This window comes from Adelges cooleyi, unplaced genomic scaffold (assembly GCF_023614345.1).
Source record: "Adelges cooleyi isolate 19-005CV unplaced genomic scaffold, UGA_ACOO_1.1 ACOO_flye_CR_arks_rails_tigmint_CR_PRNA_247, whole genome shotgun sequence".
NCBI classification, from domain to species: domain Eukaryota; kingdom Metazoa; phylum Arthropoda; class Insecta; order Hemiptera; family Adelgidae; genus Adelges; species Adelges cooleyi.
Genome location: NW_026095912.1, coordinates 5,465,648 through 5,518,389, shown reverse-complemented (window position 1 = coordinate 5,518,389; position 52,742 = coordinate 5,465,648). Strand labels below are relative to the sequence as shown.

The 52,742-nt window shown below is 32.6% G+C and overlaps 3 protein-coding genes across 4 annotated transcripts; 1 reads left to right on the top strand and 2 right to left on the bottom strand.

Moving 5' to 3' along the window:
- Positions 1-1,486: 1,486 nt before the first annotated feature.
- Positions 1,487-6,081, bottom strand: LOC126836607 (legumain-like). The gene is made up of 12 exons (XM_050570165.1): positions 5,961-6,081; positions 5,377-5,528; positions 5,222-5,319; positions 4,749-4,830; positions 4,242-4,327; positions 3,534-3,675; positions 3,256-3,325; positions 3,062-3,189; positions 2,452-2,628; positions 2,250-2,363; positions 1,961-2,146; positions 1,487-1,780 (listed from the first exon to the last, which is right to left on the bottom strand). Exons 1-12 carry the CDS (start codon positions 5,971-5,973, stop codon positions 1,649-1,651), a joined length of 1,380 nt encoding a protein of 459 aa, XP_050426122.1. The 5' UTR covers positions 5,974-6,081; the 3' UTR covers positions 1,487-1,648.
- Positions 6,082-8,486: 2,405 nt separating this feature from the next.
- Positions 8,487-34,292, bottom strand: LOC126836391 (collagen alpha-1(IV) chain-like). Its single transcript, XM_050569732.1, has 62 exons — positions 34,121-34,292; positions 33,844-33,974; positions 27,591-27,705; positions 25,015-25,094; positions 23,850-23,894; positions 23,654-23,788; positions 23,495-23,581; positions 22,894-22,956; positions 22,758-22,827; positions 22,479-22,663; positions 22,370-22,406; positions 22,214-22,285; positions 22,099-22,151; positions 21,840-21,966; positions 21,718-21,758; positions 21,608-21,656; positions 21,483-21,542; positions 21,268-21,390; positions 20,456-20,509; positions 20,281-20,388; positions 20,155-20,217; positions 20,014-20,076; positions 19,870-19,932; positions 19,757-19,792; positions 19,534-19,666; positions 19,359-19,410; positions 18,863-18,984; positions 18,262-18,392; positions 18,145-18,189; positions 17,998-18,066; positions 17,853-17,932; positions 17,637-17,746; positions 16,908-17,004; positions 16,692-16,797; positions 16,558-16,620; positions 16,356-16,427; positions 16,238-16,282; positions 16,089-16,145; positions 15,860-15,918; positions 15,706-15,796; positions 15,499-15,603; positions 15,040-15,092; positions 14,930-14,966; positions 14,806-14,868; positions 14,625-14,723; positions 14,450-14,512; positions 14,300-14,365; positions 14,142-14,212; positions 13,467-13,566; positions 13,302-13,368; positions 12,997-13,048; positions 12,806-12,872; positions 12,596-12,707; positions 12,422-12,519; positions 12,267-12,346; positions 11,459-11,549; positions 11,267-11,365; positions 10,606-10,677; positions 10,329-10,514; positions 10,058-10,235; positions 9,875-9,989; positions 8,487-8,956 (listed from the first exon to the last, which is right to left on the bottom strand). The coding sequence occupies exons 2-62, from the start codon at positions 33,931-33,933 to the stop codon at positions 8,699-8,701; spliced, it is 5,283 nt and encodes a 1,760-aa protein (XP_050425689.1). The 5' UTR covers positions 33,934-33,974; positions 34,121-34,292; the 3' UTR covers positions 8,487-8,698.
- Positions 34,293-35,143: 851 nt separating this feature from the next.
- Positions 35,144-51,968, top strand: LOC126836389 (collagen alpha-2(IV) chain). 2 transcript variants are annotated; one of them, XM_050569730.1, is made up of 69 exons: positions 35,144-35,299; positions 35,556-35,598; positions 38,577-38,741; positions 38,816-38,888; positions 38,956-39,017; positions 39,118-39,145; positions 39,271-39,350; positions 39,551-39,623; positions 39,708-39,785; positions 40,057-40,127; positions 40,197-40,233; positions 40,531-40,679; positions 40,771-40,834; positions 40,909-40,961; positions 41,062-41,107; positions 41,186-41,248; positions 41,336-41,391; positions 41,476-41,539; positions 41,938-42,009; positions 42,082-42,153; positions 42,257-42,283; positions 42,433-42,500; positions 42,620-42,710; positions 42,789-42,884; positions 43,020-43,126; positions 43,306-43,395; positions 43,476-43,597; positions 43,826-43,910; positions 43,997-44,033; positions 44,109-44,187; positions 44,278-44,330; positions 44,443-44,535; positions 44,619-44,653; positions 44,742-44,778; positions 44,862-44,924; positions 45,002-45,064; positions 45,168-45,245; positions 45,366-45,410; positions 45,634-45,669; positions 45,732-45,785; positions 45,869-45,931; positions 46,001-46,063; positions 46,126-46,188; positions 46,270-46,305; positions 46,443-46,532; positions 46,606-46,703; positions 46,775-46,874; positions 46,974-47,041; positions 47,259-47,357; positions 47,478-47,551; positions 47,672-47,769; positions 47,854-47,898; positions 48,008-48,109; positions 48,220-48,318; positions 48,406-48,474; positions 48,560-48,613; positions 48,696-48,751; positions 48,822-48,864; positions 49,021-49,092; positions 49,287-49,358; positions 49,764-49,817; positions 49,896-49,967; positions 50,057-50,146; positions 50,251-50,331; positions 50,401-50,489; positions 50,570-50,771; positions 50,878-51,049; positions 51,134-51,248; positions 51,479-51,968. In XM_050569730.1, exons 1-69 carry the CDS (start codon positions 35,271-35,273, stop codon positions 51,734-51,736), a joined length of 5,334 nt encoding a protein of 1,777 aa, XP_050425687.1. In that variant the 5' UTR covers positions 35,144-35,270; the 3' UTR covers positions 51,737-51,968. The 2 variants fall into 2 exon arrangements, with proteins under 2 accessions (XP_050425687.1, XP_050425688.1); XM_050569731.1 differs by lacking the exons at positions 44,443-44,535; positions 44,619-44,653; positions 44,742-44,778; ... (2 more) ...; positions 45,168-45,245; positions 45,366-45,410.
- The last annotated feature ends 774 nt before the right edge of the window (positions 51,969-52,742 follow it).

Below are 52,742 nucleotides of genomic sequence, written 5' to 3'. Positions count from 1 at the left end.
GGTATTTAACAAAACGATCCGACTGAAATAGTACTTTTTATTATTAAGATTTATTATAGTTGATTTCTTAATGTATTCGTGTTAATTATTAGATATGATATAGATACCTATTAACTACTATTATAATACTACTAATTACTGTTTGTTAACATAATGAAACCACAGAAGTCCATGTTAAATAGTAATAAAACTACATTTTAGTGTTTGTTTAAAAAAAAAACGCATTCTGTGAAGGGCTAAGAAAGAGTAATCACTTGTTTTTGTGTATTTAATAACAGACAGTCGATTGATCTTTCTATAGACCTCACAGAGATTATCGTTTACTATCGGCAGAAGATCAATAATTAAATGGTAATTGGGTAAGTTCACCTTTCTTCATTTTACGAATTACACAAAGGTAATATCAATCAAAATATATACTTTGGATGACTTATAATTCTAAGCACATAAAATATTTAAACGCAGTATTAAGACATGTTTGTTTTACATCATATTGCAATCACATAAGTAATCAATTTAAAACATCAATATTTTTAGTGTAGATATTGTATAATTTTTTACTTTATCATTATTTTTTTTAATTTAAATTGTAAACTATAATTTGTTTGTACAGGTAAACCCAAATTAATCACAAAAACCCAATATAAAGGTTATTATTCAACAGTCATGACAGGATTGTAAAATATTCTGTTTGCATCCCAGTTGTTATGAATTTGACGGAGGTAAACACGGTGGATATCATGCAGCCTATACGTGATTTTATTTCAATTGAAGACAAGTAAAGACGTTGGTTGAGACCATACAAAATATGGTCTAAGAGATAAGATTTTATTGCTAACAACTGTCTTTCTGTTACTGGAAAAGCATCAATCCCCTGGGGCAAATCATTGTTTAATGATCTTAATTCCTAACAGATTTTTATAACTATTTAGCTAACTAATCAGAACATGCACTAATATCGATATAGATATTCTCTTAATGTATCATCAATACACTTAAATTATTACAATAATGCTAGTTATTATTTTGAAAAATAATTGTGTTTTTTCTAAAATGGAGATGAATTTAAACCAAAAAAATATGGATAACTCTTTCTTTAAATTACGTTATTAATAACTAGTTACTTAGTTAATATTATTTATTTTCAATAAAAAATAACTTAATATTTTCCTATACCGTTAACGTTATTTACTCATTTGTGTTTATGCATACCGTTAAAGTCAACTATCGGTTTCGTTTCAAACTATATAATTTGCATAAAATATTATTATTGAAGCAAACTGTAATTGCCAATCGCGTGAGTGACGATATCTGATAAGCAAAAATACATACTTGTTTTTTCATAAACAAACTAATCGATAATTTCCAAGTATTGAGCCACCAAGAGTCTCGCCTCTACGTTTTAGTTGTATACCATACCTAATTATAATTTGGATAAAAAGGAAATCAATTTTTAAAACACTTTTTTCTATGAGAAAATGGTTTATTTCCGACTAGCGTAATTACATTGAATGTATTGGGTTATATTATGTTTTAATTATAAATGAAGTATAAGACAAATTTTTTTTTTAATTTAAATTAATTTATTATAGGTCGGAACATTGATGGTAAACTTTACAATGTTGTGTATACACTACACCTTCAAAACTTATTCTAAATGTTTTGGGATCTTTACTTTCGAACAGATATCATCTATGGTTTGGGCGATCTTGCTGTCTATTTCGTTGTCGATAACACAGAAATTGGCAAACACTGGCAATTGGCTTAGCGCATAAGTGTCCTGTAGAAAAACATTGCGCTTTTATATATTTACACAATCGAATGACTTTGTAAAAGCATGTGCTTATAAAAGTGTAAATGTTTGTTTCGAGGAATCATAAGGTGTTGTCACCACAAGATTAGAAGCTGCTAAAAATATTTAGGTCTAGTGTTTATTTGAGTAGACAATGTATGCGTTTACCTGGTCTATGAAAAAACATTTGCTGGATATGCGGTTCACGATACTTCTGTAGCACGGATAATCATTTGCAGTCAATTGTAATACAGCCGGGTTCTGGATGTCCCCTGCTTTATCTGCTAGTTCCGGCCACTCTTTTACCACTTTCTTGTAGATCTGCCTGAATACCTTGTCCACGGTTAAACGCATCTGCAACATAACAATAAACAATTATGAGTATTACATGCCATTTATCATCATAGTCATCATAAAATATGTGAATAAAGTGTCTAACAAATAAACTACTCATTACTTTTCTGTTATAGAGAATCTGTTTCTGCAATTGCAACCTTTCGCTGACGTCCAGTTTTTTCTTAAGACCAACATCGATAGAGATGGATGCGCCCTCTTTGCTGGATTCGACATTCTGAGGACATATCATTACATACATTTGCGCAGTCGTTTACTTGCTGCTACATAATTTGTTGAGTGGTTACTAAGGCGCTTAATCATACCTGCTTAGGAGAATAATTTATGTAATGCGAAATCTTATCGCTGGGGTTTCCCATGAACGCAGAGAATGGACTTAAGCTCACTCCGAAGTCTCCGTACATCATGACGTTGCTCCAAGTCACTGCTGTTCTTATGTCTTCATAGTCTTTGTATATAGCCCTTCGTTTGTCCGACAAAGACTGTGTAGATATATATATATATATAATTTAAATATTATTGTTATATATAAATATATATATTTATTGGTTAATAATAATAATCTTAGGATTTGTGGGAAGAAGAGGGCAAAAACGTTAGGTTAAGACAGGTGTCTAGTGTCTAATATGTTAGGTCTACTAGCTGAAAACCCCTACTTGAGTATTTAGTCTCGATGCGGAGCTATGAGTATTTGGTTTTATAATTTTTTTTTTTTATTATTTACCTATAGTATCTAAGACTTCAGTATTTAAATATACAGTTGCATTAAAACCGTCCAAGCTACACTTTAGAACGCAAGTTTTTATCAGACATGTTTAACAAGTAGGCGGTGTTTGCAAGCATTTTAAAGATATGAATGTTAAACCCATAACTACATTATTTTTGGATACTAGGAGTCATACTAAGGTAACGTACTTTGTTGATATTTTCCATCCAAGTGGTGCTGAACAAATTACCCAGGCAAGTCCTGTATTCGCCAGACTCTTCGCCGCAGTAACAAGCGTAAGATCCTTCTCTGGGATTCGAAGCCGTCATAGCAAGAACTTAACAATTTTTACAAAATTATTGTGAGTTTAATTTAAATGATTTATATTTAAGAGTATACTTACTCTTTTTGTCTGAGGGTAGTTGACCGTCGAACATGGATCCCGAATTGCTGGAGTCCAAGTAAATCAACATCTATTCGATAATAATATTGATATGGCATTAGAGACTTAAAATTAGTTTTTATTTATTTTTTAACGCCAACTTTTCAATTCCCGGTTATCAAAAAAAAGTATTACATACTCAAAGTAACATATTTTTTTTATTGATAGTATATAATGGAATTTCCGATAACAACCTAATGGCTAATTTTTTTTAAATAATAATTGTTAATTGTGATTACTTTTTTGAATTTGTAATTGTTTGACATTTCTTCCAACGCGCTATTCAGTTGATCTCCGTACAAAAATTCGCCCGAAGGAAATACTACCAAGCCGTTAACTCCTAAGCTCTCAAGGTTGACAAAAACGTTGTCGAACATTGTACTATGTCAAGAAAATAAAAAAAAATGTTTTTTACAATATATCATTAAACTAGGCTTCTGCGTTTACCTTTGGGAGGTACACAAATCCTAAATTATTATTTTATTAGTTATTATGTGCAAAACGAATGTAACATGAAAAATGGCCTATAAACTTAAGAAAGGAATTTTAATTCCTCATATATTTGGAACTCGTTAAAAAAATGTTTTATTCTATAATAATGGTAGTGCTCTACCAAGTTTCAGTTAGTAAAAGGATTATTTGTTAAAAATGTAATATTAAACATGAAGTTGTTTAAATAAAATTAAAATCATGAGTAAAATATTGGAAATACATTCATAATATTTCAACAACATTTTGTAATAAATATTTTTGAAACAATTACTCTCCTACTAAGAACCGATGCATAAATGTAAACAAAATATTTTACCTAACTAATATTTTTTTGTGGTAACATATTAAACTTAATAGTTTAGGCAAGAGTTGTGAGAAGTTATCAGTTGAGAATTGAGAAATTGTAAATAGGATATAATATTAATTGTTAATTATTTTTTCAGTAATGTACTTACCTCTCGATAACTTTACCAGATCCAATTCCCTTCATACCATCTGAATCACCCGTCAAAATTTTAATGAAATTTTCTACAGTCACGTCCTATAGTGAAAAACATAATTATTTATTAATTGCTGTGTAAGCACAATCATACATACGTCGTATAACCAAAAATATTTTAAAACTCCTTTCCCAAATTATAGTTAAGTTTAAGAGTCCGTTTCTTGATTATTTTTTTTATAATGTAAATTCAGAGTAGAAAAAATACATATTTCCAGAATTAAAAAAATCATAAAAATAATTTTTTTTCTTAAAAATTCTGTATTATATAGTAAAAAGAAAATTATGTGTCTAATTTTAACCTACACAATCTATATCTTCTAAATCATTTGGTATTTTAAAAATTCAAAAAAATTGTAATATTGCCTTACTTTATTTATTTAAAATTAACCTAAAATATAATATGTCTGTTGATTGTTATTGTATTTTTTAGAAGAAACTCACAAGATGTGTTTACACTTACTTCGCCACTGTAGTCAATAATAATGTCGCCGTACACGTCTTGGCCGTCCGGTTGATTGATCATCGTTCCTGGAGCTGGATTTCTTTGTTTTAAATTGAAAAAACAAATATATTAAAATTGCATGAGTAATACACATTTTTATTTGTAAAATATACAGTATAAATTAAATGTACAAAACTAAGTAACAATAACAAAAATAAAGATGTTATTTTTAAATGGTCTGTGCTCTTACGTCAATGGATAACTGTAACTTAATTTCTCTCTCTCTCAACCATACTTTTCTTAGAGACATAAGTACTAAGAGTATCGTTTGTATTTAATGAGAATGTTTATTAATATTAATTTGAAATAAATCATTTTTATCAAAAACAATTATATATTGTGAGAAAAACTACTTTAATAATTAAGTGTCTGGTCAATAGTTATTTTATAAAAAGTAATTTTTTTTTATCGCAATGAGCTTTACTTCATACTTGGTACTATTGACCACGTCGTTGTACATCATCACAATGATGTTCTCTCCTGGTATCCCGTTATTTATGGCTATCTGGTACGAATGAGCAATGTCCGCCTAGGAAAACACAAATACAATTATACATATTTGCTGTTCAAGCTATTCTTACCATACCTGATGTCTGTAGCTAGACCAACCCTTAGTTCCAGCCACTAAAAGCACCCATTGTTGCCCGTAAACGTAGGTATTGTCATCCGGTATGTCATTCGAAGTTGCACGCGAACCGACGGCAGCCAACAGCGACAGCAACGCGATACTTAACATTTCTATGTATACAATCAGCAATTAAATCATTAAAATATTAAATATCTATCAACAATAAGTACTAAAAAATTAGATATTTGTTTTTTTGTAAATAGGTTTCATGAAATAATACAAGATTTCCAAATAAAACACCTCATACAATTTTTTCTCTGTCTAATACCACTTAACCTAATCGCTTGGCAGATTTCTTCAAACATAATTATCAATGAATAATGTACTAAAAATAAAAATAAATTTAACCTAAAATATTTTTTAAAAGAATATTAATTGAAAACAAAATTTACTATTCTTTATCTAAATTAGCAAAACAACTGATTCGACTTGAATGGTACAACTGAGGATTCTAAGTCATACTTAAGTGAATTTAAAAATGCAACAATCTTGTTTAATACGTCTGTTATAACTGTGTTGAATAAGTAAAGTAAAACACTTACCCATATTTGCCATTTTTATGTTTGTAATAGTTGTTAAACAATGATTGATGAACTCAATATTAACATTAAAGAACGTCTCAAATTTCTTCCATATAAATACAAAGAAAGGGCCTACAATATAATATTATATCACCGCTTATCTATACAATACATAACATATATGTATTTATATTGAACAAATTAATAAGGAAACGGTGGATTATAAAACTTGTAAAACACTAAAACTTAAGTGTACTATTAAAATTATATTCTTATGCAGTATAAACCCTTTTGTTTCTTTAAAATTTCGAGTTCTTTTTATTATTTTTTTTTTTTTTAAGAGGAAACCGAATGTTTAGCGGCTGCCAAAAAAAATCAGATAAGTGAAAACGGGGTACCGTAATTGATGTTATTAAGTTGTATAAACATGTAAATAGACGTCAGTAGATTTATGAGAGATTTACAGGTATATAGATGCTAATTACTAAAAAACCAGTAGTACTTATAACAAACAACGGCCAATCCGCCAATCATAAAATAACTGTTTTTGTCTATTTCAAAAAGTCGACCTAAATTTAGTGTAATAAAGTGTATTTACATTTTCGGCCTTCAAAGAAGTCGGTAGACGATACTTGACACTTATATAGAATTGGGTTGTGTCAAATGTAAATTGTATGCCGTCATTTCTAATTAGTCTTGATCTACTTAATATGAGTAAAATTAGCGTACAGTTAAAATTTGTGATTCACATAATACCTACATATTAAAGCTATGTCACAAAAAACTTCAGTCCAAAATTATAGAAAAAACTACACAGTTTATATCCTATACAAGTATATTGGCAATATTATAGATTTAAAATTTTTAATTTCATAATTTAAAAAAGAAAGCCAGTACAGTTTTCCAGATTCCAATATTATGGAGCTGTTGGTCTAATATATTGAAAAAATTAACTTTTAAAAAACATTTTAATCCAAATTAGGTAATGTAAATTTTGGCAATTGCAAAAGTACAAGACAGGTTAGGAACATCTTCAGTAGACGATTTAGCTTCTGCTTAAGGACATTTTGCACTTTCCGTTCTACTGAATATCATTTTTTTAGATTTTATCTTAAAAAACTATTACATATCTACATGTAATGTAGATGGTTGCAGCATTTTTTTTATTCCTTTTTTAAATTTAATAATAATTTAAATTATATATTATTTTAATTGTTAGTAACTTTAACTATCAATAAATCAGTTTTTTTTTTATTGAAACATAAGCTAAAGCTTCTACTAAATATGTTCCTAACCTGTCTTGCGTTTTTGCCATTTCCAATATTTACATTTTTTTTTTTAGGTTGATAGGGGTTTTACAACATATTAGACCAAAAACTCCAAATTATTGGAATCTGGAAAACTATTCTGGCTTTCTTTTTTAAAATCAAAACAAATTACAAATTTCAAATCCATAATTTGTATAGGATAAGGATAGGATTTTTTTTCTAAAATTTTGGGCTGTATTTATAGATGTACAGAATTAATATTAAAATATGTTTAAACATTACCATGATTGTACTACACAATAAGACAAAAGTAATTACCTATCATTTACATTTTAACTGCGTTATGGCAATGATGTCATACCTTAAATTTAATCTAGTTTGGTTGTTTTTGTGCTTACTAATAGGCGTAATCTTATCGTATTGACACCTATCGTATCGTACTTGCCAAATGTAAATGTTTACTTAAAACGTAATATAATATACAAGTACTTAGATCAACACGACGTCAAAGTGCCAATTTGCAAACTTAATAAAAACCGCTATTAACGCAATTTGTCGAAAAAATTGAAAGTTTGCAATCCAATCTAATAATTGTACTGTTAATAAACATTTCAGTTTTAAGCGTAGCAGAGAATTTATTGTTTTTATTTTTCTACACTTTTGCCAAATAAGTGCTATTTGATAGTTACAACATTATACTTTCGATATAAATCTTATTTACGGCCTATGTGATTTTTTTTTAGTTCTCTAGTTTTAAAACTAAAAAAAAATCTACTTAAAATTTAATTTTCAAAATACAGAAAAACTAACATCGTTTGCTCCAAAAAATTAATTAATTTTAATTTTCCCCCAAATTAATGTTCTTATATTATGCGCTTCAGATGACGATAATGCCAAAATTTATCTAACAGACACGTTTAGCGATTATTTGACAAAAAACTCAGCAAACCAATACAATTATTTTTTGTGTGTCTTTCTTGCACAGAAGCTATGTTAATGTTTCATGTGTCGTACTTATTTTATTATAAAAAACCTACTGTATAAGCAAACAGTTTTTCTAAAATGGAAAAATAGGTTATGTTTCATCAGTTACCTTCGCTTAAAAATCTATAAATATTAATTTCACAAATTAGTTTTTGCACATTTTAAAAACGATTTTAAGTAATTAGTCAAATAACAACAACAAAAAGTACACTTAGGTGTCACACGATTTAGCGAATATGGACAATAACAAACGACGTCGATGATATTATATTTATATTATATTTAAACACTAATGACTTGTAGCCTAACGTTATTAACGCAAATAATAAAATAATAATAATATTAATCATAATAATAAAATATATAATGATATATATATATATTATACAGAACACAATCGTTTTTTAAAATATATTATTTAAATATAAAAATGGTAAGAATAAAAATTAATAATATGTTAATAATAATCAAATGCCGGCCGAGCAGTATTGGGCTCGGTTGGATCGCTCACGGTCGAGACCTTAGGCATACGGCACACCTGCTGATGCGCATCTTCAACGAGCCTTCCTTCAGTGTCTGCGGCCTGGGCTTTCTGAACATGTCGCGGTCTTCGACGGTCGACAGCCAGTAAGAATAGGCCGTGGTAAAGAAGTTACACCTGCCCAGACCGTGGCACTCGATGAACGGTCTCGGTCTGAAGTCTTCCAAGCACGACCCAGGACTTACCAGAGACTGGCCGCCTCCTTCGGCACCCGCGTCAGTGTGCTGAAAATAAAACACACAACGATAGGTCGATGACTTGAAGGGCTGCTGCTTGAAGGACTTAGAGGCGGGGGAAGGAGAGAATTATATGTGATTTAGCAGAAAAAGGAAGTGTGCAGAGAAAAAGTAGTTGTGGTAGATTGGAGAACAAGTGATAAGGTGTTAATTGGGAAATAGGAAAAATTTAATTGAATAATGAACAAAATCCAAAAACAAACCGAATAACGTTAATACGTTATTGATTGAAATATTAAAAGATTTCATTAGAATTATTTCCAAATAATGTAATTCAAATAAATGTACTCGAATAAATAACCCTATAGCTTGGTTTAAATTTTATATAAAAATGTATAATTAGTGGTGCCAAAACTGACATGAATCCGAATTTACAATTCTGAATTTAAAATCCAAATATCTCTTTAGAGGTTTAAATAAAAATATTATTAGTAAAATATATATATGTTCAACTTCATAGTTATATAGCTATAAATTTAAAAAAAATTGGTAAAAGGATTGGTAAGAGGAAAAATGCAGGACAGTCGATTTAGTTTAGGGCGAATGGAACTCTATGTATAGTGATGTCTTCTAAAAACCCACCGGACGATTCTAGAGCAGACTTGAATGGTCCGGTGCGAGAACTGGCTATCTGCATATTTTGAAATTGTTCAGGGACGGCCAAAAGAAAATTTATTATCTCATTTACTACTATTGGCGGGGAAAAAAGCTTATTGTAATATCTTTGTACGTAATAATCCGATTTTACTGTTTAAAGCACAAAAATGTAAATCGATTTTCCATGAACATTTTTTTCATAAGAACAATTTTTGATAAAACAAATTGGAGATAGCCTGTTCTTACAACGGACCCTTTATTTGGTTTTTAGGGATTCGGATGGCCCCACGCGGGGGCAATTCAACTGACCATTATGAAACTGTATCCGATCCACAATTCGCTCCAGCCTTGCGGGCACTCCGGTATGGACACCGACTGACTGTGCACGGCGATTACCCTGGTGGGGGCCTCGCACACGGAACACCTATTTTTAAAAACGGCAAAAAAAGTGTTAAATCATTAGGCTTGAGAGTTTAGACTATCAGAACTCACCTGGATACATATTTGGAAATGTCTTGGCCGATAATTGGCGTCATCATCAACGGCATGGGCTCGGGTGTGCTCAACCAGTAACTGTAGTCGTTGCGGCTGGCGTAGTCGCACACCTCGTTCAGGTTACAGAACAAGAACGGCATGGTGTTAAACTTTTTCAAACAACTTCCAGGAGCGCCTGTAACGTACATCACACATAAGGCGGATCAGACTCAGAAGTTAGGTCGATAATGAAAAAATCTAATCGGTTCGCAAATATAGGTTCACCCACCTAAATCTTGACCGTGCGCTTTGGCGTTGCCCATGAAATGCAACAGAGAGTATCCAGACCAAAGCTGAACCGTGTTCTTGGGACATTCCGGTACGAGTTCGGTTTGGGAATGGTAAGTGAAGAAGTTGCCGCGGTGTGGTGGCGGCTTGGATGGTATCGCGGGCAGACCGTCTAATCCCGGTCGACCTGAAGGCAAATACAATATAATGTTTTATATACTATATATATTCAACGACTTGGAAAATATTTAGGCGTAGGAAGCTTCAAGCTGTCATACCGGGATATCCCATCGGTCCGGTTCTTCCGGTAGCGCCTTGAACGCCGACCATTCCTTTGCGACCCTTTTCACCTGAAACAGACATGGCAAAATTATTCTAGAACCTTCTCGCTCGGCACAAATTAACACGGTGTATTTCTAGAAGAGTGCAAGCTATGAGGTAAATTACACCCAAAGAGGTCCTATTTTTTCTTCCTAATTGCATCCAATCGCTTTCTCTCGAAAACAAAAAAGACTCTTATCAAACATTCCAAATAGCTAAAATATATAGGAACTATTTAATGCCAGCGTTAGGCAATGTTTATTTTAATCAAAAGCTAAAACTTAAATTGATGGTAACTGATGCCAATCGTAATTTAACATTTATTTTTAGTGATTGAATTTATTTCTAATTACAAATAAAACTGTTCACGATTAAAAATTTGACTTGATTTAAAAAAAAAATTGTTCTTAGTTATTAGTTTTTATTGTTTATACTTAGGTATTGTTTAATATGACATTATGACAATAGTCAACATTTTTAAAAAAATCGTTGGAATTTATATTTAGATTTGATACTTGATAACGCACTAATGTAACGGTTTTGCAAAAACACGGCACCATTTTATTTTTAAATTTAACAATTCATTTCATAGGTAACATGCCTCTAAGTCATACTTGCCTCTAAGTCCAATAAGACCAGGGTAACCGGTTTCACCCGGTTCACCTTGTAATCCTTCGCGTCCTGGAAGTCCATTGTCTCCGGGTAGACCCGGTAATCCTAAAACAAAAATATAACATGGTTATTTTCGAGCTAACTTATTAGGTCTTGGTGATTTATTTTTAAATGAATTATAAATCTGATGAAGTTTACCCGGTAGTCCTACATCTCCTTGGTCGCCTGGCCTTCCTATGATGGCGGTTTCGTTGTACCACGGTGTTTCTCCGTAATCGCCTTGTTTGCCCTATAATAATTTTAGCAAAATTTACATTATCATTTTCAATAATATACTCATAGTCCGACATTGTACGGTTAAATTTACTTATATATTTTTTTGCATCAAGCAAGTATATGAAAATTGCAGAAAAGGAGAAGGATATTTCATTGGTTATAAATTAGTTCGTTATTCAATTGTTAATTTTAATCAAACAGTTTTATAATAAAAAATTATTATGTTAATGACTAGAGTAACACTTTTTATTATTTGTTTAAAATAAATTAAAATATATTTCGTAAAGATATGTGCTATATACTTACTTATATACACAAATTATATGTATAAGACATGTACAGAGTGATCATATTTTTTTATTACACCACTTTTTCGACTAATGTTTTTGGGCTCAAAAGTTCCAAATAAAATTGTTAAATTTAAATAGTATATATAATAAAATGGTAAAAAATAATGTTGAGTTTTAAAATACAAGAATTACTTTTCAGTTTTCACCATTTATTGAACCCAATTTCTTGGGTATTTAATAAAACTACTTTTCAAATTATTTTTTGTTTAATCATAATTGAATACTTGTCTTTTTGGAATGGCGAAAAAATAATTAAATTAGTAACTCAGGTTTAGTCAGTTTCACTGACTGATTGAGTCTAAAATTATTTGTTATTTTCGAATAATGCATTGATTTTAATTGTTATCTACTATTCAATATTTTGCCAAACGACTGCTTACTTTTATGCCGGGCATGCCCATAAATCCTGGAATTCCTGGTTGTCCTGGAAGACCTTGAAGACCCTTTACACCGGGTGAACCTTTTTAAATAATATGATTATTACATTTTTTAATCAATATTGTATTATTATGATTATAGCTTAGAAAAACGATACCTTGTATGCCATCGTATCCGGATTCGCCAATGTCTCCACGTTCACCGTCCAGGCCGATTAATCCGTCCAGTCCGACGTCACCCACTTGGCCTTTTATTCTGAAATCATAAATATAATTGCCATGTATTATTACAACAACCGTGTCCGCTGTCCTAGAGTGAACTGCCTAAGTACCCAAATGACGATGTGCCTGGTTCGCCTTTCACACCCTTTTGACCAAGTCTACCGGGCTTGCCGTTAATACCGGGAACACCTGGTACACCGGGTGATCCGGGAATAGGTAGGCCTGTGAATATTTGAACATTCAAGTTTTACATTAGCTCACAAACGATCAAAATAAATATGTTTATTGGTAATAATAATAGTAATAAATTAATGTCAAACCTCTGGGACCGACTTGTCCTCTAGGACCCTTTGGACTAACACCGCGGATTCCAGATAATCCTTGTTCCTGGAAAAGGAATTTAACAATTAAGCGTATAAAGTGAAGTAAAATAATATTCTTTGTTCACCTTGAACGCATCACTTACGAATTTATTGCTTAAATATTAAAAAAAACTCAAGTATAAACTCACCCCGTCATCGCCATAGTCTCCCGGGGCTCCTTTTTGACCATCAATACCAGGTCTGAAATATATTAATGAGTATCATATGTCGAGTATACAAAATTTTAATGCTTCACGCACACATTTTATAATATCTTTATGAGTATTTTAATATTATGTATTTATCCTTTAGCCAGTTTCTTTTTATTTTATACAATTTGAATAGTCACATTTGTATTTTTATGAATTGTTTTAGTAATTATGTTCGAATTTAAACTTTTTTCAAATTATTGTTATTAATGATCATTGTTTTATGATAATGATTTATAATTTACCTTCCTGGAGATCCATCAATTCCGCCTCGTCCTTTCTCTCCTGGCTCTGCATTTATACCGGGTAGGCCTACATAAAAATTTATTAGTATATGCTTAATTCAAGTTACTATTAATTTAATTCACACTAAAGTTATGAATAATACATTTTACTATAATAAAACATACCCGGAATTCCGACAGGACCAGTATCGCCGGATTCTCCTTTTAATCCTTGTATTCCTTGATATCCTGTTGGGCCACTTGGTCCGATATCGCCAACTGTTCCCTATTTACATAAATGTTATGTTAAATATAATGACCAACAAAGTGTTTGGCAGTAAAAGATTTAGCAAGCAAAACATACGAATTTTGTAATTGTTAGAAATGATAAATTATTCTTAAGTTGTATTTCTGAACAACCACAGCTTAAATAAGCTGTCCCCAGAGTTTGTCATCTTTCTACTAAAATGTTATTTAAATAACTTAGTGAATAAGAGTTTACTCATTATTCGATTGTGCTTTTTTTTTTAGTCTTCTTTATTCTTTAATCGTTATTTATTACTAAATTTGTTTAAATACTTTTATTTGCAATTTAATATTTATCTAGTTCAATAATTTATGATCGGTGAAAACAATTGTCTAATTAATTATTATCATCTTCAATGGCATTGCAATTTTTTAATAACTAAAAATATTATTCAACTAATTTCTATTAATGCTCAACACTTATTGCTTTCTCCATATTTTAAAACCACTTCTTGTCCATACAAAGCTTAAAAACTCGGTTTTAACAAAATACAATTCCAATTTCCGTCTAATTCGTTTCGTAATATATATTTATAAGAAATAAGTAGTACTTACTTTAAGCCCTTTTTCTCCATAGAGCCCTTGTAGTCCTTGTGATCCTGGCGGGCCTCTCAGGGGAGTATGACCTTAAATATTAAATAATACGTTACATATTTATATATACTAGGTAGGTACATACTATTTCTTTTTAAGAAAATACACTATTATTTTACCTCTTTCTCCATCCTCTCCTTTAGTGGCGACAATAAAGCCTGTGTATCCCGGCTCTCCCACGGGTCCTAAAACATTTATACTGTAATTATACAAGACTTACACCATCGTCTTAAAACTAGCACTTATAATATGGTATAGGATCAGTTTACCTTTAGGTCCATTTGGTCCAATTTCACCGTAAGCACCACCGTATCCAGTGTCTCCCGGTAATCCTGTTTAAACGAAAAAATAATACCGTACAACAATTTATCAACATTTCAAGCTATGTTACTTGCAATTATATTTTTGTAACTATTGTGTGTTGCAATAGAATCCGTTTAGTACCTGGTTTTGCAATATCGCCCGGCATACCGTCCCATCCGCGGTCTCCTTTGTTTCCAAGTGTTCCGGCTAATCCCTGTGGTCCTTGAATACCATTTAAACCTACAAAATAAAATAAAATTTAACTGATTTAGCCAATTCCCACACATAACATGACCTGTTCTAAAATGGAAATGTACTCTACCTGGAGTGCCCGACCGTCCTTTGAGTCCTGGATAGCCTTTGGGACCTTCGTCTCCGATGACACCTAAACCGATAACGTTATCGTTAAAACCACTCTCGCTTTAAAATTGTATTTTAGTAATTACCTTTTTCTCCGACAATACCGAGGTCACCCATTAAGCCCTATTGGATTATTATTGAAAACAAATTAATATACAAAGTGTGAAGAAAGCCTTAGCTGTCTAGTCTGACTTACCGGTCGTCCTGAATATCCAGGCCTGCCATCAATTCCAGGTTCACCTTTTGGCCCTGTTAAACATTATTACTACGTAAGTCTTAACGATTTGGAGTTTTGATTAGTATGTTTTAAATTTAAATTATGTATTACTATTTCTCTAATCCAATCAGTCACGGGTTATGACACGAATCAAAAGTATAATTTTTCTACTTAATGTTCGAAATAAAAATTAAATTAAAAAAATAAACAATGGCAAGATATTATAAGATAAAATGTTTTATCGTTTTGAACTTATGTTGCCGGTGTGGTAAACAATGAATCTTTTGAAAGAATCGACTGAATGTAGAATATTGAACGAAAAGGAAAAGGAATATAAATTGTTTTATCAAATTGGAAATGCATAAGAATGAGGCCAAACGAAATATTGTGGGCAGTTTTGAGAAACATGTGTTTTAAGTAGTTAATAACGGCCCTTACCTTTTTCGCCTTCATCTCCATGCGTTACTGTTCCGTTGTCTCCTCGTACACCCTTTCTGCCATTGTACCCATGTGTACCCATAGGACCCATTTCGCCGTCTCTTCCTGCGAATGACATTTAACGCCATGAAAATTTACAAAAAAAATAGTACTTTCTCATACACTAAAATTCGATAAAACGGTCACCGGATCGAGCCAACTTCTTACCGGGTTCTCCGAAGTCTCCTTTTGGACCACTGAACGAATAATCGCCTCTAATACCAGGCAGACCGGTTAGTCCTTGGTCTCCGATTACACCCTGTTAAGAAGAAAAACGACAATTTTAAGTTTTACACACATATTTCTTTGCTGAATATTATACCTTTTCACCGGGAAGTCCTTCGAGTCCGGGCATACCTTCCATGCCGAAATCTCCTCTATCTAAACAAGTCAATGAGACATAACTTAGTACCTAATAATTACTTAACTAGATTTTTGGTTATAGGTATTAAAATTTATAATACAACCCTGATGTATTTATAACTCACCGATCGACTATTTAAATAATTTCTACTTTAAAAATATTTTGGTTTTATATTACATCAACTTACATCCTTTTTCACCAGTCAATCCGATGATTCCCGGTTTTCCTGGAATACCTTTTGCTCCTGAAACGAATAAAATATACGTTTACAATTTTAACTGTTTCGATGCAATGATATGACTGATTTACACTTTATTGGCCTAAATTTCAATTTACCCACGAGTCCGGCGTCTCCATCGTCACCGTGTATACCCAAGTCACCTGAAAAATATTTCATTATAGGTCGTAGTGAAATATTATAAGTGTTTCGATATTGTGATAAACATTTATGTACCTATTTTGCCCATCAGACCTGATCGACCCGGTAATCCGGGTGGTCCTTTATCGCCTTCCATTCCTCTTATTCCTAAAATAGAGATCGTACTTAGTCAAAGAAAATTGGCAAGTTTTATTATTTTTTAATTTCTAGTATAATTTTAAATTATTTTTACGGTCCTTGATCTATTTCATTTAAAAATATTAGTTATTAAACTTACCTGGTGATCCCCAATCGCCTCTAATGCCTTTCAGCCCGATGTCACCGGGTTCGCCGTCAATTCCTATGGCATAATAAAGTGTGTGCTATCAAAATACAATACTTATAACAACTGTGTTACTTGATGTTCCATACCTTTTGGACCGATAGATCCAAAAACTCCAGCTAGACCCGGTGCGCCTGGTGCACCCGGATACCCTGGCGGCCCTCGTATGGCGATGCCTCGTTCTCCTTGGTTACCCTGAAAAAGTATGTAAGCAATTTACATAGATTGGACCACGGACGACCATCGTGAAGCTTGAATTATCCCAATGATAATTTAAAATAAGCTTTCGACGTTAAATAGCTTACTTGTCTACCGACTGGCCCAGTCAAGCCGGGACTACCCTTTTGACCTTTGAGGCCGTCTGGAGCGTCATATCCATGGTAACCTTTGACTCCGGGAATGCTTTAAGCAAATCAAAAGTTCATTTAACGTTTAAATGATTTATCTAATAAATTGCATACAATATTGGGAAATTGTTATTCCTAAGTTGAAAGTAAAAAGTTCATTTTATGATAAACGGTTATAGAATATTAGACTTCGTATTTTTAACTTGAACACTAATAACAAATTTTGACTGAAAAATTCCTGAAATCACTGCAATCACAAATGGAACTATTGAATTTGTGTTTTTATAGACTTCTCATTTTTTAATTATTAGTTAATAAAAATAGTATAGCCAAAAAAATATAAATAAAATACAAATTTATATCAAAAATCCTGTTGCACGGTATAACAAAACAAGACTTAATTTAATACTTAAATTTTGGTTAGACATGTAAAAGCATTTTTGTCACGTCCGTTACTTACCCGTGTTGAGTGAGTATAAATATAAAAGTCACACTAGTCATGTTTAAAAAACTATTCAAGGCTAAATATTAAATTTAGTCATGATTAAAACATCGACCATGAGTGAAAAGTTTATAAAATTGTTATTAATAGTTAGTTTTTTATTAGTTGTAAATTGACTTAAATAACATTTTATTCGAATAATGCTCAACACCGGTTGCACGTCGTTAACTAAATTTGTCCCATACCCTTCTTCACCCGGTTGTCCTTTCTCTCCTTTAGGACCCCAATCGCCCAGTTCTCCGTATAGTATGCTCTGTCCAGGTTCTCCACGATCACCCTTTTGACTGGGGATAGCCTGTAAAAAAAACAACAACAACGGTCAAGGAACTCTTATATTTCATCGGTTTAAAGTATAACCAGACAAAGCCATAGAATGTCAGAACAGATTAAACTCAACATACCGGTAGTCCAGGTTGACCCGGTTTTCCCGGTAATCCATATTCTCCCTTTGGCCCTTGGTCCCCGACAATCCCGGGATATCCTACAAGCAGGAATCGATTATGTAAAACATATTATGATTTGTGTTGTAAAACCATAAACAATTACCTTTCAACCCTTGTGGGCCTTCTATTTCAGCTCCGGCTGCACCTGAAGCTCCGGGATAACCGATTTCACCTAGAATAAAAAAAAACAATTGTAAAATATCTAGTAAACATCTTTAATTGTTATTATGACCCGTTTATTTGTTAATACCTTGATCACCAGGTGGTCCCATTTGTCCTTTGTACCCCTCGAATCCTTAAAAACACAAAACATCATTGAAATTCGAATTGTCTATTTTCAATGAAATAACTCTAATACGGGTCATACCTTTGTTGCCACGTAACCCTTTGATGCCTTTCTCTCCTTTTAGCTCTTGTAAAGCTTGACTTACATCGCCCGATTCACCTTTAGTGCCGAAATCGCCGACGGGTCCTCTTGATCCTGGCAGGCCGGCCTCTCTATTAATTAAGATATTAAATATGAAATACATGTTTAACACCTGACACATAAATACTAGTATATACTATAAACATTATTCAAATATTTTCTCTACGCAATAAAAATTATAAGCAACACATTCCATTTAACTTTCAGCTTTTACCTGTAAAATTGTGTTTACAAAATTTAAAGGAAATCACAAAAAATCAACTCTTTGTGGAAAGGAGAACTTTATGTACTTAAAACAGTTGTTTAAAAATGACACAACTAATTTCTCAACGAAAAAAAAATTGAGAATAGTTATGATAATTTATACATATAATACTTAAGTATCAAATAACTGAAAAAATGATTATTTTTTTGTGATTTTTCACAATTTTGTATTTTTTTATTTAGCCCGAACGCTTTCCAAAACACAACACACTCTCGGGTTCACATTAAAGCTAAAAATTAACAAAAAAACACTAGGAATAATATTTATCTGACGTACCCTTTGTCTCCTCTTAAGCTTTCCATATCCAAATTATCAGCTGGCTCGCCTTTTTGTCCCGGTTGTCCGTGTTGTCCTGGAAAACCGTTGTTTCCTGGATATCCTTGTTCTCCGTAGAAGCCCTGTTTATATAAATAAAATATTTTAATTCAGTAAAGATATATCCAATTCTTAAGATGAAAACGAACGATAAGAAAATCTCAATACTTAACTACTAGTAAGTATCAAACATGTTTCACGGGTACATTTGCCTTAAGGGCTAGTCTCACCAGTAAAGCTTAAAAATTAAGTATAGTTCAACAATACCAAAATTATAAGATGTGCTATACTTTAATGTTAGTCCAAACTGATGACAACAACCATAAATATTTTCAACGTTTATTAAGTGTAATTATTGTATCATACTTTAAAGTCTCAACAAAGAAAAAAGATTATTCTTTTCATTCGTTAAGCTTATTTAATAATTTTCACAGATACAAATTAATTAATAAGTTACCTTTAATCCTTTCATTCCGGGTATTCCTGGAGGTCCTACTTCTCCTGTCGGTCTAAAACATTCAAACGACTCCAGTACAGTAGGTATAGTTTAGCACGAGTGCAGTATAATTATTAAATAGAGAAAAATACATAAGTATAATTTTTTAAATGTCTAAATTAAACAACGCAAATACCCTTGTTGGCCTTCCGGTCCTACACTGCCGGTGAATCCTTTCGGTCCCTTTTCTCCCTTTATGAGTAAGATGTAGTTATCCGGTAAAATAACACTTCCCTTTTCTCCTTTACTTCCGGGATATCCAAACTGACCTAATCAAAGTAGGCGGTCGTTTTAAACGCATTGTTCATTATATCATCACGCTCAAATAAATTATTATTCTATTATGTTACTAGACTTACCTGCAGAACCTGGTCGCCCAACCAATCCTTTGTGTCCTGTTTGCAAACAATAAAAAATATTAAGTAATTAAGTACTCAATACCCTTAAAAGCTGTTTAACATATTTTGTTTACCTGGTACACCGGGTCTTCCCATCACACCCTTGGGCCCTCGGGGACCCATCAAACCAGCAGGGCCTAAACGAAACACAATTGGATTGTTATTTTTAGTTGTATACTTATTTTTAATAAAAACCAAAAACCTTATAGTTCACTAACCCGGAGCTCCTGGTATTCCGTTTGGCGCATCGTCACCTGGTTCACCTTTTAAGCCGGGAACACCTGGAAAAATATTATGAAAAAAAAGTGCCATTAAACGTCATAATATACTCTACTTGCAGAATATGTTTTAATGTCAACCTGGAGAACAGTAACCGCAATCGTCGCCTCGAATTCCCTTTTTGCCGTCATTACCCGGATATCCTGAAACATTTTGAAAATCAATACAAATTATGAAGTGCAACAACAAGTAAACACGATTCTTACCCGGTACTCCGTGCAATCCTTCCAGACCCGGAAACCCGGGAAGACCTGGAGCACCACGAGGGCCGACAATTCGTTCACCGGGACGAGTCGCTGGGAAACCTTTTAGACCTAAACGCCACGATAAAAAAAATACGGTAAATTAAAATCAAAAATTAGTTTATTGTTTGACAGTTACCTTTCATTCCTCCTTCACCACGCTCTCCCTTGGGCCCGGGAGAACCGTCACGACCTGAAATCCATGTTTAAAATTAAATATCAATTCAGACAACGGAAGGTGCCATAGAGACAGATGCAAAGCCATTCAACAAGAAGAGACAACCAAATTTAAACTGTATTTTGTTAAATCAGCGTTATAAAAAAAAAAGGTCGAATATCGATTTCAAACCATGTTGAGGGACACCCTTTATAGGCAAAAATGAAATACTAACAAAATTTACAATAAGTAATTACAGTTTTTTATTTGAGTATTCGTTTTTCTTAAATACAAAAAAATTAACTATAGATTTTTGAAAAAATGTTTCTATTTATAGGAACCACAGTCCTGTGGATGGAACTTGCAAGTGTTCCGAAAAGTTAGCAGACAAGGTAATCTGTTCAAGTGGGAGTAACCGATATATATGTGAACGGTATAAATATTTATGCTATGGTTTACACTAGACTTTGGTATCTTCAATCCAAATTTCATATCTTAAGTAACTAAAAAAAAAATTTAATAAAAAAAAAGTTTCCACTTCTAATAGAGAAAACTGTTAATGATATTTTCTTAGTTTTTTCATGTATTTCGACATGATTATACCTAAAAAATGTTCTACATAAATTCGGAACTAATTCGACTTTTTTTGAAAAAGTTATAGCGTATGGTACATTTTTAAGTTTAAAAAATGTATATTTTTGGGCGTTTTTCTCAATTTTAAAAGAATACAAGTGAACAATGACTGTATTTAAATTTTGTCTTTCAAAATACTTTAAAATGTATTTAGGTCTCACCTGGACGACCGTCTTCTCCGGGAGGACCGTATGTCGTCAAACCAGGAAAACCTTTTTCTCCAATAGGACCCAAAGGTCCAGCAACTCCAGGCGGTCCCTGTTCTCCTATTGATCCGGCCAAGCCTAAAAATAAAACAAAATACAATACCCATTTAAGTGTGTGCATATAACAAATGTTTTAATTATGATTATAATTATATTAAAAATGTACTTACCTTCCATTCCTAGTTCTCCTTTTACTGACAAGCCTTTCGGTCCTTTCATTCCAGGTACGCCTGTAAACAAATAAGTGTGAGCTTGATGCAAACAAAGTTCTAATTTTGATAACTGTAAGGTTTACCTGGTGGTCCCGGTTGTCCCGGCTGACCGATTACTCCTTGAGGACCGACCTAAAACGACGAACAAAGTCAGTTTATTAAAATAAAAACCAAGAAAACATCAACTTCGTACCTTTCCTGGTATTCCGTCTTCCCCTTTTGGACCGTCCGGACCTGAACATAAATTATTTTTAAAATTATAATTTCTTCAAAGTGAAAATACCGCTGCTTTTCACTACCGTAGATCTGACTTACCAATAGGTCCTTGCGGTCCTTCAGTGCCGTCGTAAACTTGGTCCAACGACGGATCGTACAGTCCAGGTTCTCCTTCGTATCCTTGCACTCCTGGAATTCCAGCTCGTCCCGATTCACCTGGTTCGCCCTTATTTAGAAATACATAAACTTAACCGGTCGTTTGTGATAAATATTCGGTTAATTAAATAAAATACAAATTTCAATAAAAACATTTGAACGTATCCAATTCCACCTAAGACCTTATATAATATAAACATACTTTGTCTCCGTCTGAACCATCTAGTCCGGCGTATCCGGGAGATCCTTTGTCACCTGTAAAACGATTTTATTGGTATTGATCAGTAAATACTTTTGGTATTTTAATTATACAGTACCTTTTAAACCACTAGAACCCGGCGCACCGTCTTTACCGTCTTTTCCACGTTGCCCAACGTTTCCTTGAATACCTGAAACGAAATAACACGTCACACTTGATTTAGAAAAAATCGGATTCTCTTAAAATATAAAAACTAACGCAGTAATGTATTTACCTTTAAGACCTTTGAATCCTACATATCCAGGAAAGCCCTAAGAAGTCAAACAAGTAAACAAACATCCAAATAAACTTGTTAATATTTAAAAACTGTGAAAAAATTTTACCATTTGTCCTTTAACGCCAAACTCGCCATTAGGTCCTCCGCGTCCGTATTCTCCTCTCAGTCCGTAATCCCCTTGAGGACCTTTGTGGGCTGTATCATCCGGCGTCGGTATCAAATTTTCTGGAGGGCTAGAGGGGTCGGCAGGGGGTCCGGGTTCTCCTCGATCTCCTTCATCTCCAAGAACACCTTTGAAAAAAAGAAAATCAGAAAAGCTATGAATATCAAATCCTTTTAAACTATTTATTCCAAGAGTTTTAAATAAAAAAACATAATTTTGCACCTTTGAGTCCGGGCTTGGAGTCTCCTTCTTCACCCTTCTCACCGGCAAAACCTAAGTCTCCTAAAGGTCCCTAAAAGGTCACAATAATCGTTGTTAGATTTAGAATTATTATTCTTATAATTAGTTTGTCACTTACTTGCGGTCCAGGGACACCAATGTCGCCAAACGGGCCTTCAATTCCTGGATAACCATACACGCCCTAAAAGAAAATACAAAACAATAAGGATTACTGGATATTATATAGGTTATGTGATAACAATAATCAAGAGATTGAAATAATACATTTCAAATAATTATAATAAAAAAAAGGGTAATATAAAAAATTAAAATTGTATTAAAAATATGAAACTTTACAAAAAAAATCAGTAATGTATAGTTGTATTATTTTTATATTCTTAATAAAATAATTTATGACACTTATTTTGAGATACTTTAAATTTATTACTATTGCTTTTATGCTATTTTCAGTTTTAGTTTAAACAATTTTACCAACATATAGCCCCAGGATGTAACCTGTAAACGAACGTTAAGACATGTAGTAGATAAATTTCATGTATGTACATTTCTGTGATATTGAATTAAGATCTATAATAACTTTATTTTTGTGAGTTCAAATATGATAACATTATAATACTTTAGACTTTAGAATATTCAATTATTCGAACATACATGGCATTTCTAACAAATAACTCATTGCTATAAATTTGTCGTTTAAATGTATATTTTGATCGCCTTACTTTTCTACCTGGATTTCCGGATTCGCCTTGTTCGCCTTTTACTCCTTTGCTGTTAGCACCTCCGTCACCAGGATCACCCCGTGGCCCCTACAAAATAACACAATATTTTTAATTGTTAAAAATTTCTCAATGACTCTTGCAAACACAAGTATGACTTACAAGTGGTCCATCGGAGCCCGGAAGACCTCGTTCACCAACATTACCTGGTTGACCGGAAATACCTGATAGACCTTCCGTCCCGTTACATCCTTCGAGACCTTTCAAACCTTGAGGTCCGGGGGATCCAGGGTAACCCTACAGAAAACAACATAACGTTATTCGATCGGCCGATTAATTAAACGCTCAATATACGTACCGGTACACCAGCAATTCCAGTTAATCCGGTCAAGCCGGATTCGCCCTGTAAAATATTTGGTAAATTAAAAAAATCCGTTTTCGATTCGACTTACTTGAACATGATAGTTGAAAAGAGTATTTTGATTTTAATTTGTGTCAGTAGATTACAGACGTATGTTCTGGGACAATAGAGCTGAGGGCACGCCACCCAAATTATTGATCTGTCATCTGGGGTGAACCGCTGCCATAGCTGATGCTGTACAGCCCCTCGATTATTGATCTGCAGTCCGGGGTAGACCGCCACCGTAGCTGCGCCACTATAGTTGAGTTATCGCCGCCATGTTAACCTAGCCTGCCCCTCAGTGTTAACCAAAATAAAAATGTAAACCATTTTTCCATGAAAAAACAATTTTTAATAAAAAGTGGAGATAGCCGATTCTTGCTCTAGACCCACTAGACTAGTGTTTTTATCTTGTTTTTTTTAAAATTGTTGCGTTCTGTGGTGCTTTTATTAAATTTCACGGAGCTTTTGCAGTGTGCAAGAAAAACACCTTGAACGATAGATGTTTTGAAAAACATTGTGTAAATTTGTGTAAAGATTACCACTCAAACTCAGACTCAAACTTGACTGAGAGTCGATGTTTGTGGGTTTTCTAAAATCAAGTGAGTTGCATTGGATTTTTGTAAATAAAGTAGGTATAGTTTATGTATTATAGTTACATAATTTAGTTTTATAAAAAAATATATGATGAAAAATGATTAGTAAAATAAAAAAAAATAATAAACGTGCGTCAGGTTTTAATTTCTATAAAATAATGCTACCTTAAATCGTTTTTTTTTTTTGCCATGTATACAGGGTGATTTTTTTTATTATGGGCCACTCAATATCTCATTGGGTTTAGTTAATAATTAGTTTTTTTATTTTTTATAGTGGTTTTATACAATGTGATCTCATTTTTTCACAAATTTGTATTTCACTAGCCAGTTTTCTTTTACACTAGGAAAAAAGTGATCATTTTAACACACAACTCTAATTAGCTCTACTCACCTACCTCAGCCTCAGCCTATTGTCCTAGAATATACGTTTGTAATCTACTTGTGTTTGGCTTCAAACAACAATAATTCAAAGATATAAAAATTAACTAATTAATATTCATTGGTGAAAAATAGCTAATACTATTTACCCGAAATCCTTTAGGACCAATATCGCCCCAATCGCCAAGCGATCCTTTTTCACCTTTTGGGCCAAAAGGTCCATCGGGTCCTGTAATGAAGTAAATAAAATATAAATTAAAATATGTCATCTGATTACACATGTTTCAAAAATGTTAGGGTACTTAATCAATTTGTCAGACTTGATAAATAGTTTGGCAAAATATAATAATATATATATATAATTTTGTCATTCTAGTACTGATCAGTAATTTTTTAAAAGGTTCCAAGTTGACTCAGCCTTCAAAAAAATATTTTTGTTTTGTTTATTTAAATTGTGTTAATAGCTATTAATATAAACTAAAGTTTATATAACTACACTTGCAGATGAGCAGTAGGCTGATTTTTTACATGAATGTTAGTGTTGGAAATGATAATTATAAAAAAATATTTTGAAAAACAAATCGTAACATATTACAATTAATTATGAAAAACAAAATACCAATATCAATTTTTTTCAAAAGATATTCATTCCGAATATTATAAACTTTTCCAATAAAAGTTACAATGATCATACATTTCTAAAATTCTACAGCCAATATAACTTGCTGGATGTTATCAACATCGTTACTGGTTTGTCAATTTTGTTGAATTATTTTGAAGTGGCTTAGGAATCCTTGCCGATTATGGAATTTCCAGGTATCCTAAAAAAGTCCCCTTTTTAACTTTTGTCTTGTAAAGAAAACCAAAATGTATTTCTTCCTGTTTAAAATTGGACAAAAATAAATTCGATTCCTTTTAAATCAAAAGATTTTCCAAACATTAAATTTAATTATTATGCATTAATTTTCTAATAAATAGCCGGTACAATTATGTTTTTTTGTATTATTCAAATATATTTCCGTTAGACGGAAAACAATTATAAAAAAAATAATATGTTTAACCATGCCCCCCACAAAGTTTTTTTCTATTTTGTCGGAATTTTAAGCCAAAAAAAACTTGAAGTGTATCTAATTGGTAACTATAAAAAAAATTGCCAAGCCGCCGTCATGTGACCGGATACACTGAGGTAGCTGAATATTTTTTTATTAAATGTGTCAGTTACTCGACTAATATTGTATACAATATACAACATGGAACTTAAAAAATGCATATCTCCTAATTCATGTGGATTTTTCCATAGTTCTAAGATATAAAATATTGTACTTGAAAACCAATATAAATTAACCTGTACAAAATAAATTAAACCCTTTATTTGATCTAGTATTTCCTATATGTAATGTCTTTTATTAAAACTTGGTTAAATATTGGTTTTTATATCCTTTAAAATAAAGCCGTTAATAGTTCTAGAAAACTCGTGTTAATTAAAATAATAAAAACAGTGTTAACTGCAGTATAAATTGAGGTCAAACCACACGTATACGAATAGTATTACTAAATTTGTTTTTTACCTTTGCATTACACGCGTTATGATTATCGGTTTGAAACCAGTAATACAAAAGTCAGCTTTTTTCGTCCAACGTTAGTTGCTGTAGTGCGTAGTTGTTTCATTTTTCAGTACCAAATATATTGCGATCAAAGGTATCAAGGTGAGTTTTTTTTAATAGGACCGCTTAGATGTCGAAACGAAGGCCGATAGGCCAAATTATTCGTAACCCATTATTATTGTGTCGGTAGAGGTATATTATACAACCTAATAAGTCCAAACTATATTAATCAAATAGGTAATTATGTAATTTGAAAAATTCTAGCATTAAGAAAAAAAATGTATTTTGTTGTAGCACGTCTTAGATAACGTGATGATATTGTTAAAAACAGTTAGCAGATGCCAGTAATGGATTTGTGATAATGGCACGTGTAAGTTTGAAATTTGGCTGTTTCTATTTGTCAGTAGGTTGGTAGTTAAACAATAAACATCTTTAAGGGCATAGTATGCGGTCTATTTTTTATGTTTTAGAAAAAAGTCAGAAACAGATTTTTGATTTTTTTTTTTGTAAAAAAATTGAGTTTTAGTATTGAACAATTGCAAATTTCATTTATTTATTTACAATAAAATGAAATTTTTAAATTAAAATCAGCTTCCTACATAGCTCAGTAAAGTAGCCAAAGTACTTGAATCACTTAACAGACTTGAAATTGGACCATTCTATGTAAAGTCAAAATTTTGTCTGACTTTTTGCTCTAAAACAAACCAAAATGGCGTTTACTCATAGGAAAAATTATTTAAATTAAAAATAATACCTTGTAGCTTATACAAATGAATAGGTAAAATTATTGACATGATCGACATTTATTAAAAACCTATTTTTTCTTAAATATTGCCTATACAAACCCCTTAAAAACAGACCGCATGGAATCCACTTAATAAAAAAAAATAACTAACGCATTTAAAAATGAAGAACAGATTCACTCTCATTATTTTAAGTGCAATTAAAAACATATATATATTTTAGATATTTTAACCATAAAGCATAAATAAGCTCTATTTAAGAGGAAGTTTGAGAGTAGAGAAATTAGAGAATATTGGTTGAGAAATTTTAACGTAAAAAGGAGAACATCGCTCTTAGAGCCATGCAGATTTGGTTATGAACAAAAATAATTGTTTAACCTGTGTCACCGGGAGCTCCTTCCGTTCCCTGTAGACCGAATACACCCTTGTCGCCTGGTTCGCCGACTATGCCTTTGCAATCGCATTTGAACGGGTTAGTACATCCTCTGCAAGCCTGCAAAAAGTAATACAATATAATAGGAGTTTTTGTTTCCCCATTGTGCGTTTTATGGATTATTCCGGGACTGGCGGGTCAGGTGCGTTGACCCGATGGAGGAATCTTATAAATGGAAACGCGTATCTATCCGGCTAGTAAAAAACGGTTGTCAGCTGTAGCGTTATCATCGCGTGGTCATATTATAACATATCGTAAAGCAACTGTTGCTGTCCAAGTATACCCTTCGACAGTGTTATCTCGCGGACGTCCGGGAGCCGGTGCGGTCCGATAAGATTACAGGGCTCCTTTGCCCATAATTACACGAGCCGAGTCCACACCAATCGCCTCCCACGCCTTAAGGATTTCCGGATGTCCAGATAAGTGACCAACAATCATCACAGAACTCGAGGTCTTTTTTGTCCGAGCCGACACTGTGCACACTTCCGATGTGGGGTTTGCGCACGTGCCAAGGATACACGCGCGTCCGGAAATGCAATTCAAATTATTTCATTGCTATTAATTTTTTATTTTAACTCGTCGAAGACCTTTTTAACTGTTCACACAGGAAGAGACTCGATAACTGACTGCAAAAATTCAATATCCGGGCGAACAAAACGTACATTGTGCAATATTTGGTTTTTGTACAATTTCTGAAAGTGATGAACGTTGAGCGCAAGCAACGACCTTAATAGCACTTATATTAGATACCACCCTAATAAATACCGCTTACAACTACTATGCAAAAATCACAAACTCCCCAAGGTTTCTTATTTCAGAACCAATAATTGTCCAATGTTCAAAATCATAGGTCCCTTTTTATTTACTTAAATTTTTCCCTCCCTTAAAATTGTAGCAATAAGGACTGCACGATATACGATGTACGGTCCCTAAAAACAACATAAAAACTCCCAATTTAAAATACCTGAACGAGATTCCTAGTTAGTTTTATGATAGGTTTCCTAAACGCCAGTTCCATATGGAAAACCTATTATAGGACTATAATTTTTTTTTTTTTATTAATTGCTTTTGTAACTATAATATTATATTGATACATAATCTATGACCAAGTCATACTGGAATTGTGCACAGTTAAATGTACAAATCTAAAATGCACTACAATCAACACTTCTCTAAAGAATAATATTCATTCCCCTTTGGACGAGTAGAGTTATAATTATAAGAGGATTGTAACTATAAATAGTGGTTACTATTCACAATAGAGTAGGTAATATAGAGCGACCGTTCCGCCTGTAGAATGATACGCAAAAGGTAGATATTTAACATCGTGACCAGTGACCACCAACAAAAATCGAAATACTTTTTTATTAGCTCCACATATTTAATACGACAAATAAAATCAAAAATATTTAATATATAAGCATGAACAAATAAATAGTAGTAAATAACATACAATAATTACTAACATATTATATTTTGTATAACTTTACTGAATCGATAACATAAACAGGCAAACTAGTTTTGAAATTTATTTCACAGTATTTTTATTATTAAAAACATTCGTACTGCAAAATATGAACCTTTTGCGCTTCAATTTATTAACATTAGTAAGTTATAAAACGGCTACTCGTGTTACTTTATGGCCTATGCTATTTACATATTTATATCTATGATATTTTGAAATCTATTACCAAAACACCTAAAAGTTTCATAACGCAAGAAGATGTACAGATCAAGTTCAATTAATTTTCCTTGTAGCCTATCACAAGAAAAACAATACACATTAACAAGAATAATAATAAGGTCACTCTTTTATTCAAATAAACAAAACCATTAAGTGTCCAACCTAGTTTTGTTCTATAACTAAAAACAACTAATTTGATTAGAAATATGATTTTTTTATTAAAACACATATAAATTAATAATACTATGGCGGCGCGGCGTCAATGAGACTTTAATATCATTTTTTTTTCTACTAAAATAAGATTAGCAGTTTCGTTGAAAGTAGAAGTTTCTGAAACGCATAGCTTTGTTAATACGAATAAAGATACACTATGTATAACTTATATCTTGGTAAACAAATTGTAATGCAATGCACATATTAAGCATGGTTTTCACTTATAAACTCTACATAGATATAAAAATGTATCTATTTCACTTGCGTGTCTTTAAACTAATAGCTGTTGTCTTCAGATGCATTAAAGTCGTTGGCTTGTGTACTAATTTTATTAAGATAACCCTATAAAAAATAATGTAAGTCGAAAACAAACAAACTTACAATAAAAGCTTATCATTTTGGTACACAATTAACATTTGAAGTCAAGTGATTTAAGACTCTCCTATTAGTACATTACACAACATTCGATTTTTTTTTATTTTCAATTACAAAAGTTTTTCCAAATTAAATATACCTAAAATAACTTGCAGACTTATCTTTTTATAATCTTAGTCAGACCACAGACGATTATTAAACTTATAACTTATGAGCATTAATTACTGTACGATAAGAAGAAAAAGAAATATTGCATCAATCATGACTTCAATAACAAAATTTACCTAAGAGTTAAAAAAAACAGAATCCAATAATAATTTTAAAATAAGTCAAAAGGTTAAACAGGAAACTGATGTTATCTGTACAGTTTTTACTTATTGTTAGTTTATTTGTACTGAAGTGCCTATTATTATAACAAGGGACATCATGTTTCCCGTAAACAAATAAACTTTGCCAATTAAAATAACTGTATTATCTTAAAACAATTTATTATGTTAAATTAATAAATACCTAGTTGTAAAAAAATGGCGGCTGATCCAAAGGAACTTCGTTTATCGGTTTTTTTATATTTTAGTTATACAAATACTAGAAATGGACGACAAGTTTTCAAAAGAAGAAGTATCCTGAATATATAATTATATAAATGTAAACGTTTTGAATAACTCAATTTGAAACTTAAGAATATATGTCGAATCGAGTAGATATTTCTACAGAAAACTATTTATTTATATCATTTTTTATTTAGTCAAACCTAATAGAGATAAATATAATGACATGTTCTTGTCGTGACGTAAAGAAGTATATATAGTATTATGAATATTGTTTAGTAAAAACTGCCTTATTTATTGCCATTTTGTACTTAAAAATTGCTTTCGTATTTACTCAGTTATTTTATAATTTTGTTAGAAAAAAGGCTTTTTTTACTCCATTCTTTTATCCATCCAAATATTAAATGTTTTAACAAATAAGCAAAACTAACAAATAAATATTCGCAAGGTAGGGAGTAGAAGAAGCTGCCTGAAGGAGTATTGATGTCCAAAGATTTTAGTACTATTCACGCCAATAAAAAAGTCGATTAATATTCAGTGCAATATCATTTTTTGTGTTTAAGCTAATTCTACTAAAATACCGATCGTAACCTATATTTTTTATATTAGTAGCTATCAATAAAATGGCCGTCTAATTAGCAAACGATTTTTGATTTTTGCAAATCCATCGGAATGAACACATAGGCGAATGTGTTTCGAACGTGTAAAAACTATTATGATATTAATCATTAAAATACAAATAAAAAAAAAATAACTCCTTCTCAAGTTTGCATCACAGCATTTTTAATACATTTAAGTAATTAGATCATGTTAGTTAATGATGTGTTTTTTCGATAACAACCACGGCCTATACAGGAAACAGAATAGTTTCCCCGAATATAGGTACATTCACATTTCACAGCAGTACAACTATTATTTATATATATACATATATATACATATGTATTAATGTGTTTTTATTAATGAAAAATACAATTATCATTATTCTAGAATTACTTAACTTTATAGAACGCTATAATGTTATCTATCATATTCAACCACTGCAAATCGATAATAACGACTATGAATTATTTTGAATGTTACGCAATATCATAATTGTGTGGCCGTTAATTAGGCCGACACATTACATGTTATTGTTCCCATCGACCGGATAACGAATATCCAGCCTTTATTTAATTTTTTTTAATCAATCGGTACATAACCTTACGTGAGATAAAGGCCGTCTTACAAAGAGAAAAAAAATGCTGACTACCAGACAACGGTTTCATAAATATATACAGTTCATTTTTTTTTTTTTTTTTGTTCTTTCATAATATTATATTTAATCATGACTTATCAAACGAAACGGATATAACTGCTAGTGTGGGCACTATAACCCTTTTTAATGGCGTACTAACATTTAACGATTAAATAATATACATCCAATGGATAGACAATTTGTAAATAAAAAAAAAATACATTTACAGCTACCCATATTACATTACATTGATTTGATTTTTGTGAAAATTATTTAAAGAAAATAATGCTTACATGTGAATGGTACTTTCGTCATTCGATACAAATGCTTAACTTTTAATTCTGAGATAGTCATTAACAACACATATTCCATCTCGAATTATAACGACTAGTTCTTACATGGGAAAAAAATAATTAAAGGCGATTATGTTTAGTGGAAAAATATGAAGTTAGCCTACCCCTAGTACGTTAGAGACAAAGTATGAATGAAGAATAATTTTGTCAAGACATCTCTCTACATTAGGTTGTAATATAATACGAATCTTTGATATTTTTAATTCAAGTCTTATTTGTATATTCGTTTTAATTTTATTAAGTTGGCAATTTACATATAGCACCTTTAAGCAAACTTTTTTTGAGTAATTACTTAAGCAAACCCCCTTTGAATTGATTTAACACAAAAGTTATGATAAGACTGAAAAAGTCATAACATATTTAAAAACCTAATATGAATTAACAATGATATTCAATAGTATATATGAATACATTTTTGATATATGAATTAATATACACTCATATAGTTAAACTACGCATGTAATCTTACTAGGTGTATACCTTTTATTACAGTTTTTACTGGCCCCAGATAAAATGAGTATTATTATTAATTTAGTCTTATCAATAAATTCTATTTCTTTTTCATCAAAATGTACACAATACATTTTTGTCAATAATTTATTGAAATTTAAATTAAAAAAATGTTGATTAAGGTTTCGAGGTTCCATATCGATTGGCTAAAACAAATATCAATATTTGGCAGTATTAAAAAAATCATTATTACCAAATTTATTAACAACAATGTTAGTTAATTTACTTTAATAACTCTTTAAGGAAACATGTACACACATTAATTAACATAATAAGAGTCGAAAAGAAACTGCAAGAGATTTTTTTCAAAAGCTAAAAAAAAACTAGCTTTAAAAAAGCTAGACTTGCATCCGAATAATATACTTAGATTTGATTCTACACTATATATTTCTATTAAAACGGCCTGATCGCTTATGGATTTCTGAAATTCAGACTCAAAGCTTATTTTAATATACTTAGTAACTGATTATCACCGCCAAAAAAGTTGTATGTATAAATCATAACAAATGAAAAAAGGATAGAAGTTATAATTTGGTGTTTTTAATAGATTTAAAGTAATTTTAAAGCCATAAACCCTTGAAAAGGCCTTAAAATAAACAAAAAAAAAAAAATATTCTCGACTATTGATTTTATATGCGCTTAACGTGTGAGTATTCATAAAAATGGAGTAGATCAAAGTGCGTTTTTTTTACACTATTGATTTATGCTATGTAATATATTGTGAACAGTATGAATCAATTTTTATAATAATCATAAACTACTGATTTCATGTACAAAACTAAAATAAATTAATAATTTTTTCAATAAGTTAAATGGCTGTTTTCACTAGTTTGGCTAAACCTAACCTTTTAGAACTTTTAAGTCTTTTCTATGCTTAATTTTAAAACTAAACTAGTCACAACGGTTATAAGTGATTAATGCTTTTTCACACAAAAGTAAAATTGTAAATATTATTTAATATTAGCTTATATTAGGGATATATAAGCTTTTTATAAGTAAAGTGGCCATTAATCCGGTATTGCCTAAAAGATCAAATTGGCTAGCACATTTGGCCGAGATTTATATAATACTATAATGAAAGGCCCAACTGCCCGCATTAGACTAACATTCGTTGTAACTTGTATACATAATACGTTTTTGGAAAATAAAATAAATGCTATAATTTTTTCGTTAAAAGTGATACAATTTTGTCTGTTCCTCTGCAGAGGGGCCCGGGGAAAGGGGAGGTGCAGTGAACGTTTGAGTGATTTCTATCAACCGCATAGCGTTTGTACTTACCGCCTGTTGCGTTTCCCGGACTAAAAGCAGACAAGTGAGTAGAAAAACGACCACGGCGGACCGCCAAAGGTTTCCGCGGCCGTGCACCATCACGCACACACTCGCGGGCGTTAGTGGTTTTTTTTTATTGTCTGCGCCGCCAAAAAACATATGAAAAAAAAAATGTTTTAAAATTATGGTGATTTCATTTGAAGAATAAAATGTTTTTTTTTGATAAAAAAAATATGATTTTTATTTTAAATATATTATAATAATAATAAAGTAGTGAGAAACGTACGATAAAACAATATGGACGGTGGCTGGCTACAAAGCTGCTGCTGCGGCACACCACGTGGTGGGCACCATGATCAATCGCCGACCCTGTGGATCACTGTATATTTTTGGTGGCCGGCGGCGACGTCACTAGAACGGTATACTCGCCACGTTTTATCAGCCAACGCCTCGCCGGGAAACTGTGAACTATCGGCCGGACCGGTTGCCGGGGGGCACGGCCAACGTCAGCGAAACCAACGGGTCGATTAGGAATAAAAAATCAATTCTACTAAAGGAAAAAATTTAAAAAAAAACTCGAAAATTTCATTTTTATTTCGTCAAAAAAACTGGTGTGAAACATATTAAGTCCTCAACTCGTCGACCAGATTGCCGTAAAGCAAAAACAAAAGGTTTTACATTTTAGTATCGACGGAAAGCTGTTTTTGTGTAGGCATTGTTGAATAATAATTGTTAGTCAATATTGGATTCAAGCTAGATTAAATTAAGATTAGCTAGATGATAAAAACGGAACAAGAGTTAAAGATGTTGGAAGGGTTGGGGAAAGTTAAAAACATTATGCATTAGTATAGGAATTTAGGTTAGTGTAATCTTAAGCTTATGACAAATAAATCACTTTACAATTAATTTGAGGTACTGTCTTTGGACCAGAAAAATGTTTTTATTTTTAATTTCAAAATACTAAAAGCTTTTGGTATTTATCGGGTTTGAAGACGTTTTAATTTTTTTCGGGTTCTGGTTTTGAAGACGTTTTAAACTTGTTCACCGAGTTTCGTTATCGTTTTAATTTCCTGCTTATGAGTCAAAACACGAAAACCATTACCCAAATCGCGCAAACTGGACACAAATTTCATAATTCATAGCTTCGGGTTTGAGATAAAAAATTTGTTAAAAAAAATACTAAAAAACCGATTTGGTCAAATCCAAGTGAAACCAGCGACGGCCGCTTGAGAGCGAATCGGTTGCTGTGCCGGACGCTGAGTGAGATTAGACGTCCAAGTTACAAAGGCCTATCGCCCATGTTGCCGGCAACCGAGGCATAGTGTTGCCCACAAACGTCACGAAAACTCCGTGTTCCGCGTGGCGTGAAAAGTAATGTTGCGCCGCGCTAATGTTACAGTAAAATAGTGCAGGGTATCACCGCTATTGTGGCTGCCATGCCGCGGCTTAGACTGCTCCATTGGCGGTAAGTTCCATCAATTTTCCAATTAAATTTCCAAAAAAAAATAACCATAATAAAAAATATATAATAAATACAAAACAAAATATACTTAGGTGTACAACGTCCGATCGACCGGATCTTGAACGTTTAACTTGCGACCAAAAAAAAAATATACATATAATTTATTCATTTTATGTGTTATTTAAAATATGCTTAATAATTATGTGTATTTTTTTTTTTTAATACTTTAAGTACATTTTTTTTTTTCATTTTCTTCCAGGCTTTTCGCTTTGTTCGTCTGCTATTTTTCGTCGACGACCTCGGTAAGTGTTTTAGAATTAAATATTATTATTAAATACATATTTTTTTTGCCACTTAGATTTTATCCTCACCCTATCTAATTTATAACGCTTTTACATTACATTGGCACCTTCAATTGAAAATATATTATTTTTTAAAGAACCTTCTAATTTCGGTGTGACCACGCAATGTTTTTTTCCTCCACAACGCTAGGTTTGCTAAGCACAGAATTTGTATAGTGAAATTCCACCCCTTTGCCATCCCTTTGAAGTTAAATTAAATTTAGTAATGACAATTCATATTACTGCTTTTGGATTTTTTTCCCTAACTTTTTGGCGCTAGGGAGTAGCTTAGAAGAAACCAGAGAGCTATTCGAGAAACCGAAAAAGATAAAAATGTATTTTACTTTAAAATAGATTATAATATCTATTTTATCTATGTTATAGATATAATTATCTTTGCCTTCCGTGTATAGTACTAAAAGTATGTGTATAAATAAATAGGCGTTTTTCGCATCTCTACTGAAATTATTAGTAGTATATAATCTAACAAGCCTTTGCTCCGCCTATTAAACCGGTCGGAGCCAGAATGAGTGAAAACGGTGTGTTATTCGACCCGGCGATAAACCTACCGAATATTATGAATGAAGGTGTATTTAGTAGGACACACCGTGAACGTGTTATGATATTTGTACTGTACATAACGATCTAGCAGGAAAGACAGCCAAGGGGTCAAAAGGCCAAACATACAATTTATTTATCATATGAAAATGGAAAAACGCCTAGCCTAGTGTGTTGCATACATGTTATACCTCACACGATCTGATTTTTTATTTTTTTAAAAATTTGGTGATTTCGTTCCTATTCGGCTTTTTGGGTTTACCTCTGGTCCGCTTAAACTCTAACGTCATATTTTTGTTTTACCTACTTTTTAAAATGTAGATGCACTTTGGAGAGACAAACTAGTACCTATAATATAGGTATTATTGGTAAAAGCATTCACTATTATGCTCATAAAAATGGATTTCATTTGTTTTTACAATGTCAATGGACGCGCCGTAATTATTATAAAAATAATCAATGAGCCGATATCTCTTTCGATGATTTTCTATAATGTAATAAATATGTAAATCGTAGTAGTTACAAAAGTTCACAGCACATCATAATGTATGCACGCTATATGTTGGAAATGAGATAAAGCTTCCTACCCACGTGGCAATGACCAAAACGGATGTAAATGATCGCCACCGCTCGCCTGTTAAAATACTGTGCCATTTTCGAACCAAGTTTTTATGATAAAAAAATTATAATTATAATAACCAATCGAATGTTTAACGTGGCCAAGTGCATTGGCCCTCAATAACACAATAATGTTCTTCTTTATTAACACCTTAAGTACTTACTCCAACTAACTGGTTCTTCACAAATTTACTTGAACTGTTTTTTAATCATACGTGACTCTATTCTAATGTAAAAGTATATTTTGACAGTTAATAAATGAAAAATAAAAATGCTGAAAATCAATCAAACACAAGTGTACAAAAATTTTAATTTTGTTCAATAACGCAACCTATCGTCTTCGTACTTATCATCTTTTAAGCGCTTATCTTTAAGCAAATTACCTAGAACAATTATAAAATCATTAAAATAGGTTTTTCTTAACGAGATTTTTATATTTTCAATCCGATTACCTTTCAATAATGATTTATTACATACAATTAATATTATTCGAACAAATCGCCAAACCGACACTACCATATCAATACTATTTAGTCTTTACTTATTTATTATTTTTATATAAAACATTCTGGACTATATACACTAGACAGAGGAATCATTTTATCGTGAACCACTCAATATCTCGGTGGTTTAATTAATAATTTTTTTTTGTAGTATTTTTATATAATGTGATCTCAATATTCCACAAATTTTTGTGTTCCTACCCCCTCCGAAACTAATTATTCTTATGCCAACTTTTAAAGACTTAAATGGTAACTCATACATTTCATTAACTTGAAAATAATGTACTAAACATTTTGACTAGTTGATAACGAGTTTTGAACAAATATTTTTAAAGTAATAAGAGTTTAAATGTTAGGATGGAACGGGGAGTGCACACAGATAAAAATAACACTTCACTCCACCTTTCCTTCTACCCTAAACATTTTTACCTTCAAAAATGGTTATCCAAAACTGGTTATCGACCAATCAAATTTTTTTGTTCATTACTCTCAATTTAAAAAGTTAATGAAAGTTTGCGTTACTATTTAAGTTCCAAAAGTTGCTAATACAGAAACTAAGTTGGAAGGGGGGTAAAAACAAAAAAATTGTGAAGAATTGAGATTACATTGTACAAAAACACTATGAAAAGAAAAAGTTAAATTCTTAATTACACCCTATGAAATATTGAGTGGTTCACGATAAAATAATCACTCTGTATGTATCACATAGTTCAATTACACAATTCCAAAATACTCATCTTAACCTAAAAGAAAGGTTTTTTACTCAACAAATATCTTACAGCATTAGGGTTATTACCTCCTAAAGTGAAAATCAGATTTGTTTTATAATTTTGTTTTTATTTGAAAGCATATGGCTTCCAACAGAGGACAATTAGCGAGACTTTGAGAATTTTTTTATTCGGTTTTAAAGCAAATTGAAACGTAAATTATTTTCCTCATTTTTACAATTATAGTCCATAAAATCAGTGATTTACTAAGAATTATGTAGAGTAACGCGTTGGAAATATACGCATTGTTTTTTTACGCCTATGTATCTTTTGGCACTTAAGAATAACACCAATATTTTGATAGATTCCATTGTAACTGAAAAGAAAAGCAATATATATATAAATATTCATACACTCTTTTTTTTAATTAAAATTTCCACTGTATGTTGAATAAACGTCAATGTACTGATATTAGTGTTTGCAGCCTGTGTGGCTCAAAATTGTTCTTGATTATTATCTCTTAAGGCTATTTATTACTTTCTTCGTTGTCTAGCAATGGGCTCCAAATGTGTATGATACAAACCAAACTAACGTATACGACCCGTATTCAGAACAGGATGTTAAAAGATTTAACAGCGAAAACCGGTACGGTGTTTCCAATCAAAGAGGAAATTCGTCCAACTGCATACCAAAATGTTTTGCGGAAAAAGGAAGCAGAGTACGTTAAATAAACGATCATAATATAGTTTTATTGAAACGGCTCCTTGACTGAATTCGCATTTAATGTTCTAGGGACCTCCAGGTACACCCGGATTACCGGGCCCTCCAGGAATGTTGGGATTCCAAGGAATCGAAGGACTTCCAGGTAATACAATTAAATGCAGTAACGGTCTAATTTCTGGATGTTCAATGTTCTTGATTTAATTTTTCAGGTCCTATGGGAGACAAGGGAGACATCGGTCCTTTAGGGCCACGTGGTCCTAAGGGAGATAGAGTAAGTAGTATGACTATACTAAAGTCTACAGGACTTCATAAACGAAAAATAATATTTAAATAAACAATATTTTATTTAAAGTTCTGGTTTTGATTTTCAGGGCAAAATGGGCATGCCAGGATTCCCAGGTGAATAAAAAAACTATACAAAATATAGAGAAGACGTTATTTAATTATATTTGTATCATTATTTCTACTAAAAACTTTTCGGTTTCAATGTAAACGTGATTAATGAGACTCAATATAATTTTTAGGTATCAATGGTATACCGGGACAAATAGGACCAGCAGGATTGCCAGGTATTCCAGGTCTAGACGGTTGTAACGGAACTGATGTAATTATACTACACAACTCTTTATCTTTTACGACCAGGGATAGACAAAGTACAATATTTTTCAAAAATTAAACACTAAATACCTGTTTTTCAAATAATGTCCATCCCTGTGTTACCGTCTCGATCGATTTCATATAACTACTAACTTTGTTCTAGCTGTGTACTCATTTTCATCAAACAATTATTTTACATTTTAACAGGGTAAACCAGGTCTTCCCGGATTAGAAGGCCCACCGGGCCCCCGCGGGTATTCCGGTATCCCGGGAGAAAAAGGTTAGTATGCATAAATGTAAAGAGATATAGACCCAAAGACTAATGTTGAACTGCCAATAACCTTCAACACTTTGTTTTGTACAGGTCTCAAAGGAGAACCCGCTCATACATCTATAAACAACAAAGGACAAAAGGGAGAACCCGGTTTGGATGGTATTCAAGGTATAAACCTGATTATGTTTTTTTTTTAAATCGAAATGATATTAAAATAAGAATACAGAATAACTATTAAATTAAACTAATTTTTTTTTAAAACTATAACTTTATTATAACAGCCAATTTTTGATTTAGAAAAATATTTTATCTTGGTTTAGTAGGGTATAATTTAATATGAAAAAGATAGCAATACAATTAATACTGAAAAATACAAAGTCATTTTTTAGTTGAAAATCGTTTTTTAATAAGGAAATTGTGTTTTTTTACTTCATTCCAGGTATACCCGGAAGTCCCGGTAGCCCAGGGCCAATAGGACCGCTAGGACCACAAGGTGATGTGGGATTGAAGGTATCAGATTTTGCATTTGTGCATTTAGTTAAAACATTAAATTAAAAAAAAAAAATGTATTGTTTACAGGGAAATAGAGGTTTTGTTGGACCAAAAGGAGAGAAAGGTGTGTATTATTTTTGGACGAGTCATTTAAATAATATAAACATATAACATATAATTTGATGCAACTTTAATCAGAAATCATTGCTTGTTAATTTGAATCATTTCAACACTATTCAGTGAATAATTTAGTAACTAAATGAAAATTAATATACATTTATTATCGAGTTTTTTTTAACGAAAAAGTTTTCAAAAATAAAACCTATTTAATATTTCTTAATTTTAAGTACATATATAATAGTTTTATCATTTACACAATTTCTAAAGAATAGAAAGTGTATTCTTTCTCTGACATTTTTAGGAAACATGGGAATTGCTTACGAAGGCCAAAAAGGAGATAAAGGTTTTAAGGGAGAACGTGGTCCCCCTGGACCTCCCGTGTCATATTTTGATCCAGCTAACGGTACAGTAGTCGGACCCAAAGGCGAACCCGGCGAAAAAGGCTATTCGGTAAGTTTCATGATAAATTAACTTGCTTTAGTTAGCAACATTATAGTATCGCCATCAAATCACATCACACAACGTGTTGTTTCGTTTATAGGGCGAACCTGGACCACCTGGTCTTAAAGGAGAACCGGGACTGATCGGTGACCCAGGAATACCAGGTAAAAATTTAATTCAAAAGAAAAAAATGTTATACTTAAACTTGTATATACTCATAAACTTATGTTACAATCAGGGGACGTTGGAGTTAAAGGAGAAAAGGGGTTGCAAGGACCACCCGGTATAAGGGTAAGCTTGATTTTGTAATATATATGCTTAGTGTATGCTGTATGAATTTTTATCTATGAACTCTTAAAAACTTTAACTGAGTCGTGGTATTTTGTTTTAGGGTCGAGATGGATATCCAGGACCACCTGGACCGGTTGGTTTGAAAGGTAATAAGGCCCTAAAGAAACTGTAAATAATTTAAAAATAACGACGAATTTCAAAACATCATGTTTAATATAATATAGGTGACAGAGGAAGTGAAGGATTGCCCGGATTACCAGGTCGGTCTGGACTTAAAGGAGAACCAGGTGAGTAACTATGAAAACACTTTCAATAAAATGTTCTTCTTGTGTTTAACAATTTTTTTTATCCAAGAAATCTAATTTATTTTTAAGGGAGAGACGGCCCAGCAGGAGCAATTGGACTGCGAGGTCCTCCGGGACCCCCGGGAGTAAGTTGAAATTTTATTACATATTTTTTGGCATTAAACTAAATGTTTAACCGGTAAAAACTAAAACGCATGTTTAATGTTTAGGGCGGAAAAGGTAGACCAGGTCCGCCAGGCCCTCAAGGACCGCGAGGTTATCCTGGACAACCTGGTAACTATAATACTGTTTCTACAGTAATTTAATAAAAGCTTTTTCACAATAATACTTGGAATACATTGATTTAAAATTAAATGAAATTTGGTTGGAATCTGATTTTTAAAAATAGTACCAAAAAGAGAGCATCACAGCTTACCAAAACGATCATATATAGTAATATTAATTTGCTCATACGATAAAAAATAATTTCAGTAATGAAAATCGAATTCCAACAAAACATTGTAGAACATATTATCACTTTTCCAATGGTATATTCCTTATGTGTCTATGTTGATTCGAAGACTTGGTAACATTTAAAATCCAAACGAATTATTTTTGAAATAAAAAAATACGTATACGACGTCTTCTTAAACTTAAAATGATGTGCTAAGTACCTATTTTTATTTGTTTAGGCCCTAAAGGTTTAGATGGCATTGATGGCACTCAAGGTCCTCCGGGACCTATTGGTTACCCAGGAGGTCAAGGTTTGTAAAAACAAAATTACTTATATTTTCAATCTGTGGCTTATAAATTAATGGACTATTCGTGTCGTTTAGGAATACCTGGATCGCCAGGTCCTGAAGGACTGGCTGGCGATAAAGGAGCAAAAGGAGAACCTGGTCTAACAGGTACGTACAATCACTTTTGAGACTTAAAAGAGGGAGGGAGGTGGTAGGTAGTTCGACTGGCATAGATTTAAAACTCAAAAAATCAATTGATTTACTGTTGCAGGTTTCCCCGGAGAACCCGGTCCAAGAGGTAATTTTTATGGCTACTATTTTAAGTTGATTAATTATTGCATATTATAACTTTTAAGTTATAATGGGCAGTAATTTTCTAAAGTTGTTTTCTTTTATGTATGAACTAATACAAACAAAATTAACAACAATAATAATGTTTCGGAATAGGTTACAATGGCGTACAGGGACCACCAGGACCACGCGGTTTTGCAGGGGAGAAGGGATCTTCGATTATAGTAAATAATTATAATGTTTAATTGCTTATATTATTACACAAAAAAAGATCAGTAAAATAACGCTTGGTACAAATATCAAAGGCTTTGGTATTTAATTGTTTACCTATATGTTTATTTAGGGACCTAAAGGATTAGATGGTCGTGACGGCAAAGACGGTGAAAGGGGAGATAAGGGCGAACGTGGTTATCAAGGTGAACGTGGATCTCCAGGTATGGCATTTTTTTGGACACACAAGAGTTTCCAGTGTCGATAGAAAAAGTCAAACAAATTACATAAATCGTGTTTAGGTGATTCCCCTACTGGTATTGTTGGACCACAGGGCGTCATGGGACCTCCAGGAGAAAAAGGAGCAGACGGTAGACACGGAATACCCGGTATCCCAGGTAAGAAGAATATGGTTAAAATTATTTCTGTTATATACTGCATAACATTGTCCTTACAATGAATTAAACAGATTAAAATTTAAATTAAAACGGGTTTACCATATCGATATTGTAAACATTAATTTTGTTCAATAGGTCGAGACGGTCCCAAAGGTGACATTGGCGGCCGTTGCTTGGGCTGTCGTCCAGGAGACAAAGGAGGCAAAGGAGAACCCGGCTTGTATGGAAATCCAGGAATAATGGTAAAAAAATGATAACCTATACATAATTTACCCTTCTTTATTGTTTTTCTGTTAACAATTTAATTTATAATATAATGCGTGTAAGCTTAATACTTGCATACAAATTAAAAATAAATTACAATACTATATGTTATCGTCAGTTGATATGTACATTTTTTTAAACTTAAATCTCTTCATAGGGACCTCGAGGACAACCTGGCGAAAGAGGATTCCCGGGCGAACCCGGTGCTGATGGATTAATTGGACCTCCAGGTCAAATTGGTGCACCTGTAAGTGTATATATGTATTTACAATTTCCTCGTAATTATAAAAAAAAATGTTAATATATATTTTTTTTATTCTATTAAAGGGCTCCGATGGTATTAACGGGGAACCCGGAGTGCCTGGTGACAAAGGGGAGCCTGCTTTAGTGCCGGAGAACATAGTACTAGACAGGAAAGGAGAAGCTGGACCGAGAGGAGATCCAGGAAGGTAAATATAGGCAATGATTAAAATATAAATAACTTAATATTCTGTATAGTACCTACCTTAAGCGATCTCCAATTTTTCAAATTAATTTTAAACATACGTGAAATATGAAAATTGAATTTATTTACGAAAGTTCAGACATTCAGAAAAGTTGTTTTAACTGCATTACAATGAGATATCTAACGGCTGTTGTCGATTTATAACGTTGTTTTTGTTTAAATCAAATTACAGAGAAGGACTACCAGGTCCACTTGGGCTTCAAGGACCTACAGGACCACAAGGCATAGAAGGAACACCTGGTCAACCTGGTGAGAAAGTAAGTTAACGCTGGGTTGTATGTTGACATTTTGTTCAAATTTACCTACTCTGTGAATTAATTAATTTTGTTTTACATTTACTTAGGGTGATGCCGGATTCCCAGGTTCCGAAGGAATTCCAGGTAAATATCTAAAAATACAATATAAACTAAGTAAATACAATTGTCCTATAACTAGCCGTTGATTTATATCCACAGGTCAACCGGGACATCCAGGGACAAAGGGCGAAAAGGGTATTAGTATCAAGGGACACCAAGGATATCCTGGAATACCGGGGTAATAACTCTTTTCATTTAGAAAATAATAATAGCCAAGTCAATTTCCAATAATTATAACGATTTCATAATTTATACCCAATGATTACAGAGCGGATGGATTAAAAGGAGATCCTGGGCGTATTGGATCTAAAGGAGAACCAGGTGAGTAAATATAAGTTTATTGCATACATTTTTGTATTTATTTTATTACCTTATCATGAGTTGATAGGCGCAAATATAAATGTAATAAAATTGTATTCACTTGATTTTTAAGGTCACTGTGAAGTTATGGATCTTATCAAGGGTGTCAAGGGTGAACCTGGAAACCAAGGACAGAAAGGTGAACCCGGTCCGCCTGGAACTGACGGTTAGTAGTTAATCGAATTATATTTAATTTACAGCATTTTTCAATACTGAAACATTAATACTAATTGAATTTCTTTTTAAAAGGCGAACCCGGAGACAAAGGATTTACCGGACCATCTGTGAGTAGACAGAAACCTAATATTTTTTAACAATTACAAATTATTACAAAATGCAATTAAAAATATTAATTTTTTATTATTATTATAGGGACCAACAGGAACGCCTGGTCCTAGAGGCATTCCAGGTATTAATTAATTTGTAAAAAATAATACAATTTTAGACACCCGTGTTTCTAGTAGTGTTCATGATTTGTGTGTATTTGTTCAGGACCTGTCGGACCCAGAGGACTCCCTGGACCCCGAGGAGAAAAGGGAAATACCGGATCAATGGGTTTGTACTCGATACAAACATGTATAACAACATATATATTTTAATTAAATTCCTAAAAGTTGAATAAATGATAACAGGTTTCCCTGGTGAAGCCGGACGAGACGGAGAACGAGGATTCCCCGGAATGCCAGCGCCTAAAGGTTCGTTTAAAATTTTTTATTGAAAAAAAAATCAAATCAATAGTATATTGGTTTCTACATGAACTTAATATGCATTTAATAATAATATGTTTTAACTTTTTAGGTGTCAAAGGAGAACCAGGAATACCGGTCTTGGGACCAAAAGGATCGATCGGTCCCTCGGGAGAAAAGGGAGAAAAAGGTACGTATTTTAAATGCAATGCTATAATTTTAATTCAAACATGATATCCAATGCAATTATATTTTTAAATATTTCATTTACACTAGTTGCCTATTTCTACAAATACTTATTTTATTTTAGGACTTCAAGGCCCGTTCGGAAGACCTGGCGTGTCTGGAGAACCAGGTAAGTAATTTGATTAACCCATTCAACCAAACTTTCAGTAGATACATAAGTTTATCTTCTATTGAGTTTGATTTTATCTTGGGTTTTCTAACCCAAAAATTATGTATATGTAAATTTGTTCTTGATATTCATTTCCTTATGATAAAAAACTACATACAAATATAATTAAATAGAGTCGATTAAATACAAATTGTTTAACCAATAATTTTCTTTTTATATTTAGGTTTACCTGGTTTGCCAGGAGTGAAGGGAGATCAAGGTATAGTAATGATGGTTTTTATCTTAGGAATTTATTTTAAAATAGCAATCTACATTTTTTAGGTGAACCCGGTTTAGAAGGCTTAACAGGTCAACTAGGACCGAAAGGAGAACCCGGTAAGTATTGGAAGCTTTAAACGCCAAATCGTTAACGTTTTGTTTAAACAAAACATTTATTAATTAATAATCAATTATATTAGGACCGATCGGACCAATTGGTCCAAAAGGATTTGACGGTCAACCCGGAGCTGATGGCCAAAAAGGTTATTATTAGCACTTTTTTTTATAAACTCATCTTTGGAGAAAAAAAAACTAATAATCATATTATTTAGGTGAACCCGGATTGACCGGTGAGCCAGGAAGACCAGGATTACAAGGGTTCCCAGGACCTAAAGGTAAAGTAGCCTTAAATTTAAAATAATCTAAATTATACAACAAACCTATTTTTCTTCATTAGGCGATACCGGTTTGCCGGGTCCCGAAGGTCCAAAAGGATTCCCTGGATACAGAGGCTTCGCTGGTAATATACAAATATATTTAACACATGAAATATTTTAGTTGTTTTAAAAAAATGTAATCTGTAATCTTCCTTTATTTTAAGGTTTACCTGGAGCACCCGGAATGGATGGAATACCCGGTAAAAAAAAACATTTTTCATAAATTGATAAAGATATTGGCTAACGTCGTTAGAACATTAACACACAATTAATTTACTGTTTTATTTCAACAGTCTTTACTCGATGGATTTTATTAATATCATGTTTTCGCATTTAGGACAAAAGGGAGACAAAGGTGATTCCGGACTACCAGGCCTTCCTGGAATTTCAGGAAATGAAGGCCTACCCGGGTTAACAGGAGAACGAGGTATGATTTAAAAATCAAAAATATAAGTTTAAGAACTAATTAACATAATCTTTGTTTTTTTTTATATTTACAGGTGATAAGGGTGACGTTGGTTTCCCAGGACCACCAGGGGCATTCGGAATACGTGGACCAACAGGACCCAAAGGAGATCGAGGTCCTATTGGATTCCAGGTACGAAGATATTTCTAATTTGTCATAAAATGTATCGTTTTAATTTGAATTACAAAATGATTATTTAAAAGGGAGTTAAAGGAGAGCCTGGTCCAGTATCCGAAAAAGGACAAAAGGGAGAACCAGGTGAATCTGGTCTCAGAGGCCCACAAGGCCTACCAGGACTCGATGGTAAGTTGTAATAGACAACGATTGAGATATTAAGAAAATCACATGTTTAAAATATTTGTTTAAATTGTATCGGACACTCATAAAAAAATGTACGTATAGGTATATCTGGCGAAAAGGGAGATATGGGATTCCCTGGTATTGGCTTGCAAGGATGGCCAGGACCAAAGGTAAATATGATTGTAATGAGGAGAGACAAGACAACATTCTAATCACTTAACGTGTGTTTAAAATGCATATAAAAATAGTAATAATAAAGTGTACACTGTACAGGCCTAATTATCATTATCTCTGTTAAAAGCAAATAATATATATTTTCAAACACTTAAATACAATAAATATTATTATTAAAATAAAATCGCTAATGTTACTCTGTAAACAATTTAGGGAGATGCCGGTACACCTGGTTTTAATGGACAACCTGGAGTTGATGGAGATAAAGGAGTGCCAGGAGTACCTGGTGTACAAGGAATGAAAGGAGATATTGTAAGTAGAATCGAATTTCTTAATGATAGAACAGTATAATAATTTTTTTCCCGAACTAATTTTAGTTAGTTCATGATTCATTTGTATTTTGCTGGTATTAAAATTCTTACCATGTTTTAGGGTCCTCGAGGTTTACCGGGAATACCGGGACCACCAGGAATGGACGGGTTGAATGGTTTAGAAGGCAGTCCAGGGTATAGTTACATATATAAATACTTTAAATTATATATTTTTTTAAACGCCTGTCTAAAGTCGGGATTTTTAAGTTCTAATTTTAAGAATGCAAAATAATAAATTAATGCTTTGGTTTATAGATATCCGGGAGTTCCAGGAATTAAAGGTGATAAAGGAGATGTTGGATACCCTGGCAGACCTGGATTGGACGGCATGAAAGGAGAAAGGGGTTTGCCTGGTAAGAAATGCAAACATATTTTAACTATTGATAGGGTATGTTATTTAATTCTGTGAATAAGATTAATAACGATTTATCTTTTAGGATTGACTGGACCTATTGGGTTACCAGGACCAATTGGAGATAAAGGTATTTAAACAAATATTTTTATTGTATGAAGCAAATAGTAATATTTATTCTGTATATTCTAACGATTTTTTGTTGTCATAAAACTAAATTTCAACGTAAACACTTTTAGGTGACCGAGGATTACCTGGACCAGCAGTTGACATTAAGGGTGATAAGGGAGAACCCGGTCCACCTGGCTTAGGTGGACTGCCCGGTTTGCCTGGACCACCCGGTTAGTGGAAAATAAATAAACAAATAATATTTTTAAACATCTATTAAATTATAAAGAAATAAGTTCAAACTAAATTTGTTTATACAATATATTTCATCGTTTTTGTATAGGTCTCGAAGGCTTCCCAGGTTTACAAGGAGATAAAGGGGACATGGGAATAGCGGGACCAAGAGGTTATGCTGGGCCTCCTGGACCAAAAGGCGATAAAGGTAATACTGTGAAGTCATACTAATTGAAGTACTTTCTATTTAAGTATACTCAACAGAAATATTCAATATTATACTGTTTTGTTGTAGGTGAAATCGGTTATCAAGGTCAACCTGGTTTGCCTGGATTTACTGTAAAGGGAGAAAAAGGATTACCGGGTAAAAGAAATAATACATAAATAAGTAGTAAATTAAGTAGCGATTGCAATATTTTAAAATCTGTATTATTAATTTTATTTTTTAGGATTATTGGGAAAACACGGTAGAGACGGCACACCTGGTTTACAAGGCGAAAAAGGTAATATTTTACATTTTTGAAACAATTTCCCCCTTAAATCTTTTAATAAATGATTACAAATAATATGTATTGATATATATAGGAGACAAAGGTCTACCAGGATTACCAGGATTGCCAGGAGCTGGCGGACCTGCAGGAGTATGTATATTCAAAAAGTTTATCACTCCTAATTTATTCCATATTTATTAATAATTTGACTTATTTCTAGTTACCAGGTCCACCAGGAGATATGGGACCTATTGGACCACCTGGTAAGTTTTACATTGTACTGCAATACTAACTATCCTCTTTTAATAATTAATTACAAGCTTATTCCCAAACAAATGTAAACTGAAAATGTATTAAAAGAACATAAAATTTAATTAAAATATTGAAATTAGTACTAATAATAATAATGATAATAATAGGTTTCATTGGACCACCTGGAGTGGACGGACTGCCAGGAGCACCAGGTTCGGATGGAATACCAGGATCTTTAGGTAAAATACTAAATAATAAATATATATTAAATATAATATAGCTACACTTATTAGGTGTGAGTTAAAAAATATATTCTTAAAACATTATTATAAAAATTACGTTAATGACATAATCTTGATTTTTAATCCTTGACAAAATAAAAATGTGTAACTTATAAACATAGAAAGTTTTATATTTGATTCGACCGTTTCAGGTCCTAAGGGAGAACCAGGACTTCCAGCTCCCTATGCCGAAAAGGGCGACAAGGGTGATTCAGGTCCACCAGGTAAATATATTACCTATTACAAATTACAATTGCATTCATGTCTAATGATGGAATGCACCACGAACGTTTATGTATTTAGTGGTTCATTGAATATAAATAAGTGGCCCACGTTTAATTGGTTAATTAAATTGTATTGAATCCATAAACTTATACATATATTGTAGAACCATACAAAAGACAGTATGTCAATAGGCTTCAGGGAGGAATTACATACTCTTTATTATGAATTTATACCTATAAGATTAATATTAATTTTTAAATAACTAGCCTAATCATTAACAGAATACAATTTCTGGAAAGATTTTGACCCCAAAAATCCTCCTTCATATATGACATTGACCCGACATATGCATATATTAAGCCTCATTATAGTACAGTGTATTCATAAGCCTTTACTTAATACAGGTTTACCCGGATATCCAGGCTCAAAGGGCGACAAAGGTGACAGAGGTTTCCCAGGTGTGTAAATTGTTTTTAATAATTTAAAAATTCAACTGTTTTATAATAAAGCAAACTAAACAAATATTTTTAATTCAGGTATACCTGGATTACCGGGCATTGAAGGTTTGCCAGGCGAAAAGGGATTGAGTGGCTTCCCAGGAAAGCCGGGTACGTTTTTATATATCAACATAGATGATCTATCATTTTTAATCTATTATACGAAATGTTTTAATTTTAATTTATGTGCTATTTCTAAGGTTCACCTGGATTCAGTGGACCCAAGGGAGACAAGGGCGAAGCCGGTTACTCCCCACCACCAGGCCCCAAAGGAGAGCGAGGATTACCTGGTAATCTAATGGTTTTTTTAAAATATATACATATATGTCTACACCGATTTAAAACAATTAACGTCGTTTAGTTGTAAGTTTCATAAGCTTTTCTTTATGATTAGGACCTCCGGGATGGCCAGGAGAAAAGGGAGACCGTGGTCTTGACGGACTACCAGGAGTGCGTGGAATTAAGGGAGAGAGAGGTAATGAAATTGGTTTTTAAAACGAGTACCTAATAGTTTTTAAACTCTACTTTAATTTTATCGACACAGGCATACCTGGCTTGGAGGGACCGGTCGGTCCACCAGGTCTAGACGGCGATAAAGGAGAACCAGGATTGGAGGGATTACCTGGCTTGCAAGTAAGGGACACGATAATAATTACTATAGGTAACCACCGCAGCTAAATGACTAACATTGTGATCGCACTTTGTATTTTTAGGGAGCACCTGGTCATTCAGGTAACGACGGCCTTCCCGGTAGAGCTTGCGAAACTCAACCGGATTACTCGACGGGTATACTGTTAGTGAAACACAGCCAGAGCTCCACGATACCCAAGTGCGAAGGCAACCACGTCAAATTGTGGGACGGTTACAGTTTGCTGTACATCGAAGGAAACGAGAAGTCGCACAACCAAGATTTAGGTACGTTAAACAGCCATTGGAACGCAAATTGATTATATATATATACCTTTATTTTATTCAATCGATAGCTATATTTCTTATGACTTCATAATATTTGCACCCTCAGGTTTTGCCGGTTCCTGTATTCGAAAGTTCTCCACTATGCCGTTCTTGTTCTGTGACTTTAACAACGTATGCAACTACGCCAGCAGGAATGACAAGTCCTATTGGCTCAGTACCAACGCACCGTTACCGATGATGCCGGTCGAAGAGTTCGAAATAAAGAATTACATTTCAAGGTTAGTACAATTTCGCCAACAATCGATAGTTCTCTAAAACAATAGGATTAATAGGAATATCGCTAATAAATTAATTCGTTTCAGATGTGTCGTGTGTGAAGCTCCTGCCAACGTGATTGCCGTGCACAGTCAAGCATTGACTGTGCCCGACTGTCCCAACGGATGGGAAGGACTATGGATAGGTTTCAGTTTCGTAATGGTCAGTATTGATAATTGTCTTCCTTAGACTTTTCGATATGTTCCCAAGAATGATTTTTACCAAACGCTACTGCTTGTAAGGAATAACATCATGCAGTATCTGCTGTCATGAATGAAAACCATAGATAAACGATAAATCAGATGAATCAATGCTTATCATCTATAACAATATGTATTATTTGTTCGACGAAGCTTTGCACAACATTAATGTTCGTCTTGTGTAATTTTTAGCACACTGCCGCCGGCGCTGAAGGGGGCGGTCAGTCCCTAGCTAGTCCTGGTTCGTGTCTGGAAGATTTCAGAGCAACGCCATTCATCGAGTGCAACGGAGCCCGTGGCACGTGTCATTACTTTGCCAATAAGTTGAGTTTCTGGTTGGCCACTATCGACCCCGATGAACAATTTACCAGTCCACAGAGACAAACGCTGAAGAAGGACATGACCCGCAGTCGCATTAGTAGATGCCAGGTGTGCATACGCAGGACATGATTCCGTACATTAGCGCCAACATAAATATAGAACAGTCATTTGATTTTTTTATGTATATTTTTATTAATTTTATTTTACTATTATTACTATTTTATTATTCAACATAGATTTTAGGCGCCTGAATCGATTTTGTATTATTTACAGGCAATTGTGTTCTTAACAATTATTTTTATTAATACATTTAAACGCATTGTGTTCTTATATTTTTTAATAAAACATAACTTAATTCGAAGTATTTTAAACGACCATATTAAATATTTTAGAAATATATATCGCGTTACGTTGTTGTTTTATTACTCTACACCTGCGACTGTACGTATCCAAAGACTTTAAACTATACGTAGAGCCATTACTATTCTTAGTGCTAGTTGATTTATTTTTATAAGTCCTTCAAACCAGTTAAAAGTTAGGTAATTACATTGACTGAGTGTAATAGCGAATTTAGGTAGGCGTTACTACTTAGTTGTTAATTTAAACGACTAGTAATAATAACTAGGAAGTTTGATTTATTATGTGTTCTGGGAACAACAATTAATATTCTTATGTTGTTGCTTAACTGCAACTAGTTTATCGTTTTGGCTGCAATAACACTAATAATTATGCATGTTAATTAGTCTGTGTCCAAGATTATCGGTCTTAGGTTATTGTTTGTGTGACTGGGCCAATGCATTTACACCGCCAGTATGAAGTGTAGTCGCATTAACTACTCACCTACAATATAAAAAATCGCTAACGATCTTAATAATCCAACCCTAATAGAAATTCAATATTCTTCTGAAATATCGGATGTTCTACTTTGTTTCCTTTTTCAAATTAGAGTATAAATACTTTAAATTTTGTTGTGCAAAAATACATGTCTAAAATAAATTATAAAATGGCTTTTAAACACACGAAACCTACGAAATAAATTAAAAGATTATATTTAGGAGTTTATGTACATTTCCTTTTATTTTGCTTTTATTCATCACATTCATCTTTACACAAATCGCTCTTGCCGTTTTAATAT

Coding starts and splice junctions, on each gene's coding strand:
- LOC126836391 (XM_050569732.1), bottom strand. CDS start 33,933: ATGGTGCACGGCCGCGGAAACCTTTGGCGGTCCGCCGTGGTCGTTTTT. Junction 22,286..22,369: donor AGGATTCAAAGGTCTTAAAG/GTAAATACATTA, acceptor ATTTCGTTTCAG/GTATTCAAGGAAACGTTGGG. Junction 13,567..14,141: donor ATGGAGAAAAAGGGCTTAAA/GTAAGTACTACT, acceptor TTATGTAAATAG/GGAACAGTTGGCGATATCGG.
- LOC126836389 (XM_050569730.1), top strand. CDS start 35,271: ATGCCGCGGCTTAGACTGCTCCATTGGCG. Junction 45,670..45,731: donor AGGAGTGAAGGGAGATCAAG/GTATAGTAATGA, acceptor TACATTTTTTAG/GTGAACCCGGTTTAGAAGGC. Junction 48,752..48,821: donor GAGCTGGCGGACCTGCAGGA/GTATGTATATTC, acceptor ACTTATTTCTAG/TTACCAGGTCCACCAGGAGA.
- LOC126836607 (XM_050570165.1), bottom strand. Junction 3,190..3,255: donor ACTACCCTCAGACAAAAAGA/GTAAGTATACTC, acceptor AAAATTGTTAAG/TTCTTGCTATGACGGCTTCG. Junction 2,629..3,061: donor GGATGGAAAATATCAACAAA/GTACGTTACCTT, acceptor ATATCTACACAG/TCTTTGTCGGACAAACGAAG.